Here is a 72,089-nt window from a genome sequence, read left to right on the forward strand (position 1 = left end):
TTATTATTTTTATTAAATATAAAAAATATATAAAAATAATAAATTGTGACAATCATTATGACTCGTCAATAATTAGTGGTTATTATTAGTTATGAAGGGTAACTAATGATTACTAGAAATGAATGAATGTGTGTCTATGTCAAGCATTTGTTAGTTCATTAACATTTTAATGAATTTATCAAAATTTAAAAAATACTCCCTATTAAAAAATTATTTTTCTTAAAAGTAATTTAACTTTTTCTTTAATAGAGAAAATATTTTTCATCAATAAACTTTTTAAGCATTTCAAATATCAAAATATTGGAAAAATATTATCATTGATGTTGGCCTCATAAGCTTAAAATGAGCATGGATTTTGATGATACTAAAACTCAACTAGAATCAATCTAACATTTTTTTTTAAGTTATGTGATGTTCTTAAGGCTCAAAGAAAATAAAGGACTTATGGTTTGCTTATTCATAGATGGATGTATAGATAGATGTCTCTCAAAGATAACATAAGATGAATCAATGTCAAAAAGAAGACTACAAGATTGCCTTCCAAGCTACATTGAAGAGGTATTTAAGGTTTAAGAATTAAGTTATTAAGTCCTAAAATGTATGTATAAAGAAGTGAAGAAGTAGTGCCAAGTGGCTTTTATCTTTAACTCCTTTAAAATTTGCAAAATTAAATGCCTAATTTATTTTCTATCATGCCTTTAAAGTTTTTAATTGAGCAAATCATTTTCTCAAAGATTGACGTGCATATTTAATCGAAAACTAAGTCAGGCACTGAAGATATCATTTTGCTAAGTTATTTTGCTATTGGCATCTAAAATTTTAAGTTGTTTACTAAGTTGCATTGCTACTGGTTATCAAAAATCCTTTAGTTTGCTACTTTATTTTGCTACTCTGCCCAAAAATACCAAAAAGATAAAATAATGACTATTTCCTTAAAACCTATGTCAACAATATTCAAATTTGATTTTAAACGGTCTGATCTCAATAAGGACTATATAAGCACTTATTCAACACATTTTACACTTATTGAAGTCTTAGAATTATTCTCCTTTCTTGAAAAACATTATTGTTTTTATTCAAGTGCTTTAATAAGTTTTTAAGCTATATTGGCAAATCTACTTATCTCTTCTTTACAAATCTATTTGTATTGAGTGAGATAGAGTGAAAAACGTTTTAAATGCAATTTGTAAGGGTTGGTCAAGCAACTATCGAAGCTTGAATTTAGTTGAGTGTTTGGGATAACACTTGTAAAGTGTTTGCAAGGACCTTGAGAAATCTTATGGATATAACTAGCTTTGACTCTTACCATTGAAAAGAGCATTATAATGGAGTGAAAACTCAAAGGGATCTTTAAGAGAGTGGATGTAAGCTTGTTAGCCAAACCTTTATACTTTTTCCAATATATTGTTATATATTATGATTGTTGAACATATTGAAGTTATCTTTTAGTTTGTTGATATCTGCATTTATAATGACCCAACCTAAGGGCCATTACCGGTGCTAGGGATTGGATCAGCTTAAGGCTGCTAAAACCCGTAGTAAACCTAAAACCTGTGAATATACCTTTAACATCTGTACTATCAACACTTAAACATATAACAAACCATTACACTTTAGTCTTTTCACCCGTACATAAAAATCTTTAACATGAAAGTGGTTCATAATTTGAGCCTTAACATACATAAGCTCTAAAGTGTAATGATTTAACATATAAACTTCCAAAAGAGTTAGCATAAACATAAATATCATCACTCACACGTAAAATATTACATAACTCCAATTTTATATCGTTATCAGCATAGTACTGTCCATTCACATTTTACATGTCCATCTAGCCATACATCATACATAAAGAAGATCACAAAAACTCTCTCTGATGACCTCTCTTCAAAGAACTCTTCTAATTCTATAAACCTGCATTTAGGGGTTAAGGGAAAGGGGTAGGCTTAAACAAGCTCAGTGAGTAAACTAACCAACATTAATTATATTGTTCATTTCATACATATGCAATGTATCATCCAAATGGGTTTTCATATCATAAACATTTCACGTATGTTACCAGTAACTTCCCAAATCCAATATGCATGGCTCATACAAAGGCTCCTCAATATTTTTGCTTAACACATGACATGTGTTATGCCCCCAGGGAAACTTAGAGACCTTCCCTGATAGGGCATCATATAAATCTCCCAATGGGATTTACTTATGGATTCATAACATACATAACATAACATAGTCATAAACATGAGGGGAGTCAATGGGTCATCCATCAATGCACTAATAACAATTATGCAACATATTTGTGTTCTAGATACATACATCTTAAATAAATATGACATAATACATGAGGATGAATATAAATTAAATTTAAAGAGTTTATATTTATTAAGGTAAGAAAAATTACTTATCTCTTGTAGCCTATCAACCACCTAACTCAAATGGTAGTTATCCTCAGATTCTTAACTTCCTAAGTCCCTCAAGCCCGATCCTATAAAATTAGACTCTAATGAGTTATTTAAAGCTGTAAAACTTATACACACAGAAAACATCTTATTCTAGGCATTTAGGAACCATAAATCATGTTTTGGAGCCTTGGAATTGAAGGAGAAATAAAGCTGGTAGAACCAAGATTGGCTGCTGGAGTCTTGGACTTTGGGCTGTCAAACCTTTAATCATCAGGTGCTCATTTTGGGTAGTAGCCACTGCGGTTGCTGAAGTCTAGGACTTCGGCTGTCGAACCTAGAAAATTTCCATATTTTTTAAGAAATTGCATGCTTAGCTACTGAAACTTTGATTTTTAGCAACTGAACCTAAAAATTTATAGAATTCTCAAGTGGAAAACCTATAAATTCCTTCTCCCTTCAACACTTAAACTCACTCTAAATTTCCAAAACTCAAACTAAACACATATACACATCTCTAAGGCCTAAAACAACTTGAAAACTTGCTTAATACCCACATATATTAATTAAAAACTCAAATCCTAAGTTTTTTCCAAACCAACATAGCATATTCATAGATTTCTTCGAGTCCATCAAGGGGAACTAGCCATTTAAGGCCCATAACACTTAAGCCTGGCTAAACTAATAATAAAAACATAAAATATCAATATAAATTACAAAACTCTAACCCTAACCCTAACATACATAAATTTCTCAAAACTCATCTTAAAAATAACTTTTCATGAAATTGAAGTTATAGAAACCTAATCCCTCATCAACTTTCTTATATCTATCTATTAGATCAAGAAGAAAAGAATGTTACCTCTTTTCTTAGAGCTTGGAGGTGAGAGAATCAAAGCCCTAAAGCTTGAATCTGCTCTCCCAAACTTCTAAATGGAAGAATTCACCTCCAGATCTTGAAAAGCCCAAGAAAATCTCTTCAAAGAGCTCCTTGTATGCTCCAGCAATTAAGAGAGAGAGAAGAAGAGAAAACTCAAGTGTTTTGGTAGAAAAATGAGCTTTGGAAGAGAAAACTCAAGTGTTTTGGCAGCAAAATGAGTTTTGGACCTTTTTTATACCTTCACTGTCAAAGGACTTTCGGCTGCCGAAAGCCAGCTCTTTTATTCAAATGGGCATTTGAACCATAAAAAGGACTTTGGCTATCAAAAGTCTATCCTTCGATTACTGAAGTTCCTTCTGCCCAAAATGAATGTTGAAACTTTTAGGGATGAAAACCTTTAAAACATTTTCATTTTTAAAAGCATTTTGAATGCTTTAAACACACATACATAAACATATTTTCATATCTTACTACCACTTCCTTATCAGTAAAGTTTTAATTTTCACCAAAATACTCCATCGAGGACAGATATTCTGACATCAGAAAATGACAGGTATTACATTCTCCGTCCCTTAAGAACATTCATCCTCGAATGTTAAAACAAAACATAACAAACATAACATGCATAACATACCTAGAAAAGGTGGGGATATTGTTGTAGCATAGAGTCATGAGTCTCCCACATGCACTCTTCCATGTTGTGGTGATTTCACAGTACTTTGACCATAGGTATATCTCCTTGTTTCTAAGCTTTTTTATTTGAGTATCCACGATATGAATATGTTCTTTAACATATGAAAGATCTTACAAAATTTCCATGTATGTTTCACTTATAATCTTATTCGAATCTGATACGAACTTTCTCAACATAGAAACATTAAACACTAGGTGGATTCTTTCCATTTTTAGTAGCAAAGTTAACTTATAAGATACATTTTCAACCCTTTGCAGCACATCATATGGTCTAATGTATCTCAAAGCTAATTTGTCTCTCTTTCCAAGTAGGATAACACCCTTTATTAAAGATTCCTTTAGAAGCATTATGTCCTTTCTTGGAAAACCACTTCCCTCCTATGGAGATCTGCGTAGCTCTTCTATTTACTAGTTGCTGTCTTTAACCTTACCCTGATTAAAGGCATGGCTTGATTAGTGATTTCCACCAACTTTATTCTTGCTAAGGCTTTTTCACCTACTTCTTCCCAACACACAAGAGACTTGCACTTTCTCTCATACAGAGCTTCATACTGTGCCATTCTGATACTAGAGTGATAGCTGTTATTGTAAGCAAACTCAACTAGAGGAAGGTACTTTTTCCATGATCCTTCAAAGTCAAGTACACGCATTCTTAGCATATCCTCTAAAGTCTATATGGGCCTTTCTGACTATCCATTTGTCTGAAGATGAAAAGCTGTACTGAAGTCTAACCTGGTGCCCAACTCATTTTAAAGATAGCGCCAAAACCTTGATGTGAACTGCGGTCCTCTATCGGATACTATTGTCATTGAAGCTCTATGCAACCTTATTATCTCTACCATGTAGACCTGAGCCAACTTATCCACAGAATAATTAGCTCTAGCAGGAATGAAGTAAGCAGTCTTGGTTAACTTGTCCACCATAACCCATATTGAGTTATGACTGTTGGAGGTTATTAGTAACCCCACAACAAAGTCCATGGCCATATTTTTCCATTTTCACTTTGGAATGGATAGTGGGTTGAGCATTCTTGCTGGATTTTAATGCTCCAGCTTCCCTCTCTAATAGACCTCACAAGCAGACATAAACTGTGCAATATCTTTCTTCATTGAAGGTCACCAATACATTCTTTAAGTCTTAATATATTTTGGTGGCTCTAGGGTGCACACTACACCTAGAATTATGAGCTTCTCTCATAATGTCTCCCTTGAGTTCGACATCATTTGGTACACATAACTTATTGCCATACCTTAACACTCCTTTCCCATTAAATCGAAACTCAGGGTTTTCACCCTTCTGCACTGCTTTAGCAATCTTCACTAACTCGGGATCTTCATGCTACCTTTTTGCTACTTGTCTTAAATACACTGGTGTCACCTTTATCTGAGCTATCAAGGTACCTTTAACTGACAACTCCAGCTGTAACCCTTTTCTAATCAGTTGGTGCAACTCCTTCAAGATAGGCCACCTTTCTATGGATATATGAGCCAAACTATCAAATAATTTCTAACTGAAGGCATCTACAACAACATTTGCCTTTTCTGGATGGTACAATCATAATTATTGAGCAGCTCTACCCATTTCCTTTATCTGAGATTTAGCTCTTTCTTATTGAAGATGTACTAGAGACTATTATGATCTATGAACATCTTACATTTTGCTCCATAAAGATAATGTCCCCACATTTTTAGGGCAAAGACTGTGGCTGCCATCTCTAAGTCATGAGTGGGATAATTAGCTTCGTGTTTCTTCACCTGTCTTGAGCATAACTATTACTCTTTCATTCTGCATAAGAACACATCCCAAACCCACTTTAGAGGCATTGCAATAAACAGTGAAATCTCTACTTCTGTAGGTAGAGCTAGTATCGATACTAAAATCAGACACTCTTTAAGCTTCTGAAAGCTTTCCTAACATTTATCACTCTATTCAAGCTTCTTATTCTTCTGAGTTAACCTCGTTATTGGAGTAGCTATCTTGGAGAAATCATGTACAAATTTCCTATAATAGTCCGCCAACCTAAAAAAATTCTTGATCTTAGTCACTGTAGTCGCCCTTAGCCAATCTGCCACTACTTTAACCTTCTTAGGATCTGATTTAATTCCATTCTCTGACACTATATGCCTCAAGAAGGATATACTCTTTAGCCAGCACTCACACTTAGAGAACTTGCATATAACTGATGCTCCCTTAATGTTTGAAGAACTATTCTTAGATGTTGTGCATGCTTTTCAGGACTTCTGGAGTACATTAGTATGTCATCAATAAAGACAATCACAAAGTGATCCAGATAAGGCCTAAACACCCTATTTATGAGATCCATGAATGCAGCTGAGGCATTTGTTAACCGAAACAGCATCATAAGAAACTAATAATAGTAGTATCTAGTCTGAAAGGCAATTTTCGAAATGTCTGTCTCCTTAATCCTCAACTGGTGATATTCAGACCTCAAATCTATCTTTGAAAAACAACTAGCTTTGGCTAGCTAATCAAACAAGTCATCAATATAGGGTAAAGGGTATTTATTCTTTGTAGTGACCTTCTTCAATTGCCAGTAGTCAATGCATAGCCTCTAGGATCTATCCTTCTTCTTTGCAAATAATAATGGAGCACCCCAAGGAGAGGTGCTCAGTTGGATTAATTCCTTATCCACTAATTCTTGCAGCTATTCATTTAACTCTTTCAATTTTGTAGGAGTCATCCTATAAGGAGGAATAGATATGGGTCTAGTACCAAGCACTAGATTAATTTTAAAAATCTATCTTCCTCTTAAGTAGCAACCCAGGTCGTTCCTCTGGAAAAATATATGAAAACTCTCTTACCACAAGAATTGATACTAGTCCACTTTTGTTCTTTACTACTTATTTAACATGTGTTGTAAACCCTCTACACCATTATGGAGCATCTTCCCGGCTTGCATGGCTAAGATCATACCCTTTACAAGTGCTACTTGATCTCCTTAAAAAACTACAACTGACCCATCCTATCCTCTACACTCTACCGTCTTACTTATATAGTTTAGGATAGCATAGTTGGCTAAGAGCTAATTCATTCCTAGAATGACATCGAAATTTGCTAATTCTAGAACTTCTAGGCCAGCTAGAAAACATCTGTCTTCAACCATCACTGGACAAGCATAACAGATCATCTCTGTTACCAAAGGGTCATACTTGGGTCCACTAACAAGCAACAGACATTCTAAACTTGAGACTACCAATCTTAATCTTAGGACTATATCAAGTTTAACAAAAGAGTGTGATGCACCCAGATCAATCAAAGCATGCACATTGAAACTTCCTATGCAAATATTACCTAACACCACAGTGTTAGAAGTATTAGCTTCCTGTTGTGTCATGGTAAAGATCTGAGCTAGTGTTGTTAAACCCCTCCTTTGTGAACCTGTTGTAGAGGATGACGAACCTCATCCTCTACTCTATCTCTTTCCTGATGAGGGACCCATAAAAATCTATCTCGTTGTCAATTAGGCCACATTACCTGACCCTACTTGTTGAGAAGCCACCCTATTCATATTGGGACACTCCCTTGCTATGTGTCCCTCTTGTCCACATCTGTAACACTCAGAGGTTCCGAACCTGCATGGTCCTTAATGAGGTTTCCCACACTAACACAATCAAAAGTATCCAAACCCAAACTAGATCTGCTTTCCATACTGAAGCCTAACTTAATTCTCCTCCTGAACATATTCTTCTTTTGTTTCTTATCAAACTTCCCTCATTTTTCTGTCTTAGTCCCAGATGTAGAAATAGCCTTAGTCATGTGACTAAAGCTCCCAACATCTATAGCTTTTGGAATGGTGGACTGTTCAGCCTTGGTACTTTTCAAATTTGGACTCCCTTTGATAATAGCCCTAGCTTCCATCTTCCTTGCTACATCTATAATTGAATGGAAGCTGTGGGTTTTAACAGCCAAAATTAAGGAAGAGTATCTAGAATGCAATCTCTGGTTGTACCTCTTAGCCTTCTTTCTATCAGTATTATACTCCTGCCCCACATACTACAAGAGATCCACAAACTTATTTATACACTCATACTAGTCATTTCTCTTAACTGCTCAAACTCTATCATTTTTAACTCCTTAGAGCTTTTAGGAAGGCCCAGTTGGTAAATTTCACCATAAACTAAGACCAAGTCATGCTGTCAACCTTATCAGTAGATAAGCCTTATACCATTCCTTTGCCTTCTTACATTTCAAGGTAAAGCTGACCATCTGAATAACACTACTGTCATTAACACCTAATTCATCTGCTATCATCTTAATTGCCTTCACATAATCAAAAGGATCATCTCTTTCCTTGTATTTAGGCACATCCAGCTTCAGGTAATCTGTTATTTTTGCTTTACCTCTACCACTTATTCTAATCTCTTGTGTCAAAACTACTAGGGCTGCAGGAGGTGATAGTGGTGCTTGCTCTCCTGTAGCTCCTTCCATGGGGTTATGTGTGACAACCCTTACCCGTCTATAGTGTAGCCGAGCAAGATATGCCACACAGTGTACCGGAGCACCAAATCATATTTCCATTACAATTTACCCTTTTTAATTCATTTATTATAATTTTGATTAATCTAAATTTTTTGCAAATTTAATAAAAAATTCGACAAAGTGCCGGCTGTAAATTGGAAAAATAGTTCTTCTAAATCTGCTAAAAATACTTTCAATATAATCATATTATCAATCTCAGTCAACCACCAACATATTTCCACAATTTCTCAAATGACTTCAATTTTTCAAAATTCAATTCATTTCATATCATACTCAACTCAATAAGAAATACTCAAATTTATTACTGAACATGATTTATAGATAATTACATCAAAACATAATTGCATGAGTTTATAATATACATGGCAAAATAAAGATCTAATTACAAAAGTTTACAAAATACAAAATATCAAAAGTAGCCTAATGTCCTACCAATGCACTGCAAATGTGAGGTGACTCTGGACTCTGTGTGCAGATCTGACAATTCACCCAGTTTGAGGTCTGCTGGACTCCCTAGCTATGTCTCCAGTACCTGCGCATGGCAAAAGCGACACGCTAAGTAATTCTGCTTAGTGGTGACAATATAAAATAACTAAATAAAATAAATATGCAAAATGTTTGTTTACATTTTATGTAGACTTAATTTCTGGCATTTATTGTAGTATTATTCGATTAAAATTTGTTAAGATTTATTTTAATTGCCCGAGTAACTTATACTAGTCGACTGGACTGGATAAACTAGTAAACTAACACTGGGTACCAAGTACCTCGGACCATCACACCATCGGTCACATTGTGTCTCCTGGTGTGCAACAGAACAGTTAATAAACTGTAATAATTATTAGGGATAAAACCCAAGTATAACAACTCAATCAACATAGGCAAAGGCTATTTTATCACAGAATGGCACGGAAGGCCATAAAACAAAGAATGGCATGAAGCCATATGCAGTACTGCTAACAGAACCCTATTAGCATGCCAACCTATCCAAACCAATCTTGTTAGGTGTACTAGGGCATGTTACACTCTTAAATTGTACAATTCTTGAAATTTAAGTTTAGGTATCACTATTCATTTCATTAGTCAACTAAAATGTTGACTTTTGCATAGGTAATAGGTACATTAGTTCTAATACTCCCAACATACCACATTTTGCATTCTAAAGTTATTGGTATTGATTGCCAATACCATTTCTAAGCTTAGTGTTAGTTGTTCAAAATTTTCAGATTTTAAGCCTTGTGTTTACTGTTCCATTGGTCATTTTTACAGTGAGAATTTGGCAAAGTTGTCAATATAAAAGTTGTTCCTTATTGTGTCTAGTTATATTTCTTTTTTTGAATCACTCCATTTGGAGTTTTGTAGCTCAAGTTATGGCCTAAATACCATAACTGGCTGGATTGCAAACTTTCCAGATTTTCTGGACTGACCAAATCTACAGTGTTTTGTGCAGTGATTACAGGTCACCTTTTAAATATGTTATGGTCAAAATTTGGGTTTGGTTTCTTCATGAAAGTTGTAGGTCTATGTCTCAGCTATTTTTTGGTAAAATTTCAGGTCAATTAGACCTTTCTACACTGAGTTATGACTAAATGAATAAACACTATTTATTTAGTCATTTTGCCCAGGCAGAATGCAGGTCACCCGGATTAGGGCAATTTTTAAGTCAACTTAGTTTAGTTTTCTGGGTAGGGTTTCTTCACCAAAGTTGTGCCATTATGTGTCTAGTTTCATGTCCAATTGTTCTTGTACCAATTAAACCTACAAAACTTCAGTTATAACTGCCTAAACCTGCTGGACTCACACCCAGTCCTACAGGTCACCAAGGGCAGCAACACTAACTTCAATTCCCACTAAAAAAACCACTTCATTTCTTATTCACACATAACCAAATGGTCACTAATTGACTATTAAAACTTAATTTCACCATTACTTGATCAAAGTCTCAATTTCATACCCAAACCCTAACTCAACCATCTCAAATCATGCATTCACTTACCTTTCACTATCCTAAACAATAGATTAGTGTTAAGGGCAGCCACAATACCATTTTAATTCTAAGAAATCTTCAATACCCTACCAAGTTCATGGCTGCCAAAAATATTGGGGAAGGAATGCTCATGATTTTATTTAAATTTCTTTGTAAATATCCACTAATTCTACTCCTTCCACATGAATTTAAAGAAAGAAAACAAGTTTGGTCACTAATCTCTAATGGAGTCACTTTTCAAGCTTACAAAAGCTCTTCTTTGTCACTTTCTTTTTGTTCCCAAAAGCTTCACCAAGATGAAATACCAAGGTTTTATGTTGCCAAGTTAGGGTTTTGTTGAGAGAAGACTAAGGAAATGAAGCTTGGTTAACTTGAAAATGGAGGAGTGAGGGAGAGAGTATGGTGCGGCTTGAAGAAGAAGAGAATGGCTGCTAGTTTTCTTAGAATTTCTGACCTCTTTTCTTCTTTTTTTTTTTTTGTATTATAATTGTATTTCTTTAATTTGATTGGCCATAGAATTTAATTACCTCATGCTTACATAAGCATTAGGTAATAAATCCCATTTATTTTCATTTTCTTTTCTTTCTCTTGCTATTCATTTTTAATAAATTTTTCATCAATATTTGTTCATATTTTATATCATATAATTCAATTACATAAATGGACAAGTTGGTCAAAAATCATCTCTGAAGACGAAATGACCAAAATGCCCTCTGTTTGGCTTAATGAGCTAAAATTGTGTACCAATTGATTAAATTTTTCTTGTATTTTCTTAACATTTTATTGTCATTGGAACCCCAATAATCCTTCCCTGAGGTCCCAAAATTATTTCATGAAGTTTTCCCCGAGTCTAGGGTTGCTAACGGCCTTCACCATCACTTCCCCTTCGGGTTACTCATCACTGAGATTTCGGCTTGTTTAACCTTAGTGCATTTCATTCCTAAAAATTTTCCTTGATTTTTCTGATCATTATTTGGTTTATTTATAACTCCTCACTCTAGTCTAATTATAATTTCAAATATTCTAACTGCCCGGATTGACATTAGTCATCGGAACAGTAGATTGTATGAACTAGCTAAAGTGAGGATGTTACATTATGAGTTTCCATGGTGGTTAAAGAGCTATGGGGATACTATTGGGGAGGATACATCAAATACAGGTTGAACTATCGAAAGTAAGGTGGGTAGGGCATGAAAGAGGGAAACTAAGGGTAGCCCGTAAACCTAAGGTTTCCAAAACTTCCATATTATTGATAGTCATATCCAAACTCATAATCCGGCCCTTGTTGAGGTGGGGATATAAACTCTGACTTGTCTCCTTCCTTCATAAAACTGTCTTCTCCCATCCTTCACATACCATAAGGCTCAAGGTTCTCATGCTGTTATAGAAGACCATGAGAACCCTTTAGTTGATCTACTGACATTCTATGCACTAGAGGTTTCCCTGCTAACCTCAAAAGACCTTCTAGGGTCTCTTGAAGATTCTCCCCTTCCACTTCTACTTGCTCTCTCCTTGACAATAGGGTTAGCGAGTACTACTCTAATACTCTCATTCTCGGGGGCAGCTCCAGTCAACCTAGCAGACCATCTTAAACCTCGCATTTTCTGAAAGCAAACAAAAAGAGTTTAGCACACATAAGATGCATGTGAAGTCACATGAACACACAACATATCATCAAACATAGCATACATATAACATACAGCATGTAACAAATAGGGACTCAACCTTAGTAGACATGTATTTCACTAACTGTGCTGGTAAATACTTCTTTTTCATGCTTATCCTATCCCTCTACTAGCATCTAGGTCCACTCATCTGACCTCGAGCTCTGATATCAAATTTGTAATGACCCAACCTAGGGGTCATTACTAGCGCTAGGGATTGGGCCAACTTAAGGCTGTCAGAACCCATAACAAGCCTAAAACCTTTGAACATACCTTTAGCATTTGTACCATCAACACTCAAACATATAACAAACCATTACACTTTAGTATTTTCATCCCTACATAAACATCTTTAACTTGAAAGTGGTTCATAATTTGAACCTTAATATACATAAGCTCTAAAGTGTAATGGTTTAATATATAAACTCCTAAAAGAGTTAACATGAACATAACACATCATCACTCACATGTAAAATATTACATAACTCTAATTTTCTATTATTACCAGTACGGTACTATCCATTCACATTTTACATGTCCATCTACCCATACATCGTACATAAAGAAGAGCACTAAAACTATCTCTAATGACCTCTCTTTAAAGATCTCTTCCAATTCTGCAAACCTGCATCTGGGAGTTAGGGAAAAGGGGTAAGCTTAAACAAGCTTAGTGAGTAAACTAACCAATATTAATTATGTAACACCCTAGGCAAATCCCACATCGACAAAACACGGAAGAGATGCTGGGTTTATAAGTTGGTGGTTCGTAACCCCTAGTGACGCGTTTTAAAACCGTGAGGGCTTTAGCCCAGAGCGGACAATATCACTAGTGGGCCGGGCCATTACAAATTATATCATTCATTTCATACATATGGAATGCATCATCCAAATGGGTTTTCACATCATAAGCATTTCACGTAAGATGGGCTTGTTACCAGTAAATCCCCTAAATCTAATGTGCCACACTCATACAAAGGCTTCTCGAAACTTTCACTTAAAACATGACATGTGTCATGCACCCGGGGCAACTTAGAGATCTTCTCTGATGGGGCATCATAAAGATCTCCCCATGGGATTTACTTATAGATCTATAACATACATAACATAACATAGTCATAAATATGGGGAAAGTTAGTGGGTCATCCATCACCCATCAATGCACCAACAATAATTATGCAACATATTTGTACTCTAGATATATACACCCTAAATAAATATGATATGATGCATGAGGATGATCATAAATTAAATTTAAAAAGTTTACATTTATTAAGGTTAGAGTTTCTAACCTCTTGTGGCCTACCAGCCACCTAACCTAAAATTTAGCTATCATCGGATCCTTAACTTTCTGAGTCCCTCAAGCTCGATCTTATAAAATTGAACTCTAATGAGTTATTCAAAGCTTTAAAACTCTATACACATAGCAAACATCTTATTCTAGGCATTTAGGAACCATAAAATCATATTTTGAAACCTTAGAATCGAAGAAGAAATAAAGCTGGCAGAACCAAGTTCGACTGCCAGAGTCTTAGAGTTTGGCTATCGAACCTTTGATCATTGGGTGCCCATTTTGGGTAGTAGCCACTGTGGCCATCAAAATTTGGGACTTCAGCTACTGAACCTGGAGAATTTTTAAATTTTTCAAGAAACTGCAAGCTTCGGCCGTCGAACCTTTGGTTTTCAGCAGCCGAACTTGAGAATTTCTAGAATTTCCATGAAAACCTATAAATTCCTTCTCCCTTCAACACGTAAACTCAGTCCAAAGTTTCAAAACTCAAACAAAACACATATATACATCTCCAGGGCTTAAAACAATGTGAAAACATGCTTAATACCCACATACATTAATAAAAAAACTCAAATCCTAAGTTTTCCCCAAACCCAACATAGCATATTCATGGATTTCTTCAAATCCATCAAGGGGAACTAGCTATTTAAGGCCCATAACACTTAAGCATGGCTAAACTAACAATAAAAACATATAATATCAATATAAATCATAAAATCCTAACCCTAACATACATAAATTTCTCAAAACTCATCTTAAAAATAATTTTTCATGAAATTGAAGTTATAAAAACCTAATTCTTCATCAACTTTCTTATATCTACTTATTAAATCAAGAAAAAAAGGAATGTTACCTCTTTTCTTACAGCTTGGAGGTGAGAGAATCAAAGCCTCAAAGCTTAAATCTACTCTCTCAAACTTTTAAATGGAAGAATCCACCTCCAGATTTTGAAAAACCCAAGGAAATCTTTTCAAAGAGCTCTTTGTACGCTCCAGTAGTTGAGAGAGAGAGAGAGAGAGAGAGAGAGTAAGAGAAAACTCAAGTGTTTCGGTAGCAAAATGAGCTTTGGACCTTTTTTATACCATCACTGTTGAGGGATTTTCGGCGGCTAGAAACCAGGCTTTCGGTTGCCAGAGTCCATTCTGTCCAAATAGGCATTTAAATCATAAAAAGGACTTTGACAACTAATAGTCCATCCTTTAACTGCTGATGTTCCTTCTGCCCAAAACAAACACTTAAAACTTTTAGGGATGAAAACCTTTAAAATATTTTCATTTTTAAAAACATTTTGAATGCTTCAAACACACATACATAAATATATTTCACATTTTATCACCACTTCTTTATCAGTAAAATGTTAATTTTCACTAGAATATTCTGTCAATGATAGATATTCCAACATTAAAAAATGACGGGTATTACAGCATATATGTTAAATTTATTTATTCAAGTGATTAAAGCATAAGTGTCCTTGAGTTGCCTTAGCTAGAATTAAAGTTTGATTTTACCACATTTGATATCCATTTTGTGAGTTGCCTTGAATTGATATTGTGGAAAAATACAAGTTAGGCACATTTGGTAAATAGGTTGAAAGTCTTGTGAAATTATAAGTGTATTGAGCTTCAAATTTAAGCATATTTAATATACATAATTGAGTTGCATAGCATCACACCACTCTTAGAATTATCTAGTTGAACAAAACCACTATTTTTCATAAGGTTTCAAGTAAGGATCGAAAAATTGATTAAGTCCAATTCCCCCCTCCCCCCCTCTTATGCTACTTTTGGAACTACAATTGACATATATAAAGTCTAAGTATTAGGTCCATTCATGATGGGTCAACCGATTTAAATCCATATCAGTGGGCAAGTATTTATTGCATAGTGAGGTTACAATGTAGTTATCTAATAAGGATTTTAAAAGTTTACATATCTTAGTTAAATAAAAGAAAATAACTTAACTTACTATATGGATTTAAAAAACACTACAGAGAAAAATAATATGAATTTTGTCTATCTCTTCTCTGTGTGACATTAACTCAAGAAAATCAAGGACTAGATAGTAAGGAAGCAATCGGTTATAAGTATGAGACCCTAAAGGTTATAAATAATCTTTACTTATTACCTTCATGACACCAATAAGTTAGTTGAGACCTAATTTAATGATTTTTATCTTGAAGTGTTATCAAAGGACCACATGTGATATGACTAAGCAGGAAAATTTTAGAAAAAAAGAGTTAAATTAAAGTTAAGAGAATCATGAGAGGAGAAAGATCATTGGAGTTGTCACAGTAGTTAATGTTTGTCGAACAATTAATTATGTTGATCTTTGTGATAAAGGCGTAATTATGAAATCAAGATGTAAATGAGACCATAAGAGAAATCAATATAATAAATGATCTAGGATATTACATACTACATCTACTCGTGGATCCATGAATTGAGAAGCTATACCATCCTAATGGGTATACAATAAAGAGGCAATGTGGGGAAGAAAGGGACTCAGTTTTTTTTTTTTTTCCTTTTAACATTGCGATGCTTCAAGATATGGGCAAGACCATGTTTAAAATCGTACTTGGCTATCCATTTTTGGCTCTCAGACACGAGCGAGGGTCTGTGTAGAGCTTTTAGACACAAGCAAGACCATATTCCTCCTCTTTTCATTTTGATGTGCCATAATTTAGTATTTACTTTTATGTGTTTTATTTGCATATTTTAGGTTATTTTATTTAGTTTTTGTTTAGTTATTTAATATTTTTCAGTATTTTGTTGTAGTAGGTAATTGTGGTTATTTTGCTTTATTTTAGGATATTTATCTTCACTTCTTGATTTAGTTAGGAAACAATCCTATTGTGAGTTGAGATCATGGAAAAATCTGTTAAAGATAAGGAAAGGGGAAGTTGAAATTTAGTGGCATTTTTGGAGTCAGTAAAAGCCCATGTGCAGAAATAGGCATGCCCATGTGCAGAGACAAATTTTGGTTAGTATCCTTGTTGTGCCAGGACTTCTCTCCCTAACCGGAAAAAAAAAAAAAAATTAACCGAATAGGGCAAATTAACGGTAACGAATTGTTGTTCTTTATATATCTAGATTTTTACTACAGGGAACCATTGATTTAGACGAATATTCTATCTGAACAAGGATATTTAGCCATATTGAATCTTACTATCTCGTGATATAAAACTTACATTAGATTGATTGTCATACATAAGTGAAGATGAAATTTGATCATAACATTGTTATCATAAAGAAGTTTCTTTTTATTAATTTATTTGCTGCTTTTACTTTTAATTTTTATGTTTATTTTTAATTTTACTGAATTCAATTATCGATTTTTCAAATAATATTAAGATAATGTTAATTACAAATAACGGTTTTGATACTCATGGACGATACTCTTTCTTACCATTATATTATTTGAACACAACTAACCACTTACTTGTGTTATTTAGATCGCATCATATTACATACTACATCTACTCATAGATCCATGAATCTGGAAGCTGTACTATCCTAATAGGCATATAGTAATGGTCAAGAAATTGATAAAAAGAAAGTTAATTCCATCATATGTAAGGGTAAAATGTAAGAAAAATCAAGTCCAGTGATAATGGGTCAACCTGATTTCGTTCCATATTAGTAAATATGGATTAGTAAATAGTTTGGAACCCTTAAAAAAAAAAAAAAAAAACTGAATTTATCAAATGACTTATAAGATTGAAGGAAAACACTGCAAAGAAAAGCAATGTAATTTTCTCCATCTTTTCTCTTGATGACAATTACTCAAGAAAATTAATGCATAGCGCTAGATGGCAAGAAAAAATATTCTGTGGAATTTTGGCATTCAAGCTGTCTACTAGTGATCTTGTCTCTTTCTACAAATTTTTCAAAACAATTCTGTATGAGTTCTCTGCAAATCTAAGTATAATAAATATTATGAAATTTTAAATATAATTATTTTTAATATAATTATGCTTCTACCAGTAATTTAAGCATGATTTTATGTGTTTATATATATCCATGGGTATGGGTTGAGATCTAAAATTTTTTTTTCTAACAATAATATTTTAACATTAATAATTATATGATCTCAAAGTGGCTTGGTTTCTAGAATTTCTCTATTAAAATTCGCTATCACTACTCAAAGTTTATTAACAATTTTAACAAAAATAATGTTTTCAATAGAAAGGAAAATATATATATTATCAAAATCGAAAAAAGAAAAAAAAAATTGAGGAGAAAAGTCTAGGAAGGTACTTCATATCGTTGAAGAATGCAAATCCTTGGCTTGGCTGTGTGGAAACAAACACCCAATTAACACGGCTTATCGTACCACAGAAACTATAACAACCAACAACATGAGGTTTTTTAGTCCGTCAATGCTTCATCGTGACTTACGGAAATGTTGACGCATCATTTCTAATTTTCGTAGCCAATCCCAAGCATGACTGTTTCCTTGTCGAATTGACCAAATTGCCCTTTACGTTCCATCTATTTCTTCCGCTTTTGTATTGTTTCCCTCATCCCTCATTGCACTTGTCTTTTCGGTTCTCTCTCTCGTAAATTTTGCAACCATGCGGAGCCAGAATATTGAATTATATATATATATATTTACTCATTTGAAAATGAAGAAAAAAAATATTATATAAAATAATAAATTATTTATTGAGAAAATATATATATAATAATGCGTGTAATTTTTTTATATGTAATAAGAATGTAATAAAAATTAAAAAAAATAATTTTATAAAATAATAAATTTTTACTATAATTTTAAATTTATAATTATTTTTTATAAATTTTATTTTTTTAAAATATTGTATAATCACTTCATTATCAATATTGTTAAATAGTTTCTCAATAATAATTTAATTCATCCTAACTCAATTTGATTCAACAATTGACTATTAATTAAGCTCATGAAATAATATATTATTTATATTCAAAATCATTATACTGCATTTATCATAAAAATGAAAAAAAAAAATAAAATCAACTAATAAATAATAAAGAAAATTAAAAAAAAAATGAGAGGAGAAAAAAGTTGTGATTCTTGTAAATATGAAAAGCAAAACAGACAGAAAGTGATATTAAAGAAAATATTTAAAATTTCCTTACAAGATAGAATTAAGAAGATTTTTTTTTTTTTATTTCAATTGACCTCATATTTTACATAATATAAGGAGAAAATCTATTTCATCTGTCATTTATTTGTCTGGATGTTACTTTCACTTTATTTAATTATTTTTTTTTAAATAGATGAGTCATTGTTTTTTATTATTAATATTGAGTGGGGTCCTCAATAATTTTCGAATGAAATTTCCATAAAAATTTTCAGCAATTCAATTAAGTCAATTGACCCCATTAGTTACCGAGCAAATTCACCCTTGTTTGAATCCATTCTTTAAAGCTGGAATATATTATTTTTTAGTTTTAACCTTTCATAATTATTTGAATAATATATAATATTTTATAATTATATAAAATTTTTAAAATAATATTTATTATAACAGTGGGCGTCATCTGAGTTTTGAGATGTTATAAATCAATTCTTTTAATGTATTAATTGTCTTATTAGATTATCGTAAAATTAAGGTAATATATTTTTAAAATATGATAAAATTAAAAATTATGCAAGTAACAATTTTAAAAGATTTCCCAAAAACTTTCATACCAACATATTTTTAAAGAGGTAAGGAAGAGAATTAGGAAGAATATTTAATTTTCTGAGTTATAGAAAATAAAAAGATATAACACTTTTTCATATCGACATAACTTTGTTATCAATAGATATAATTGTCTATTTTTAATATACACGACTATTTATTAATTGATACATCTATCAATAATAATAATTATTTCTTTAAAAATAAAATTAAAACACATTTATATAACACCTATTCCTTCCCATTATAATTTTATTTAAATAGTTGTTCCACACATTATAAACATTAAACATTTCCTTTAATTTAGCAATGTGAAATTTCAAGCTTTCTCACCTGACATATGAGCTATTATTACATATTTTAATTATAATTATATAAATTTTATAATTAAAAAATAATAATTTTATTCCCGTAAGTTATTACATACAAGTACCTATTAAATAAATAAAATTTTAACCATTTAAAATTTTAAATAATTATATATTTGATTAAAATATTTATTATTAAAATACTTAAAAATAATATTAAATAAAATTTATAATAAAATTTTAAAAATTAAATAAGAGTAACATAATAAAATATTTTTTCAAGCTAACTTAAAAGTTTAATGCTTAAAAACAGTAAAATAAAAAAATTAGTATTTGTCAACTTTTTTTTAGTTATAAATTCAAAAAATATTATAAATAAGCTTTATTTTTAAAGTTTATAAAGTCATTAGAAGCAGATTTAACCTGCTTAAACAGCTTGCAAAGCAATATGTAAAAGTCAATTTAGGGTTGTTAGCAACCTATGGAAGCCTATGGAAGCTACCCAGGATTGATTACTGAATCAGTAAATAAAAAGGAAAAAAAAATAAAAGGAAAAGACATTGAGAAAGAAAGTACTCTAGAAGGAGAAAGCAATGAGTATTTAAAGAATGGGTTATATTGGCATTGTATCCGTGTGTGAAAACACCGATTTATGAAAGTAAAAAATCGAACAAATCCAATTTGTAAAAGGAAACAAAAGTTAGGAAATTTTACAAAGCTGTGTCATTGTCTGACGGAAAACCCTAACCAGCTATACGGTACGGGCTTCTCCAAAAGTCCAATCTACCAAAGTAGCTGGTGTAAACAAGGTGGTATTATGGGAATTAAGCATTAGTTCAGTTTAGTATGAAAATCTTAAAAATTATATAAACTAATTCTTATTTTTTAATTAAATCAAACAAAGAGAAAAACTAAAATAACCAAACTTAATCTAAAATAATCAAACTTAATCGGTTCAGTTTACTTTAATAAAAAAAAGAATTCAGTTTAAATCAATTTGATTTATCGGTTATATTTAAACACGGGATAAGAAATGAGTTTTGAGATAATGAAATGAGTAAGATTTTTAAATTAAAAGTGAGGTGGAGACACAGTAAGTTGAGTAGTTTAGTTATTAATTAGTCATTTCACTTTAGCTTTATTATTTTATTTTAAAAATATAATTTAATATATATTTTATTATATTTTATAATTTTATAATTATAATACAAAATTTTAATAAAATAAAAATTTTAATTAATTATAATTATATTTTAAATTTAATAAATAAATAAATAAATTGATTAATAATTTTTTTAATTAATTTTTAAATTATTTGATATATATTAATAAAAAAATAAATAAAATGAAGAAAATATATATGCCACTTGCTGATTTTGAAATATCATTATTAAAACTCTTATATTTAAATTTTCTAAATAATATATATATAACTTATCCTTTTTAATGTACTTAAAATTTTAATTAAAAATAATTGATTTAAGGAATATATAATATGGTTAATATAGTTTTATAATGTTTGAAATTGTAAATTTAAGAAAATTTTATATTCTTAAAAAATATAATAAAAATTATTTTAGATTTTAATAGTTAAGATAAGAGTTTCACAATTAAAATTTAAAAATATTTAAATAAATTAATATTTAATGTGATAAGTTATATTTTTAAATAAATTTAAAAATAAAATAATAAAAAAGTGCTACATGGTAATTTTTAAACATGCTTATTAGCCTATATAGCACCCTATAATAAAAGATGTGCCACACTATTTATTATTTCATTTTAATAACATTATTATTAATATATACTTTTTTACTATATTTTATAATTTCATAATTATATTACAAAATTTCAATAATGTTAAAATTTTAATTAATTATAATTTTATTTTAACTTTAATAAATAAGTTATTTAATAAATTTTTTAATTAGTCTTTGAATTATTTGACATATATCAATAAAAGAATATTAAAATAGAAAGAAAAATACATATGCCACTTGTTAATTTTGAAAATATCATTATTAAAATTTTTATATTTTAAATATAAGAAATTTTATAAAAATATATATTTTAATTTTTAAATAATTTTATATTTTAATAGTTGAGATCAAATTTTTATAACTAAAATTTAAAAATATTTAAATAAATTAATATTTATTATGATATGTTAATTTTTATAAATAAATTTTAAAATAAAAATAATAAAAAATGTATCACATGACAATTTTTAAACATATTTATTAGCCTATGTGACACACTCTATGATAAAAAAAAAGTCATATGGTAATTTTTTAAATATATGGCACACTCTCATAAAACTATTTTTAAAACTTGGATATATATATATATATATATATATTGCAATGATAGGAATATTATTTATAAAACGCAATGTTTAGTTATTTGGTTATTGCGATTCTTTAAAAAAATTAAATTAAATTAAAATAATCATAATATTTATAAAATAAAATTGAATCAAATCGATTAAGTATAAAATCAAATAAAAAAATTGAAACCAATCAGTTGGATGTGCTGACCCTAATTGGCATTGGTCATGTAAATCTCATTTACATCTTACAAAATTATAGTTTTGTAACGGTTAAATCAAGAGCATCTGTATGATCCTTTTGTAAACGAATTGCGCATGATATGTCAGAAGGTGGCGCATGATATTTATGTGAAGTATTATTTGCCATTGACATATTTCTCATTTTATATGTACCTACCTAGTATGTACATAATCCAATTAAGAATAATGTTCAAATTAAATATTATTTCAAATAAAATTGGAATAAAAATCAAACGAAACTCAATTTTCAAGTTGGAATTTTTTTTGTTAAATTAAATTAAAGAGCTTATATCAAAACCACTTTGTATTTTTTAAAAGTTAAAAATTTATTTGGCTTTTAAAATATGAATCATATAAGTTTTTAAAGTGTTCTGATCCAAATAAATTCTTTAAATCTTTTAAAAAATTAAATAAATATTTTAAAATTTAAATATAGATCAAATTAATTTTTTTATTATTTTGAGAACAAATAAATTCCTCAACTTTTAAAAATAAATAAAAGAACTGAATTATAATTTGTCTCTAAGATTAGATTTGTTTCACAGAAATATATTTTTGAAAAATATTTTTCACATTTTTAAAATTTGAGCACAAAAAAAAATGAGTCAATGAAAAATATTTTTCTAGTTAAAGAAAAAACTAAGTCATTTTCTATTTTTAAAATTTTGATGATTTTATTGAATTGTAAAAATACATATTATTAATTTAACATTGCAACTAAATAACGAAAAATACTTTTATAAAAAAAAATATTTTTCACATATAATTTATTTTTCAAGAAACATACGAAGCCTAATATAAATATAGTTAAGGTCATACACAAAAATTTTCTAGTGTATGAGATCCTCGTTAGTAACGTATTTAATTTGCAATATCTCGATAAGTATTTGCTATATTTTGAAGTAGATTAATAAGTTATTTTTTTACTAAATAATTCAAGAAGCCTCTTTATAAGTTCACTATTTTCATTATAATTTCTATAGAAAAAGTTTCTTGAACCATTTTACAAAAAATAACTTATTAATAATCGGCAAATATTAACTAGATATTGCAAATCAAATACGTAGAATTACTAATAACGACTTCATATATAGCCTTAATTAAATTTATATTAAAGGTAAAATTATAATTTTATCTTTTTTATCTATTTATTTGACCCAAAAATTTATTGAATTTATTTTTAAAAAATTTAAATTATTTATAGCTAATAAATATCTAAACATCTAAACTAATTTGATTTACTCTTTAAAAAGGTAGTTAACAGCTGATACTAATCAATTGCTTTTTTATCAGCTCTATAAATAAAGCTGTTCACGTATATTTTTTTCATTATTTGACAAAAATAACCCTGATATTAAAAACAAGTTGGTAAAAAGTTCTCTAATTGAGTTGGGATTTTTTTTTGTTCTTCCAACGAATATCTCCATTAGGGGCAAAGTGCAAGCCTGTTTAGCATTTCCATTTGAGCTTTTGTTTAAAAGAGCACTTTTTAAAGACAATAATTAAAAATATTAAAAAATAATTAAAAATTTTAATAAATTTTAATCATAATAATATTAAAATAATAAAATATTTTTTTTTCAATTTATTTTTTCATAATATCTAAAACAATACTTTCTTTTTCTTTAAAAATAATTTTAATCGTCCAATTTCAATACCAAACAAACTTTGCGTCCATTCATTTACAATAATCAGTGTTTATGCACTGTATAGAATAATGCTAAGAAAAATTTGATTACTTAAATAAAAAATTAAATATATAATTATAAGTTTTATTTTCGAATTTTTTAAAAAAATTTTATAACAATAAAAGATGAAATGATTTAATTACCTGATATTATTATTCAAATATTGTTGAAAAAATATTTTTTAAATATATTAATTAAAAAATATTATAAATTAAATTTTCAATTTTAAGCTTAAGTTATTGAATTACAATACAATGATAAAATAAATATATAATAAATAAATTAATAATTATATGTTTATTTTAATAAAATAAATTATGTTACATAATAAATTAATAATTATATATTTATTTCAATAAATATAGAAATCATATGATATATAATTATTAATATTTTACATATTAATAATAATGGTGATATATAATTTTATTGAATATTTAATATAAATTAGTTATAATTAAATATTAATTATTAGCTAATAACTAATAATAATCGATATCGATTATTAGTTATTCAACACATTAAATAATTAAAAGGCATTTGACTTGATTATTTATTTTTAATTTTTAACTTAAAATATATTTTTTAATTTATAAATTAATTTAAAAATAAATAATTAATTATTTAATAAAATTATTTAAAATTAATTTTTAAATAATTTAATTATTTAATTAAAAAATATTTAAAAATAATTTAATTTATCAAAATTATCAGAAAAATATATTATTATTATTATTATTATGATTATTAAAATAAAAATAATAATATTATTTTAAAAAAATTATTAAAATAATATAACCTTTTTAATTAAAATATAATTTTAAAATAAATAAATAAATTATAAATAAAATTATTTTAATTATAATTTTTAATTTATTTTAAATATTTCTTTTAATTTATAAATCAAATCAAATACTAATTAAATACCATACTAAACACCCTAAATGAACGCTTCAGGGATTTTGCCTTTTTAAAACAAAGCCCAATAATACGTACATGGAAAATAAAAGTAAACTTTGAAAGAAAATGAAGAGGAGTATAAATTCACAAAAAGAGTGGGTGTTGCTCATAAATAAAAGAAGGACGTTAGATCAGAATTAAATATATACCATAAAAAGGAAAAAGAAATCCCAGGAACAATAAATAGGAGCGTTACAGAGGGGCATATCTGAAACAACACATGAGATTGAATAGACTGAAATTAGACGTCAGAAGGCCAACGGGCGTCAAACTTTCTGTCAAAATTAAGCACCACCAAACGGATCTTTCCTCTCACAGTCGCAAACTTCCAAATTCCATCCCACAATAACCACACTTCCTTTTTCAGAATATTTTAGAACCTCTCTCTCTCTCTCTCTCTCTCTGTGCGTGCCTAGCTAACCCAACCCACACCACGCGACAAGCTCCCAACTTCACTTCAATATATATATTAATCCTAGTGATTTTTGATAGTTTTTAATATTTATAACTAGTTTTATTAAAAATAATTAATTTATTTATTTTAAAATTACATAATAAAATTATAATGATACATGAAATCATTAATATTATGAAAAATTCAACCTAATATAATAAATGCTGGAGAATTTTATTTATTGAGTTTTCAGATTAATATTTTGCTTTTAAATTTTTAATTATTAATTTAAAATATTTGATAAATAAATTTTTGAAATTTATTAAAACAATTATTAATAATTTAAAATTATATTTATTTTATTTATAATTATTTCACTATAATTGCTGAATTAAAATGTCTAATTTAATGAAATAAATTAATCAACTCAAAGAAAAAAATAGTTAATTTCTTTTTATATTATATAAAGTACAAGTAAAAACCGAGGTAGAAATGCACACCCCACTACTACAATGCCCACAACGTACACTGTTCACTATCTCTACTACTATTCTCTGTCTGCTACAAACGACGGCACACTCCGCGCTGGCAAGATTCCCTCTCTGTCCTTCACTTTCAACTCTCTCTCTCTCTCTCTCTCTCTCTCTCTGTCTCCCCTAACTGAAATTTTCCCGAGAAACAGACGGACTATTCAAACTCTTATCTCTATCCCTATCTCAATCGCAGTCGCACCTTCTGCATCATCTTGTCTCTTTTCTTCTTCTTTTTCTTCTTCTTCTTCTTCTTCTTATCCGTCATCTCCTTACAACATCCCAATTCTCTCACCCGCGGCAGTAATTTATAATAATAATATAATCAAATCCCAACTTCCCTACTAATTTAATTTAATTTATTTTATTTTTTTTTTACTTGTTTTAAAACCAATCATCATACATGGGTTGTGCCACTTCCAAGCTCGACGATCTTCCGGCGGTGGCCCTCTGCCGGGACCGCTGTGCTTTTCTTGATGAAGCTGTTAACCAGCGCTTTGCTTTTGCTGAAGCCCACAATGCATATATTTACTCTTTGAGAATGATTGGTGGTTCTTTGCATCATTTTATAGAACAGGATTATTCTGCTTCCGGGTTTGTTCCTAAGCTCAATTTGCCTCCTCAAAGAAAAGGCGATCCGCTCACTCTCAGCGATGAAGGTACCAGTTCACCCAAGAAGCGTAACATAGCTCACGACTCTCACTCCAACTCTGGTTCCCACCTGCACTTCCACTCTGATTCTGATGACGACGACGATGATATCTCGCATCTCCATCATTCTGATCATTCCTCGCCTTTGCACGGCAGTGGTAGCGGAGGTGGAGTTCATATCGAGTATATGCCTTCAGAGTACATGGGTACCGGGCACGATTCATATGCCGGTGGTGGGTTTCTGCACATGAATTATATGAAGAATAAAGCCACCACCCCGTCTGTGGTGTATGAGCAGAGGCCTGTGACTTCAGAGACTGTTCATTTTGGTGAATCTTCAGCTTCGTCTTATTTTTATCCGAATAGTTCCTATCAAATGAATTATTTATACCCAAATTATGGTCCTGCTGGCGGTGCAATGACTGGGTACTACGGGTCTTTCCCGCCGTACGGGTCTTCATCTACACCTCCGCCGCCGACGGCTTCCTCATCAAAACCTCCGCCACCTCCTCCTTCACCTCCTTCAACTTCAGCTTTGGATTTCTTGAATCTGTTTGACAGCTATGATAATTACTATCCTCCTTACACGCCGAGTAGAGACTCAAAGGAGTTGAGGGAAGAGGAGGGAATTCCTGATTTGGAAGATGAGAATCACCAACAAGAGGTCTTGAAGGAGGTCTACGGACACAAGAAGTATGTCGATGGTGGTGGTGGAGGAGGAGGAGGAGGTGGTGGTGCTAAGCCTAACAATTATTCGAAATCAGTGATGATGGACGATGGGGATGCTAATGTTGGTGGAAATACTGAGGCCTCCCTTTATCAAACGAGACCGAGTGCGTCCATGGATAATGATGGACTGGAGTATGAGGTGCATGTGGTGGAGAAGAAAGTTGATGATGAGAGATCAGAGGAGCATAGAAATGCCGGATTTAAGAGAGGTGGTGGTTTGTTGGACGTGTCTCAAGTGGCTTTCGAAATCAAGATTCAATTTGAGAGAGCTTCTGATTCTGGGAAAGAAATTGCCCAGATGCTTGAAGTGGGGAGGCTTCCTTATCAGCGTAAACATGGTGGGTATAAAATGTTCATTATCCAATGATTTTTTTTTCTTTTATAATTATGTATTTTTATGTCAGTGAGTAATTGACATGGTCTCATTCTCATATGCTTTCTTGATCTGTATGGGTTCTTGTATTTTTGGTCTTTAATTCAGTGTTAATGTCCTAAGCGCAGAACTAGAGATGATAGTTTCATTCAAATGGTTGAGAATTCTCATGATTGGTTTTATATATTGTTATTTAAGTGAACTGTACTTCATTTAGCTAGAATTTGACTTGCAATTTTCTGATCTTTGTGAAGCAGTTTCTAAGATGTTGAATGTAGTCATTCCTTCATTAACTGTAGTATCCTCACAGCCATCTACTTCCAAAAGTGCTGAGGCCTCATCCTCCAGTGGCAAGGATGATCCAGCTTACTTGGAAATCGATGAAGATTTGGCGATAAGGTCGAAAAACCTTTCTGCTACCTTGCAGAAGCTGCATCTTTGGGAGAAGAAACTCTATAATGAAGTTAAGGTATGCTGTGTATTATTGATTTCTTGAGCAGTTGGGTAGAAGATTAGCCAGCTGAACAGAATACCTCCTGAGATATCTGAAATTTGTTAAACTGGACACCATTCTTTCAATTGTTCCATGCAATTTTGTTTCTTGGTCAATTCAATCTTCTTTGCTTATGCTTTACCAAGTACAATTTTCCTCTTCCATTTACTTTTTTCTACAAGCAAACTCCTGAGATATTTACCATGATTTTGCTTGGAAATGTTATTATAGGAAGCGTGATTTCTGAAAGTGTCGTCTTTTCATATTTTTCCTTTGGATAGCCTTTTTGTTTGATATGGATTATAATTCACCCATAAAGTATGCTATTTCCAGTGCCAAAGTCTTTACAGAAACATATGAGCTAAGATTTCTTGTATGCCTACAAGATTTATCTGGTAATTTTTTTTTTGGGGTCTTTGGAGATGGTATTTTTGCTGCAATATGGGTACGGAACACTGAAGCAATATAGGATTCTGTATTCTTTACTGAATGGTTGTTAACTAGCCATCATTCTATTCTTGCAGGCTGAGGAGAAAATGCGGGTAGTTCATGACAGGAATTGCCGTAAGCTGAAGCGTTTGGATGAGAGGGGTGCTGAAGCTCATAAAGTTGATGCAACTCGGACATTAATTAGGACTCTTTCCTCAAAAATAAGAATTGCAATTCAGGTTGTTGACAAAATATCTGTTACAATAAACAGGATTAGGGATGAAGAGCTATGGCCACAGCTAAATGAATTAATTCAGGGGTACATTAGCATTTCTTCTCTTACAGCTTTATGCAGTATTTTCCTGTTCTTTTTCCTTTTATGCTATCAATGTGTCGATTGTTGTTGTTGGGTTCGAATGGCATGGTTACTATATTTGATGTCAAGATGTATTTAATTAATATGTGATAACTTATCATCTGTATGTTCAATGTAGAGGCTGTCCTTTATATTTGACATAGGGATGTGATTAACATTTTGCTACTTGGCATGGTAGAATCAATGTTAGGTTGAGGAGAGCTAGAACACTCTGATAATATGGGATTCTAATAGAGTGCCTGCTCTAACTTGGCTAGTGATCTTCAAAACAGTAGTTAAAAAAATCCTGATAAATAATCTAGGGTTCGTACTGAAGGCTGTGAAGTAACAGAATCGACTGTATTTGTCTGTTGACTCAGTCCTATGTTAAGATAACAAGCATACTAGCTTTAAGGTTTCATATTTCACAATTATATAATTGCATCATCAGGCTGAAACATTGGTGCATGAGGAACTCTATGGCCATTGCTATTTAAAAGTTTCTGATTGTTTGGGATATTCACATAAGAGAGGGAGTGGAGTGGAAGAGTGATGCTTGATGGTGCCGGTTAAGCCATTTTAATTTTGGTGTAGGAGAGGGAGTTCCCGTCTTTACTGATTCAAAGTACAGAAGTCTCCTTCAAGCATAAGCAAATGTAACTTGATGTTTCAGAAATAATCTAGCATTTTACCAATCATTAGGAAATATTTTGTTCCAGATAGTTGGGTGAGTGGATTTAAGTAGAAAACTTTGATCAAACAACTAAATGGTCTAAGCTTTAGAGTTAGACACTTGAAGGACAAAAAGGGTTCAATCTCTAGATTTTGCTATGTCCATGATAATCTTTAAGATTTTGTATGAGAACTATGATAGAAGATGTCTCTTACAGGCAAATTCTTAGCATGTGAGTGGACCAAAATGCCAAATCCCTATTTGGACCCAGGGCATTATTGTATCCTCGCTCTCTCATATGCCTGCTAAAGCATCCATTGTTTCCATTGGACTATTAGCTTAGTGGTTGAGTGCTTGCCTCGTATTGCAGGAAGTAAAGGGTTCAACAAATGACAACCCGCTTCCCTTTAAAAAAATTTCTGAAGTACCAAAAAGAAGTAACCATTGTTAATTGCAAAAACCTCCATCATGTCATTTATGACTCTTTAAGACATGTGAGTTGAGTTTGGTTAAAAATATGCATAAAATAAGGACAATATGGAAATTGTTGAAAAACAGATTCTCATGGTTTTAGTTATCTTTATAAATATGGGCAATTCCATTTTCTTGAAAGTGGTGGTTGGTATATATATATATATATATATATAATTCATGCATGTGAATTGTGATGTTAAAAATTTAACTTAATTTTTTTTCCTTATGAACTTTAAAGTTAATTGTTGGTTATGATGGTAGTTTATCTGGCCTTTTATTCTTCAGATTAACCAGGATGTGGAAAAGTATGCTTGAATGCCATCAGAGTCAATGTCAAGCAATCAGAGAAGTTAAAGGATTGGGTTCTTTTGGATCAGGTAAAAAGCTTGGTGATGATCATCTTAAAGCCACATTGCAGCTTGAGCATGACCTTCTTAATTGGACTTCCAGCTTCTCAAGTTGGATAGGTGCCCAGAAAGGTTATGTCAGAGCCTTGAATAGCTGGCTTGGTAAATGTCTCTCGTATGAACCAGAAGAAACACCAGATGGAATAGCTCCCTTCTCACCTGGTAGGATGGGTGCGCCTCCAGTGTTTGTAATCTGTAATCAGTGGGCACAATCTATGGATACAATATCTGAGAGGGAAGTAATAGATGCAATGCGCACTTTTGCCTCTAGTGTGCTTAAGCTTTGGGAACAGGATAAACTGGAAATGCACCAGAGAATGATGATGAATAAGGATTTGGAGAGAAAAGTTAGAAATTTAGATAGAGAAGATCAAAGGATACATAAGGAGATTCAGGCATTAGACAAGAAAATTGTTCTTGTTGCTAGGGATGGTTATAGTCTATCTGTGACTGGAAATGTAGTATATCAGAGTGATACTAGCAACAGCAGTTTACAGGGTAATCTGCAACGTATTTTTGAGGCCATGGAGAAGTTCATGGCTGAGTTAACAAAAGCTTATGAGGAGCTGATTCAGCGTAGTGAAGAAGAGAGGCTTGCTTGAGAGCACAAGAGAGTTTGTTTCATAGGGCAGTATGGTGCAATTGAAATACATCATATTTTTTGCACTTATGACTTCACTTGTGAGAAATTGAAGTGCAAGATCTGACAGAACTAATGATACGGAATTAAAATGTTCCATTCTGTGGTAAGTGGAGCACTCCTTGTTTGAAGTCTTCAATTGAGGGTAGACTTCATCATGTGGTGGATGATGGTGGATCTTGGCTCAGTGGCAACCCGTAGCCCGTATTACTGGCTTAGATGTTGACAGATCGAATTGTGAGGGGGATGAGATGATTTCATTTCTCTTCCACCAGCATTGGCTTTAATCATATTGATCCAACAATTATGATTGAATGACAATAGGGAATTGATAAAAAGGGGCAATGGACATAAGGTTATGCCAAACTCAAAACCATATTTGGCCATTGCGTATGTTTTGCAAAATGGATGCCGGCTAGCTAATAGGATGTCAATTGATGTTGATGACATGTGGTGCATGTTAATGCAATATGGGCCATTGATTTGCAATCAAGCCCCATGCTTTGTGGAAGTAAGCAAGGCGGGAATAAACTTGACAAATTGAAGAAGCAGATTTCCCCACAATTTTGATGAGTATGTATTCAGTTGTAGGTGCAAGGGCTGTCTAGAATGACGCAAGTCAGAGAAATGCTCAGATATCAAAGTAACATGGTTAATGTTTTTTGCTTCCTTTTTTTTTAAATATTTGTTCATATTAATCATTGTACAGGCCTTTTCAATGAAAAGACTTCCAATAAATGAGTATTAATGAAAATGTGCCAAAGGTTTTAGTGATGAAGCAGAAAGAGTATTCTATGTATTTTTCAGGCTGTTCAAGCCTGTAGACAATCTTTTCAAAATTCTCGCAATGGGTTTGTTATTGCAGAACCTGTTTTGAACTGCAACACTGTGCTCAAGTTTGGCGACATCATCTGTGCAGTTCTGGGCATATTTAGCATGTGGATCTCTAGTGATTTATATTCTTCTACTTTGGTAACATGCTTATTCTACGATTTACGGTGGTAGAGTGGCACCAAAATGAAGTTGCCAGTGAAAAGCTCGGGAAAAATTATTATGGTTGAACAGTGTTGCCAATAGAAACTTCCACCCTTTCTTTAATATGAATCTAACAAAACAAGCACGATAAAGTCATATTTAAACAAGATGCAAGTTTTGGTGAGAGTTGGAAATAGAAAAGCTAGGGACTTATTAATTTCATTTTTTTTAAAAGAAAAGAAAAAAGAAAAAGCCAATATCATTGCATTAAAAGGCTTAAGAAAAAAAAAAAATCAATGAGTATGCCCAAGTATAACAAGAAATTCTCAAACCCAGTCATGCTTTCTACACAAAATAGACAATCTGAAATAGAAGCATGCTGCCAATGGAGGGGAAACTCCAACATGGAAAAAAAAAATTATTTTATGGGACTACCATTATTAATTTGTTAGTATATAATTGATTTCTTCCCTTTAATCTCCTCAATCTCCTCATTAAGTAAGTGTTTTTACCGATTGTAATATTTCTTCTTTCTAATAACTCTTATATCTATATACGTTTGGAAAGGATTTTGAACATATTTCATCAGATTTATCATTATTGATAGATTTTGAGCAAATAAAATCTTAAATTTGTCCTTATTGTTAGATTTTGAATGTATGATTTTGTTATTTTTTTTAATGGAGTTATTATGTATTTTATTTGTGAGTTTTTTTTTTCTCCCTTAAAGTTTTGAAAGTACCACAAATTCTACAAGGTGATTTCTATGTTACTTGGTTCCATACAAAGTATAATTACTTTGTTATGGAAAATAAAATGATTTTACTTAAATTTATAATTTATTTTATGAGATTTTTGTAAAATTAATAAAATGGGTGATAAATTTATATAAATTATCTATGTTTTGAAAAAAAAAAAACTTTGTATCAACAAAGAACTTCTCATTCTACAAATATTTCTATAGATAATGCGGAACAACTACAAATTTTATGCTTGACTTAATACTGGATCCAACAGTTCAGGTCTACACTTATTTCTCTCCTTATAAGTGAATTTGATGGGAATTTTTATGGCTATACTAATGATTAAGTTGAAATTTTGAATAAAAGTACACCAAATCCACAAAGACAGGCATATTCCTGTTGGAAATCGAAGGTGGCGGGGCACAATCCTCAAAAAACTTTTTAAAAGAGAGACAACACAAAAGCACTATTTTTACTCTCTTTACAGTTCTCAGTTACACACACCTCTCTCTCTCTCTCTCTCTCTCTCTCTCTCTCTCTCTCTCTCTCTATATATATATATATACACACACACTTAAATTCTAGTCCGTGAATCCATTCCTGAGCTACATTAATGAAATGAACTCACATATTCATATACATGTATCACACTTAATAACAGACACTTAACTAGAAATTACACTTACATTAGATTCATGAATAAACTATTTATTTTCTAAATATAACAAGATATAACGATTAAGTTTATTTTTTTAACATTTCCTAAAAAAAAGTTTATTTTTCAACATTCTCCCATAAATTTAATTATTCCCATGTTACTCAATCATTGATTTCGACAACGATTGCTTGGACCACATCCATGAGGAAAACCACGAATCACATAACTTAATTTGATATTTGCTAGCTGCTTTTCCTTCTTGATTACAACTGCATTCTTCAGCTTAACATTTCTCTAATTTTTCTTCTTTGCGCTCCATTCTCAATTTTTCATTAGCTTTATTCAAATCTTCAATCAAATTATTTGCTTTATATAGGCTTCACTCATTCACATCCATAACTTTCGCTTCATAAAATATGTCATATTACCTGTAAAACAACTTCATTTTTAGCCTTCTTTTTTGAAAACAGTCTAAATCCTTCTTGTATGTACTTTTATTCACAAACTTTTGCTACAATAGTCAATTGATGACTTAGGCCTGATTGATCACATGTATAGATAGATGGGGGCAAATTCAATTTTTCAAGCAATTCTTTGAGAATAGGTTTCATTAGTACCTTCACAATAATCTTGATTCTCCATTTTCACTTAAATCCTGTTTGGCATTGAGATTCTAGGCTAAAAAATATTTTTCAAAAAAAGCATTATTCTAGATGCTGTTGAAAAAAAATTTAGAAAAAATTATTTTGTTATTTTAGAGTTTTTATGACTAGAACATATCAAATTTAATTTTAAATTAATTTTTAATACCCTCTTCCTAACATATTTAAAAAAATATATATTTTTCTCAACGACAATATCAAACAGACCCTTATTGGATTCCTACATATCCTTCGTTTTAAAGAGTTTTTTGTCACACCCTTTCAACTCCTTAGAGAACCTCCTTGGCTTCTCCAGTCTCCTGGAAGACTCTTCTCATCTTCTCGAAGACTTTTCTCATCTTCTTCTCTCTCAAACAGGTTGTATTCTTGTCACAAAACCTGGGGACAAATGCAAGCAATACACTCAACGAATCTATTTTCTCAAACCTGGAGTAGACAAGTAATAGGGATTTCTCTCTTCGTAAGTGTCTTCTTTAATCAATGCTTATGAAACTCTTATCTTTCCAAGTTCTTGCCTTGGGCTTGATACCCTGTTGGAAATTGAAAGTTGGATTGGCACAATCCTCAAAGAACTTATTAGAAAAGAGATAAAATAAAAGTACTCCTTTCATATTAAAATATGAAATTTCCACTTTCTCTCTCTTTTACATTTCTCACTTGCACAGACACCTGTATATAATATATAGTGTATGTAATATAACTCTTAAATTCTAGTACATGAATCCATTCAAGAACCACACTAATGACTTGAACTCACATATTCACATAGAGACGAACACACATATTCACATACATGTGTGACATATAAGACACTTGATAGTATACGCTTAACAAAATATTGAACTTATATTAGATTCATGTATTAACTCTTTATTTTCTAGATATAACAATTAAGTTTATTTTTCAATAGTTTTAAAGTGTTCCATCCAAATTTGAAGGTAATGCATTAAATTAAAAAATTTAGTGGAACTAACTTATTCTTGCCAAAGTTGAAGGGTGTTATGAGATTTCACTAAACATCTTGATGAATTTGACATCCTACCCTTTGGACAACCATTTGCTTTGTTTTTGTTTTTTTTTTTTTTTTCTTCCCATCATCCACAAAATCGAAGAAGCACCTAGTTGCTCAAGAGTTGGCTATCTAAAAACTTACCTTCAAAGAATCAATCTTCACATATCCATCTTTCTTTTAGGTGACACTAGCCTTAATGACTGTGCTATAGTAGAAGTCTTTTGTTAAGGACTTTAGGTTAAGATGACACTATGGACAAAATTGAGGACTATATATTTTGCAATCACTAAATATTATGATAGCTATAAGTAGGGAATTTAATTGTAAAGACAAAATTCCATTGATTTCCATTAATCAAGGAGAGAATATTCTTCTTAAGAGGCTCTAAATTATCGGGTGTAGATCACTCAAGCACAGAGTTTTGTGCTAAGAATTCTTCTTTGTTCTCTGAAACCAGAGGCAGAGCTACATATGTTGGAGTGGGGTCAATAGAACCTACGCTTTTTTATTTTTTTTTTTTGAAAACATGGATGATTGATCAACAAGATTATACAGGAAGTTAGGATCATGAAGTGCTTTAGCAGCCACAACATGGGTTGCTCTATTACAATCTCTTTTAACAAAATAAAAATTAGTGAATAGTATATCTTGTGTCAACCATTTGATGTCATCTATGATGCTTGAATCTCCAAAGGAGGAGTGAAGCCTTGAAGAGCATAGATGACTATTTGTGAATTCCCTCTTATTTTTTTTTGTTAAAAAGAGAGATTCATTAAGTTTTAAACTGGTAACATGGATAGTACAAAATGAGATTGATAAATAGGATTTTACAGGAAATTAGGATCATAAAGTGCTTTAGCAGCCAAAACATGGGTTGCTCTATTGCAATCTCTTTTAAGAAAATGAAAATTAGTGAATAGTCTATCATGTGTTAACCATTTGATGTCATCTATGATGCTTGAATCTCCAAAGGAGGATTGGAGCCTTGAAGAGCATAGATGACTATTTGCAAATTCCCTTTTAATATGATCTTCTCAAAATCCTTAGATTTAGCCATGGCATCTTATTTTCGGCAAGCTAGACTTACTAGAACTAGTGGGCCATATATCATGGGAAATTTTTTACAGCTCCATCCAATAATTGCCCCATTTGCATCTCTAGCCACTGCAACAATTAATCCTGCTTTAGTCCTCTTATTGGTAGCTGCATCAAAGTTGATTTTCACAGTTTCCATTGGAGGAAGTGACTAGATTTGTGATTTAGATTGCCCATTTTGCACAATAACATTCTTTTCATTACAAGCTGATAAGAAATCATTATGGTGCGATAAAGTTGCTGCCATAATCTGCTAGTGATGAATCCTTTGGTTTTGGAAAGTGAGGACATTTCTACTTTTCCAAATTCCCCATAAAAGAAAAACCAAAAGAGGCATGATCTACAAACCATTATTTTGTTGTGATAAACCCACCCAATTTAATCTCTTGCCAATAGTCTCTTATTGAAGAACTAGCAATGTAGGATGACCTCAAATGAAATGGGGAATTTATCCATATTTTCGTAGCCTTAGGGCACATGAAGAGATGTTTGAGAGTTTCCTGTTGACCATAAAAGCTGTAGTCCTCGGACATATAGGGGATTGTGAATAATGGATTTTGTTAGGAGACTCTCACAATAAAGCTTCCATAAGAAAACTAAATAGCTTGAAAGGTAAGGGCAAACTCCAAATCTCTTTCCAAAGTAACCTTATGCTCCTTTGTGCTAAAGGTCCTGTTCTAGCTTGGTTGCTCTAGTTTTGAGTGTTTTAAAACTTCATTGCAGTCAAATACCCAAACTTGAATGAATAAGAACCATCTCTTGAAAACTGCCAAACAAGTCGGTCTTTAATAGGATTGATATTGATAGGAATTGCTATAATATGTGCAATTTGATCCTCACAAAAAAACCTTTCTCAATTGCTGAATATCCCAAGCATTCCTACTATCATTTATGAGTTGGTGAACCTAATTAATTGATCTGTTTGCATCAGCTTTAATTTTAGGAAAGTTAGGAAAAATCTAGAAATCCACTTTTTTTCTTTATAGAGAATGGAGTTACCATTTCCCACATGCCATGAAATGCCATGAGTGAGGATATCCCTACCCCAAAGGAGGCTCTACCATCCCTAAGAGGATTGGTTGTGCCTTTGGGCTTTAAAGAAGGACATGTAGGGAAAATAACACCCTTTCAAAACTTTGGACGATAAGGAATCTGGGTTGGATAATATTTTCCACCCTTGTTTCACCAAAAGCACATAGTTGAAGGATTCCAAATTCTTAAACCCTATACCACCTTTAAGCTTCAAGGTGCACACTTTATCCCATGCCACCCAGTATTGCTTTCCCTCATCCACCTTGTTCCCCAACCAAAAGTTTGCTACTAGTGTGTTAATTTGATGACAAAGGGATAAGGGCAACTTGAAGCATGACATAGCAAAAATAGGAATGGCCATCATTGCTACTTTGATTAGAATTTCTTTGCCACCTTGTGAAAGCAATTGTTCCTTCCACCCTACAAGTTTATTCTCGATCTTTTCTATAATCGTAGCAAAAGTAGTCATCTTTTATTTGGAAATAATAGCGGGCAGGCCTAGAATTTTTCTTTACCTCTAATGTTTGGAATATGATCATGCATTAGAGATATGAGTCTGAGTCTATTGGAGTATTTTTACTAAAGAATAAGGTAGACTTATTGAGATTGACTACTTGGCCATTAGCTTCCGAATAAGCTTTAAGAATGTCATGAACTATGTGAATGTCCTCCATGTGAGCTCTAGCAAAAAGAATAGAGTCATTAGCAAATAATAATTGAGTGACTATTGGACTATGTCTTGATATGGAGAGACTTTGCAAAGGAGAACTTCTGATGTTGTGAGAGAACTTCCGAACATATGAGCAATAAATAAAGGGAGAGTGGGTCTCCTTGTCTCAATCCTTGGGAAGGATTGATATCCCTAAATCAATGGCCATTGATGATGAGGGAGTACGAAATTCTGAAGATGCATTCCATGACACAATTTATCCATTTCAGCATAAAACCCGTAGTCTGCATCATGTGCTTAAGAGATGACCACTCAACACACTTATAAGCCTTACTTTTGTTGAGTTTGAGTGCATGTGATATTTCCTTCCATTGGATCTACTCTTGAGATGGTGAATGAGCTCATGGCTGAGTAATATGTTGTCAAAGATCAATCTCTCTTTGGTAAAATGCACTCTGCTCCCCACTGATAATTCGATTCATGAAGGGTTGAAGTTTTTGGGATGAGATCTTTGAAATAATATTGTAAATGATTGTGCAAAGGCCAATTGGCTTAAAATCTCTTATTGTTTTAACATGTTGATGTTTGGGATAAGGGAGATCACTATGTGATTGCATTCCCTTAACATATTGCCAACTTAAAAAAATTGACTAATTGCAATATAAATGTCATCTACCAAAATATGCCAGCATTTAAAAAAAAAAAAAAACGTATCAATCCGTCATTACCTGGTGCTTTATTGGGATGAATGGCAAAAATCGCCTATTGATCTCTTCCCTGAAAGCTTGTTTATTAAACAGTAGTTCATTTCCTTAGAAATGCAAGGCTTAATGCTTACAGAAATGGTGGTGAGATCCCCTAAGCTTGTCAAAAAGTATGTAATTTTAAAGTAAGATGTGGCAATTTCCCCAATCTCCTAAATTCACTATTTCCAAACGCCTCCTTCATCCTACAAAGTTGCTATACGATTCCTTCAACATCTTTGGACCACTTTAGCATGGAAGAAATTGGTGTTTCTATTCCCCCATTTTAATTAGTCTTGGCAGGCTTTTTATGCCCAGTATTGTTCTTCTCTATTATGTTCATGAATGAGCTCTTTTTCAATGGCTTTAATTTTTCTCAATATTACAAGAGAGCATACCACAGTTTGTATCATACAACAATTGTTGAAGCTTTCTAATTCTTTTATTGGAGTTTTGCATTGATTCCATGTTCCATTGAAACAAAGCCCTTCAACAACGATTAAGTTTGACATGGACAGAATCAAGAGTAGATCCCTTAGTATTCTTCACTAAGAGTTGGTTATTACATTTTTAGCTTCAATAGACTTGGTCCAACTAGCATTAAAGAAAAAATGTTTCTTCGACTTTTGCACTGAGTTATCTAACAATAGAAGGATAGGGTGATGATCTGAGCCTTTGTCTTTTAAATGGACCATCTTTGAATTTGGAAATAACATGAGCCCAGTTGGATGAGCAATACTGCTATCAATCCATTCCTAGATGTTATGTGTTCTCGATTATCTGTTGTTCCATGTCATGATTGGCCTTAAAAATCCCACATTAATGAATAGAGAGATGATTGCCCTTACATCTTGGTCTCCTCCCTTCTTTTCATGACTACTCAGAATGGAATTAAAATCCCATATTTACAAGAAGCTAGACCTAAGGCTTCCTTCGTATCCAATTAACTATTCAAATTGTTATTAAAATCCATAAATAACAAGAAGCTAGACCTAAGGCTTCCTTTGTATCCAATTAGCCATTCAAATTGTTCTTTATAAATTTCCTTTATACTGCTGGCATAAAGAAAAATAGCATCCCACCATAATTGCATACTTCGTTGCAAATGCTTGCATGAATGAAAAAGGAAAACATATGAATAATAATAATATCCACCTCATCTTTCCATGCAAACACAGTCCACCTAAAGTTCCCTGTGGCTCAATAAGCATCATATTCCACATCGTTGTTCCTTCTTTCTAACTACATGCCCTTTATTTTTCATCTCCATTAGAAACACAAGTCTGGAGAATGGAATGTATGAATTACTTTCCAATTCAGAATTGTCAAGGGGTTCCCTACACCCTAACAATTCCAGGACATTGTTTTCATTGATCAGATTGGGGACATTTATGGATGGCTTCCTCCACCATTTTAGAATTTGGATTTCTAAGGCATTGTTTCTTGTTGTTGCCTTCCTCTATGCCATCTTCTTAGTTTCTTTTCGCAATTTTATTCCTATCACTCTATCCTTTTTCCTCTAAACCCTTACCAATCTCTTGAATTGTCACTCCCTGACTTGTAGTGGTTTGACCTTTAGCCATCTTTTTCATTTCATTTTCTATCGAGGGGGAGAGTTATGTTATGCTTCTATTGTGATTCAGGTTCTAGCTTTGTCTTTGGGGTTTGATGGCTTAACTATAGTGGCTGTAATCTGTACTAATGTATCTAACGAGAGCCAATCATGAAGCCAAATGGGTTAGACTGGAGTGTGCATCGAAGGACATTGTTCAATTAAGGCCTTCTTACTGTTGGGCCCTTTTAGAATTGTGGCTTGGTCCAGCTTTCAACTTGTGTTTTGTTTCCTTTAAATTAAGTAAAATATAAAATTTTCTTCAACCATTGACTAAATTTTCTAGCTCTATCCCTGTCTGAAACTATCAGTTTCTTAGGGAGTATGTTGTATATGGGCAAAGATCAATTTATTTGGGTTATATAAATTTATTTAAAAAGAAAACATATTTTCTATTTATTTTTAAGTGGGATTTCTTCAAGCCTTAGTGAGTCAATTGCCAATTCCTCTTTTGAGTTATCTTCTGCAGAATAAAAGGATATACAGAATAAGAAGACAAAGCTTTTGTCCATGTTGGATGAGGTAAAACCAATTTTCTATTGATCCTATGGTACTATTTATTTTATTTTGATGGCTAAAATTTTGTTATTTGATTCCATATCATTCCTAAAGATCTATAATAAAGATGCATTTAGCATATCATATACCGGGAAAATCAGATTAGACATTTTTATTAGTATGCTTTGTGTTTTAACAAAACAAAATTTGTCTACACAAGTAGCTTTGGGGGCTTAAGAGCTGAGATTTGAACAGTGAATTTTGGGGAGATTTGTAAAGCAAATATAGGGTAAAAATTATGTTGCAAATAGTTCTAGCTAGCCCTCTTGCCTTCATTCCCTCCCAAGAATAGAAAAACAACAAACTTAGACATTACAACCCTTTTGAAAGCATACCATGCAATTGACTTGGTAGTAAACGTGATTAAGGGACTGTATTTGGAGTTGTGACAAAGATTCAGGATTTTGCATTGATTTAATTATCAATATTATATTGTAATTTACCGTTAACTTTTCAAATTTAGTTTAACCCTTTTGAATACAATTATGTCAAATTTTAAAGTCTTGACTATTTCACAAGAAATTAAAAGTTTTAAATATATAATCCTAATTTAACATAAACATTTTATATTATTAGTCCAATTGGTATTTTTTAAAAAGTTTGTGAAATATTTCCTAGTTGTTTTTCACTTTATTTTAATTTATAATAAAAATATACCATAAATCAAAATGTGGCTAGTGATTATTATTATTATTATTGATTAATCTCTTTTTTTTTTTTTGGAAGCTACCTCTTGTTCTTTTGCTTCCAGTGTACAAAAATATCACCTCAACTTTTTTATGAGTTGGATTTAATTAGGATGTGAGTGATCAATTTTTAAAATTTCAATTAAATTAATAAAATACATAAATATTAATTCTTAGTATCAAATTATTGTATTTTATAATAAATTGGCAAATCATGATTTGTGAAATAGAGAGGTATTGATAGGAATATATGCCTTCTATCAATTCTATATGCTTAATGAAGTGTTAAAGATTCGTATTAAAGCTAAGCAATAAGCAAACAAATATTAATGGTAAGACTTTAGCATTTATATATATATATATATATATATGTTAGAGTTCAAGTCCAATTAGAATTAGGAAGTATAATTAATTTAGGAAGTTTAGTAGAATTTAAATTATTAAGTTTAATAATTAGAGTCCTAAAAGGACTAGATTTTAGTGGCCTATATATATGAATAGCTGGTTGGCCATTATATGGAATGTATTGCAGAGAGTCCATAAAGTGGAGAGGTGTATTAAATTCTGTGAGTTTTGTTTGAGTGATTTTGAGGGTGAGAAAAATAATTAGTGGTTGTAATTATTTTTCCTTGATAGTGAATTTATTTGGTGGAGTAGGCTTACGTCGAACCACGTTAAATTTTGTGTTCTTTATTTTGTGTGGGTGTGGTTTTTCAAAATAAGTGGTATCAGAGCCTGGTTCGAGATGTCAAAGATGGCGAGCACAAAATTTGAGGTGGAGCTATTCGATGGGAAAAATAATTTCAGTTTATGACAAAGCACCATGAAAGATGTCCTTGTACAACAAGGATTAATTAAAGCATTGAATGAGAAGAAACCAGCGACCATGAAAGATGATGATTGGGAGGAGCTTCAACAAAAGGCTGTGAGTACTATTAGATTGACGTTACCCCAGATGTGAAGTACAATGTCTTGGAGGAGACCTCGCCTGTTATTTTGTGGAAAAAATTGGAGAGCCTGTACATGTCAAAATCACTCACAAATCGTTTGTACTTGAATAAGGAGTTGTACCAACTCAGAATAGATGAAGGTACTGATGTGAGGGATCATCTTAATATTTTTAATAAATTAATTACCCAATTGGCTAGTGTTGGTGTGAAGGTTGATGAAGAAGATAAAACCCTCTTGCTTTTAACCTCTCTCCCATACTCTTATAAAAGCTTGGTGACAGCTCTAACAGTTGGGAAGGAGACTTTGAAGGTGGAGGAGGTTACTGCAGTTATCTTAGATGATAAGAAGTTTAAAAAGATAGATAGTAGCAATAAAGTTGAAGCTTTTGTTGCTGGTTCTAATCGTTGTAGAAGCAATTCACGTGGAAATAATTGGAGAAGGAATAGTAGATCAAGTTTGAGATCACGAGTAGACCATGAAGATAGAGAATGCTACTATTGTCATGAGAAGGGCCACATTCAATACCATTGTATGAAGATGAAGGAAGATCTTGTCAAGTTTAAACAATTCAAAGGGAGTCGTGGAAAAGAAAAAGAAGGAACTGATGCAATTACAATGGATGATTGTATTGATAGTGAATGTTTGAATGTGGATAATGATAAGGAAAAGGCAAAAGATCCATTACAAGATGAGTGGTTAATGGATTCTGCTTGCCCATTCCATATTTGCTCAAAGAAGGAGTGGTTTGATGTGATTGAAGAAAAGAAAGGAGAAAAAGTGAAGCTAGCCAATGGGAATAAGATGGAAGTTGAAGGTATTGGAAGAGTGAAGATCAAGCTGCATGGTGATCAAGTAAAAGTGTTTGATGAAGTGAGATATGTTCCTAAATTTGAAAGGAACTTAATTTTCTTAGGTAAATTAGATTCTTTGGGTTATGGGTGTTCGATTTATGATGGAGTCATGAGAGTTAGCCGAGGTGCTCTTGTGATCATGAAGGGTGAGAAGATTGGTACAAAGAATCTCTACAAATTGGAAGGAAGCACATTGATTGGAAGAATGCAAGTGGAAGCAAAAGGCAACATCAACAATCAAGAGTGCAAAGAAATACCTAAGAGAAAATTAACTTTTGCAGAAATTGTGAAGACTAATTCCATTAGACTTGGAGGTATAGATTGTTAGAGTCCAAGTCCAATTAGAATTAGGAAGTATAATTAGTTTAGGAAGTTTAGTAGAATTTAAATTATTAAATTTGATAATTAGAGTTCTAAAAGGACTAGGGTTTAGTGGCCTATATATATGAATAGTTGGTTGGCCATTATATGGAATGTATTGCAGAGAGTCCATAAAGTGGAGAGGTGTGTTGAATTCCGTGAGTTTTATTTTGAGTGATTTTAAAGGTGAGAAAAATAATTAGTGGTTGTAATTATTTTTCCTTGATAGTGAATTTATTTGGTAGAGTGGGCTTACGCTGAACCACGTTAAATTTTGTGTTCTTTATTTTGTGTGGGTGTGGTTTTTCACAACAATATATATATATATATATATATATATATATATATATATATATATATATATATATATATGAACCTAATTCAAATATGATTTATTTAGTTTTCATTAATATCTTTCAAAATTTTAGAGATAATAATTTTTAAGATAGTGATCTAATTTTGATTAAGCAATTGAGATTTATATGAGATTTTATTATATTTAGTTAGACTTTAGTACTAACATAATCAATCAGTATTTCAAAAAATAGAGTTGTGTAAAAAGTTTATTTTCATTAAATAAAATGTTTCTTATTCATCTGCATTTATTTTTGTATACAGATGTGCGCTTACACTTTTATATTCCATAATTTTTAAATTAAAACGATTTAGATTCTTAATTTTTGTCACTAAGATGTTCATATCGTATTTTAAATGTTTTTCATATCTATATTTATAAATTATAAATTTATTATATATATATATATATATATATATATATATATATATATATATATATATATATGTGGGTGTGATAAGATATATTTAAAACTAAAAAGTTAAAATAATTTTGTTGTAAATCTTTTATTATATTGATTAAATTAATAAATTTCACAATATAATATATTATTTATATAATTTTATAAAAAAAAAATCTAATCACATTACTTTTTAATGTCAATTATATTAATTTTAATTATTACTTAAGGGATAAATTATATACTATATAGTGGCAAATTCAAGTTTTATAAGGAGGTCCAACTATCTTACACAATAGAGATACCCATAAGCCTTTCCAAAAAATTAAAAATAAAGTTTTAAAGAAAATATAAAGAAAAAAAAACCATTATGTAAACAATTTTTTTTTTACATGATTATCCATTTTCCATATTTTACAATTTATTAATTTGATCAATATAATTGTTTGCACTAAAAATAATTTAATTAGCTCATTAATTATTTTAGGTCCATGATTAATTAAATTAATTTTTTGTAAACACTGTTTATTTGGTCATTTTGTACAGGTCAGAACACCCAATTCTGGATTTGGTCAATTTGTTCACTAAGTTATGGTCACTTTTTGGGCATGATTCTTAAATGAAAAATGTGCCATTTTATGTCTAGTTTCATTCCCAATCGGTCTCACACCAATTGGGTTGATAAATTTTCAGTTTTGGTTCCTGAAAGAGACCTTGGTCCTGCTGCCTGCAGAATGCCTCTAACCAATCCGAATTTAAACTCAATTCCAACACTTCCTACACACTACAATTGGTCACATATGACCATTTTTCAGCTCAAACAAGGTCAAATACACAATTTGACCATTTCTTCAAATTTTGTCTCTCAAACCCTAGGTCCAAAACCCCAACTCACTAATTTTGTTACATTTTATTCATTCAAAGTATATAAACATAATCACTTAACTCATTCAAGCTCCCATTCACCTTTAATTCTACTAAAACACCATAAATCCCACTATTCCCATGGCTGCCAAATTTCCCATAAGTCCATACATGAATAAATTTCCAAGTTTCTTTGTATAATTTCATCAATTTCAATTTATTTCATACATCTAACTCAAATAGAAAGAATTTGAAGGAAAATCACTAACCTTTACTTTGAATTCCAAATCTTCAAATCTCTCCACTTTCCTTCCCAATTCCTTCTTCAATCTTCTTTTCTAGGTCTACTTAAGAGTTTTTGGTAGAGAAATTAAAACAATTTTGGGTTAGTTTTAGGGTTTCAAAAACTCAAAGAGAGCTTTAATGGAAGAAAGGAAAAGAAAAATGAGAGAGAGGAGTGAGGATGAAGAAGGGACGGCAAAATGAAATGGAAGATGACAAAAATTTCTCTTTTTAATTTTAATTGGTTACTTTATAAGTAATTATCCAAATTTTTCAAATTTAAAATTATAGTTTTATTAGGTCATGCATTATGTCGTGCATGATGATGTCATCAATTGTTTTAACTTTCATTTTTTTTTCTTTTCTTTTATGCATTTTTAATCTAACTTAATCCATAATTATCCAATGAAAATTTTAAAATTTTAATTATTAAATTTATTGCATTATGCATGATGTCATGCATGATGTAATAAACCTTTTCACTTTTTTCAACTTTTTCTTTCCCCCCCCCCTTTTCTTTCTTTTCATTTATTTTTCTTTGGTTCTTTTAATTTAATTCTTCATCCTCTTCATCCCAAAATTTTCTTTTCTCCGATTTTATTTGACAGTCAGGTCAGGAGTCAGCTCCAGGGGTCAATTGACCAAATTGCCCCTTGCCGGTTCGACCCGATTTGCAAATAATTCGATATTTCTTTTGGATTCATGACCTAATTATTTGACCTGCTTAACAATTCTTTTTCTTGATTTTCTCTTTTCCACTGTGTTCGCAATAGTCCTAAGGACCGCAGCGTCACATTTTACGGTTCGAAATTTGAGTTTAAATCGACTTCGCAGTCGTTCCCGAGAAGGTAACCCATCGCTGTGACTCTCGGCTCATTTAACTTTTTATGTTCTATTTTTCTTATTTATACTTAACTATTTGACAATTACTAATTATTTGTATTCAAGACTTCTCTAGGTGTCTTAAACATAGTTCTAATCCTCTTAATATGAAAAAATCATATTAAATTACGGCAATAAATTCGCTTGAAGAAACTAAAAAAAAAGATTGTAATACTAAAGCGATGCACCTCGAAAAGGCTATATGGAATGTATGGACAAAAAAAACTAATATATATATATATATTAAAAAAGATAAGACGTGGAAAGAAAGGAAAATAATGAGATGGATAAAAAAAAATTGCCTTTTATTTTGATTAGTTAAAAAATAATATATAAATTTATTATTATTTAAAAATTTTTATTCGATGGATATATTGATCTTCTATTTAAATTCAAATTCTATTTCATCAAAGAATATTATGCTATCTAATTTCTTATTCAACTTTTATGAATTACTAATAAGTTACATATTATTTATTAATTTCTTTTGATGTCCATTGTGTTAATATCTGTTGATTTATTAGGGATAAGTTATAATTCATATTTATTGTAATTTATATTTATTTAATTAAAATATTAACACTTAAGAATTTTAGTTAAACTATTATTTAATAATAATAATAATAATAATATCAAAGTTAATTTTTATTGTCATGTGAAAATATTTTAATAAATGTGATTATACATTTAATAAAAATTAGATATTGTTAAATTGTCAAACTATGATTTAATATCAACGAAGTTAAATTTTATCTATTTATATTAATTTTTATTTTAGTGTATGAAAAAAAATTAAAGTATATGAAATTAAAATCGCCAAGAAAAAAAATGTTTTGCTCCAATTTTTTTTTTTAAAAAGCTTGTTAAACTATATATATATATATATATATATATATATATATATATATATATATATATATATATATATATATATAATTGGGAAAGCAAAATTATTTCAATTAAATATGTATATATAAAATTAAAATTAAACCAATAATAATTGAATGATGGACACTTATAAAAGTCGTTGATAATAAATATTTGATACAGCTCCAATCTAAATTCTAAAATAACAATTATGTTATACTTGTAGAGATGGAGAGAGAAAATATGTAACAATTGAAAGTGATGTGAATTTTAGAATTTTATTTATGAATTAGGATTAAAAGTTTTCCTAATTTTGAAGACTAATACGCACATAAATATATATATATATATATATATATATATATATATATGTTGGCCATCAAATTTCCATAATAATATTGCCATCAAGATAAATAAATTATATCAATAAGAATGTTAATATAGTAAATATATTTTTACCTAAATTTTTAAATTAAAGGATAAAAAAATAATATTAACATTTATATCCTACTGCTATAAATACTTTTTTTTTCAAACAAGAAATATTACTATTTTATCTTTTTATTTTAAGGAAATTAACTACTTAATCCAGTATTTTAAAAAATATATTATTTAATCTCTATATTTTATTTTCGTTAAATTATTTAGTCCCTCCGTTAAATTTTTCGTTAGTCAATATAATCAAACTACTATTTAGTCACTCTGTTTTAAGAAAACTAATTAGTGATCCCTGTATTTTGAAAAATAGTTTTATTTAGTGCTTTTATTTTAATAAAACTAATAAGTTAATTCCTATATTATAAAACATACAATATTTTGAAAAATATATTATTGAATAAAAAATAAAATTTTTACAATGCATAGACTAAATCTAAAAAAAAAAATTGTTCAACTATTTTCATCCAATTCCTTAGACATCATTTTGTGTTTTCTTTTCTAGGAAACAATTTTCCTTAATTACTTAGAGATATAGGGAAACTGGTTAATCTTTTTGAGCAGACAGCTTGTACTATTTTTTATTAAATGATGAAAAGTAGATAGAGAATGAGGGGAAGAAGAGTGTGGGTGTAGAGGAAAATAAACATGGGAAGGGAGAAATAAAGAAGGGTAAAAGAGAAATAAGGGGAGAGCATTAGGATAGTTTAGGTATTAGAAAAATTATGGGACTAAGTATTTAAGGAAACCAAATTATGGGGATAAACTAATGTGTTTTTCAAACTACAAGGACTAACTAATTAGTTTTACTTAAATAGAGGGACTAAATAGTAGTTTGACCTACATTGACTAATGAAAAAATTGATGGAGGGACTAGACAATTTAACGGAAGCAAAATATATAGATTAAATGGTACATTTTACAAAATACAGGAATTAAATAATTAATTTCATTAAAATATAAGGACTAAATAGTAATTTTTCTAAAAAAATTTTAAATTGATGAGAGTTTGTGTTATAATAAAATGAAACTTAAAGTTATTTGGATAAATTTTAAATATATTGTGGATAGCCTACGAATAACTTCGTTAACAACAAAATCACTACATATTGTGAAAAAAAAAAAAAAAAGTTAGAAAGCCAAAATCACAAAAGTTGAATTTATTAAAAAACAGAATTTTAAATTGATAAGAGTCTTTGCTTAAGTTTATAATATCTTCTGATTAATCGGGTGTAACTCAATACTGAATTTTTTTTTAATAGTTATATACAATTCACTGTTTTTATATATTTTTAATTGATTATAATATTCATGGATTTTAACTCCTTGATTTTATCTAAAATGGATTTTAGATTGTACAGTTACCACAATCAGGGTTGACACTTGGAATATTGGATCACTTATGTAACACCCCTATTTGCATAGCCTGGTATATTTTACTGTTCCGGTGACCGGTGTCGGTCCGGATAATTAAGAGGATTAGAACCACATCTAAGATACCTAGATAAGCCCTGAACACAAATAATTAGTAATTGTCAAATAGTTAAGTATAAAGAAGAAAAACAGAACACAAAAAGTTAAATGAGCCGGGAGTCACAGCGATGGGTAACCTTCTCGGGAATGACTGCGAGGTCAGTCTAAACTCAAATTTCGAATCGTAAAATATGACACCGCGGTCCTTAGGACCATTGCGAACACAGTGGAAAAGAGAAAATCACGAAAAAGAGTTGTTAAGCAGGTCAAATAATTAGGTTAGGGATCCGGAAGAAATATTGAATTACTTACAAACCGGATCGAACTGGCGAGGGGCAATTTGGTCAACTCACCCCTAGAGCTGACTCCTGACCTAACTGTCCAATAAAATTGGAGAAAAGAAAATTTCGGGACCAAGAATTAAATTAAAGAACAAATGAAAAAATAAATAAAAAAAAAGGAAAAAGTGTTATTACATCATTTGGATGACATCATCATGATGTCAAAACTTATTTTAATTTTCCTACAATTGTTGACTAAGTTAATTAAAGTTAATTACTTATAAAATAACAAAAAAAAAAGAAGAGAAAATCACTTATCTTCTCTCCTCACCCATTTCATCCGAATTCTTCCCATAACCTCACCATTGCCAATCTCCATGAAAGCTTGAACTCAAGCTTAAAATCCCTCACCTAACCTTAATTTTTCCCATAAATACTTCATAAAAGCTTGTTACTTCAACTTAAGAAGGAGATTGAAGAATAAAGAAAGAAGGAAGAGAGAATAAATTGGTTGAGTGAACTCCAAAGTTGAGGTAAGAATTTAAATTGAAATTTTTAGTTTAAAACACATGTTTTGAGTTAATTTAACTTAGATTTCAACTTAAAAATCAAAACAAAACAATTGTTGGGGGAATAAATAGGAATTTCATCCAGCTAGGGTTAGGGTTTGATATGAATGAGTTTGATGGTTTTGAATGGTTATTTGAAGTGAATTAGGTGTGTAGATCATGCATGTACACTTTGAATACATTAAATTGAACTTTATGTGTAGTTAGGGTTTGAGCATTTTGAAGAAATTGAAGAAAAATTTGAGAATTAGCCAAATGATGTTATTGACCTTATTTGAGTTGAGAAATGGTCAATTGTGACCATTTGTGGTGTGTATGACTTGTTGGAAACAAGTTTAAATTCGGATTGGTGAAGGTCAATCTGTAGGCAGCTTGACCTAGGTCCCTTTCAGAGACCAAAACTGAAAATTTACCAACCCAATTGGTGTGAGGCCAATTGGGAATGAAATTAGAGACAAAATGACACATTTTTCATTTAGGAATCATGCCCAGAAAGTGACCATAACTTAGTAAACAATTAGGTTAAATCCGGATCTGGCACACTAACCTGTACAAAAATGACCAAATGAACAGTAGTTACATAAATGACCATAACTTGGTCTAGGAAGGTCCAAATGGCTTGAATTGTTACCAGTAGAAAGCTGAGACATAGCCCTACAACTTTCATGAAGAAAACAAATCCAAATTTTGATCATAACCTGTTTGAAAATCCACCTGTAGTCAACCACAAAAATTGCCAAAATCTAGAATTTGCCCAGAATTCTGGATAACCCCAAATCCAGCCAGCCATGTTCAAATGGCTATAACTTAGGCTACAAAACTCCAAATGGAGTGATTCAAAAAGGAAAATAAAGTTAAGATAATAAGGAAAAACTTTTATGAAGAAAACTTAGCCAAATTATCACAGCAACATGACCAATGGAACAATGCAACACTAAACACCAAAACTGAAAATTTAAAATTTGTGCCTAAGGGACTTGAAGTTTGAGAAAATAACCAAAACCAACAAATTAGGTAACCAAAATATGGTATGTGGGTGAAATTAGAATTTCCATACCTATTAAGCATTAGAAAGTCAACAAATTGACTTGAACAGTAACCCCGAAATACAAATTTCAAAGAACGTCAAATTAAACATATTAAAGTTAGATTTGAATTCATTTTTGGACTTATGATAAATTGTGATACTGAAACGCTGTGAAACTGTGTGTTTCAGTTGAAAAGAATACCGGGAAAGAACCCGAGGCATCGAGTCAAGGCTAAGAGGCGACTCGCATAAGGTTTGTGCACAACATAGAATTTCTGTAAATTTTCTTCTACAAATTGTTCTGAATGAATTGTGATATTAAATTGTGAGTTACTTGTATTGAAATGTATATTATGCTTTTGACTTAAATTGTTGAAAGTTTACTTGTATGTGTTTGAAATGTCAATAAATGTTTAGTAAATTGCTAAGATAGTTTTGAAATGTCAATATATTTAAATGTCTCACTAGCATGACTAGTGGGAGAAATTAGTTTCGAATTTTGATTCCCTCTCTGGCTGAAGTGTTGAGGTGTGTGTTAGTAGAGGAAGAAATTGAATGGGTACCCATATATTTGAGCTAGCTAGCCTTGTGATTTCTCATAAGCCTCCAGCTATTGAGATGAATATGTTTCGAATGACATGATATAACTGTGTGTTTTTATGAAATTGTTTTGAGACTTCCTAAATGAAACTATTTGGACTAAAAGTTTATAAATCATGTTTTGTTTCTGTCTTTCATTTTTAGTACTGTATTTGAATAAGTATGATTTAAATTATGCATAAATGTTATTTTAGTATGTTGTGCACCACTGAGTCATAGTACTCAACGATGGCTGTTATTGCTGTCGCAGATATAGAGACTAGAGGAGCAGCAGAGTAAGCTGCTGAGTATCTTGGAGCCACATCCCTAAAGTTTTGTCAGGTATATTTTATACCCTGATTGTAATATATATTTTGATGTATGTAAATGTATGTAAATGTAATAACTGGTCATGAGCAATTGTATAGAGTTTGTAATAATATTATTTTGGTTTTGCTAATGTAAAGTTTAGTTGATGAATGTAAATTGTTTTTACTTTAATGAAAAATGAATGGAATTATTGAGTATTATTTTTGATGACAATTGAATTGAGAAATGATGTTGAATTGTGTTGAGGTAGTAGTGAGTGTTAGTAGTATGCCCTAGAGCATATCATTTAGTATGTATCTTGTACATGTTTTTATTAATAAAAGACATTTTCACTTTTCCGTTTACATAATATATTTATGTGTAATAGAAAAGGTCCATTGATATTTTATTAGAAATTCTATTCTTAAGTTGTTAAGAATATGAGTGATAATATTTCTAGCATAAGGTATCATAAATTGGTTCACAATCGAGGATACTTCACAATAAGGACATGACTTATCTAGTAAGATTGTATTCATGTTTGTTCCCAAGTTATTTATGAGATATAAATAAGATGAAATGGTGAGTCTCATGCCATATAACAAACATGGCAGGCACTTATACATGATAAGTAGGCTGAACCAGTGACATTTATGACAAGCACATGGAGTTTACTCTTGTCAATGTTTTGTCATAAATCATATCAGTGCATATAATCTTTAGACCTGAGATAGCACAGTTATCTTGTATATAGGTGGTTTGAGTTTGATACTGCTTTCATACTTGTACTGTGTATGGGTATATGGGTATGTGTTGGCTCCTACTAGTTATATATGGAGGTAGGTGTTGATCAAGATGGAATATGTTCCTCTAAGTAAATAGGGATAAAATCCTATGTTCATTTAATTGTTCTTGATGTTTCAAGTTCCTGGCCAGGACAGATAAATTTAATCAGAAAATAGTTTCTGATGAGAAAATCTTTTTAATCAAGAACTGGAATTAAAAGAGAACATAATATTATAGCAAATGGGGTTTGACATAAACCATGAATCCAGCTCGAATTGGGATTTTGTAATAGAGAGATTCTAGTGCATGGTAACATATGATTATAGGTTCATTTAAGGTAAACCTTATTACTAATTGGGTGGCCATGGCATGCTATGCTAGGTGTTAACCATGGTCTATGAGGTGCATAAAATGATTTAGAGAAATCATTTATGGTAAGAAAGAGTTCTGATGATATTAAGAGTTGATATCATGTCTCATTGCCAATTAGTGATGAGCCTAGTAAGTCACACACATACACAAGTAATCACCAAATTAAATATAATTTAATTAATTAATTAAAGAGTTTAATTAATTAATTAAATAGGTTTGATTTACAATTAGATTGCAAAGTCCCTAGCATGACTTGAAACCAAATCTAGGTTATTGGATGTATAGTATAAGTTAAATTTATATTTGAAGTGTTTAAATATGTATATAATTAATGAGAAATTAATTAATAGATATTAATTAATTAATTTATATTTGATATAAATTGATTAGAAGAAGAGAAATATTTATTTTGGGTTGAGAACTCAAAATTAAGACACAGGGGTATTTTGGTCATTTCACAGGATGACACGTGGCACCATGAGATGGTGACATATGACATTCTACATAAGCTTGCCATATGTCTTTTAATCATGTAAGATGATCAAAGTCAAGATTAAATATAGGTTTGACACTTGGCATAATGTGATCGGCTCAATTAAACCTAGAGCTAATCAAAAGGTGACATGTGACAAGAGTTTTAAGTGGTGACCTAGCTATATAAGTGTAAGGATGAAAGAAAAAATTACACAAGTTGCTCTCTTTCTCTTTGTGCCGCCACCCTTGGCTGCCACTCCCTCTCTTCTTTTTCATCTCTCATCAATTCAAAGAGATTAGCCATCAATCTCTTGAATTAAAAATACTAGAAATTGTTTCTAGTGTCCGGTTTACATCTCTAATCTCTCAAATGGAAAAACTTGATTTTCTAATTCATAGAAAAAGCTTTAGAAGCTGTTCAAGGGCTGCCATAGGTGATCTTGGTGTGGACAAGCTAGAGGGACAACATCTGGTGTCCTAAAGACGCATCCCAAAGGTGTCAAACACACTGCAGTGCATCAAAAGGTTAGTGCACTTGTTCTTGATCTAATCTAGGGTTCTAATGAATTAATCTGTTAATTCTAAAATCTTAAATGGCAAATGTAGATCCAAAATATATTAAAAGAGTTTTAATATGCTGTTTATCTGTAACACCCCTAAGTTCGGTAGTGCGTTCTGCTGTTCCGGTGACCAGTGTTGCCCGGACAGCTAGGATGCCTAGAAGTACAAGTCAATATGAGTGAGGAGACATAAAATAATGAAATACAAGAAAAGAAAATACAAGAAAAACAAAGGAAAAATAATAGCAAAGAAATGTAACCAAGTTAAGCAAGCCGAGAACCCTAGCGATGGGTGATCAGACCGAAGTCACGGCGTGGACCGTTGACTAGCTCGGATCATGGAACCCTGGAAAACATTTTTAGGACTTAAATAGACCCTTATTGAAGAATAAATATCATTAGAAAGATCAAAGAAAAATTAAATAATTAGTACAAAGAAAAGTGAGAAATCGAAAAACAGACAAAATACGGCGTTACCGAAAAATCGGGAGTGCAACCCGAACAGGGGCATTATGGTCATTTGACATCCCGAATTGTCTTTTGACCTAAATGTCCATTAAAAATAAATAATATTACACTTAGAAAATGAAATGAAAAATTAATTTGGTGGTACCTAAAGTAAATAGCTAAAATCATGGGTTAATGTGGGATAAATGAACAATTAACATATTATATGATTTAATCTTAGTTAGTGGACCACTAGGGATTTAATTAAACATAAAAAAATACTGATGTAAGTCCACTATACCCATCAGAATGTTCATCTTCTTCATTGTACCAAACTAGCCGAATTGAAGAGAGAGGAAACCACCATTGACGTTTTGCATGAGCTTCATCCTCTCCCTCATTTCAACTCCAATCACTTAGGTTCCTTCATGAAAAATTGTCTACACATCACAAGGAAGAGTTTGATACCAAATTTAAGAAGTTTAATCAAGGTTTGGCAAGTTCCAACCATAAGGTAAGTTAGCATTTTTGAAGATAGCTTTGTTAAATTTTGTGTGCATGTTATGGGTGTTGGATTTGTGAAGAAAATTTTTGAGTTTGAAGAGTTATTGTTGTGTTCATTTTGGACAGCCATGGAGTCATGTATTTGATGAAATATTTGTGCATATAATTGATGAGAAATGATGTTGGTTATGGTGATTTAATATCCTAGTGAATTACTTCATATGTATATGGTGATTTTTGCACTTGGATGGGAATTGATGAATTGTAGGACACTTTGGTGTGGAGGAACATTTTCGGCAGCCTTAGGACACTTGGATAAATGTGTGTGTTCATGAAGGTGTTGGCAGAATATTGACATAGAGGATTGATGAATATATATATAGATTGAATGTGTAAAGTGTATGTAAGAATTAGGGATGTTTAGGTGTATATGTGATTGTATTTAGACTTTGTAAATGTGAACTTTAATTGGTGTATTAAGGATGTTTGTAATCTGCCCAAAGTGATGTTAATGTAAAGTGGAATATGGTTTTGGTAATGAACCAAAATAGAAATGGTAAGGGGAAATGCACATATAGTAATGAAGTGTGTAATTGATGTATGTTAAGTAAGGTAGTTAAGGGCAGTGTACATTTTAGCCAATAAGTTTAAATGTGTAACCTCAATTGGTATGAGACCAATTGGAGGTGAAACTAGGCACAAAATGTGCCAACTTTCATTGAGAAAACATACCAAAATTCTGCTTGCAAGGTGACCTAAGAAAATGACCAATTCGGATTAGGTGCAATTAGGACGTGAAAAATGACCAATTGGGCAGCAGTGACTGTTTAGGCCATAACTCACTCAAAACAGGTCCAATTGACCTGAAATTTTGACCAAGAATAGTTAAGACCCATACCTACAAGTCTTATGAAGACACCAAAGCCCAGAAATGACCATAAGCAAGTCAAAAAGCTTGCACAAGTTCGGGTCCAAAAACTGGCCGTACCAGAGTTAACCAAATTGACCTAAAATTGACCTAATTTGATACCATTTGACCAGCAATAGTATAATGACCATAACTTGGTCTACTTAACTCGGAATGACCTGAAATTTTGCACCGCGGTCCATAAGACATAGATCTACAAGTTTTGTAGTTTTGACCGAAACCCGAAAACCGAGGGAACTAGGCTGTCCGGCTAGGTCAAATTAGTATCCCGAAATCCAGCAAGTTGCAATAAAATGCACTAAACAAAGAAATAAAATTGGTAGCGTGTACCAAACCTAAAACCCTATCGAATGTGACATATTAATGACACTAAAACCTAATTTACCTAGAAAACATCGAGGGTCGGTATATTAGGTGATTAAGCAAATAAAGGTATTCAGTGAATTGTTTATCGAACATTATCGTTAGAGGCAAATTAATTTAGCACTGAAACACTTCAAATTGTGTTTCTCAGTTAACAAGGACTCAGCAAAAGGGAAAGAAATACTGAGTCAAGACCAGGAGACAAATATCAGAGGTTTGTGCACAACAACTGTTTCTTTTGAATTATTTTCAATTGAAATAATTATCGACTATTTGTATATTATTGTTTTAAATTGTGGAAATGTATTGAATGGATATTTATTGCTTGAAAAGCATTGTAAATGATTTGAAACTGTGAAAAATTGTTTGAATGACATTGATGGATACTTATTGATTGAAAAGCATTGGAAATGGTTTGAAACCACAGCTATCATGTATATTGATTGTATTCCTCATTAGCTTGTCTAGTGGGACGAATTGAATTCCCTCTCTGGCTGAAGTGTTGAGGTGTGTGCCTGTTGAGGACGAATTGGATGAGTACTCATATTTTTGCTAGCTAGCTATGTTATTCCTCATTAGTCATCGACTTTTGGGACGAATTGAATACCTCATTAGCCATCGGCTTTTGGGACGAATTGAACTTGGAACATGATTAAGCTGTGTGTGATTTATTGATATGTATTATGAGATTGTGAAATGGATTTAAACTCTCATTGACATATACTGTCTATTGAATTCAACCATGATCTGACTTATTGAAAAATTATTGTGATATTGACAAATGGAGTTTAAATTCTTGCTGACAATTACTGTCTTGAATTTAACTATGATTTTAAGTATCCACTATTGATATGATTTATGAATTGTGATTTAAATTGTATTTGGTTAATGTTGTACACCACTGAGACATTGTCTCAGCGATAGCTTTTTATTGCTGTCGCAGGTAGAGAGACGGACAGGCGTGAGACTAGGCCGCTAGTACATCCAATGAGGATTACAGTATAATGAGTATACCAATATTTTGCATTTGTAATCAGAATGTATGACACTGTATGTACATTTTGTTTTTGGTTTTGAGCAGTTGTAAATTCAAATTGTACCTTGAAGTTGTAAATTAATTATGAGTTATTTGACTTGTAAAAATTGTATTATATTTCCTTATCTCAGACTTTGAAAATTTCTAAGGAATTGAGTTGATAAAATGTTGTATTAAGAAGTATGTTGGAGTTGAGATTTGGAAATATATTGAAGTGTGCTTTTTACAGGTTTTCTGAAGAACTGTTTTGTCCAAAATACAGATGGCACTCTGCCAAAATTTTTACAGAAATTCCAAATAAACCAAATGAGTTAGTTGTTTCACTTCAGTTCACCAAAGCTTTTAACACCTGTAAATAGTGCTCACCACTGTAAAAGAAGTAAGAAAAGTTTTTTAAAATCCCTTGTAGTGTACTTAATGGGTTATCAGTAGACGGAGTTGGTAATTCATTAGGTATACTACGGGATCATGTTATGCCTTACAGAGGGGTAGGGTGTGACATGTTTCAGTGGTATCAGAGCAAAGTTTTTAAATTTTATTTTCACCTGTTATTTGAATATTCTTTCTTTATAGTACAACTGCTCAATATCATTGTTTGATACATACAGTACATTACAGTATAAATATGCACTAACGAGAGTAAATATCCTTGTGTTATTTGTTCAGGAGATCTAAAATCCTCGCATTGAATATGGAAGAGGGTGATCGTTAAGTCGATCAATCTATTGAGGCTGAGGTGCAAGGGGATGCCCCAGCTGTACATAATGTCAGTGGTTGTGACACAGACCTGCGATCTGCATGATTTTACTTTCGATTCGCTCGGCAGATGGTCTGCAATGTTCCAACAAATGGCTGTAATGTGCCTACTCAAGTCCCAATCTGACACGATGGTACAACCACGATCTCCTACGAGGCGATATGATAAATTGATGAAGTATGGGGCTCTGAGTTCAAGGGAGCATAGATCCTCTAGAGGCTGAGCAGTGGTTAGAAAGGATGGATAGGGTGTTCAAGAAACTTCATTGTATGCAGGAGCTCGGACTTGAATACTCGATTATCTTTGTTCTGAGGATGCTTATGGTGGTGGAAAACCATTCCCCACGATGCAGTAGAGCTGCGGTGCTAACATGGAATGACTTCCTCGAAATTCAGTAAATATGTCCACGATACTTATGTAGACCGGCTGCAAGAGTTCCTAAGTTTGAAAGCAGGCGGTCGGTGGTGAGTATGAAAGGAATTTTCCACTTTGAGCCATTATGCAGTAAGTTTGCTTGCTACCAGCAGGGAGAGATGCAAGAGGTTTGAAACTGGCTTGAAGCCCAGTATCAGAGTACAAGTGGTCGGCTTCAAACACACTAACTTCTCTAAACTTGTTTCTCAAGCCCTAGAGTTGGAAAGAATTGAGTTTGAGACTGCGCTCTGAGAAAAAGAGATCGGAGAAGGCAGAGAAAGAGGAAAATCAGTAGAAACGAGTTCCGGTGGTCCCTCTTGGAAAGAGGAAGAACTATGGGGACATGGCGGAGGTGGCAAGAAGTGCAGTAGGGAAGATATTCGGATGTAGACCTCCCCTATCAGTCACAGTGATGCAGAGGTTCCTATCCTCCGCCAATGTGAAACTTGTGGAAGAAATCATGGTGGGATATGCTACAAGGCTATTGGAGCTGTTATAAGCTGTGGAGGCACAGGACACTTTGCCAAGGACTGCACCGATGAGTCGCGAGTTGGACCACCTCCTACTCTGCGAAGGGTCGATTCGAGCCACTGTCACCAGAAGCTCACAACCACCTAGCAGAGGTAGAGGCAGGGGTAGAGGTAACCCAGCAGGCAGCCAAGGCACAGTAAAACATTCAGAGCAAGATAGTGCTCCAGTCAGAGTCTATGCCATGAGACAGAGGGAAGAGGCCGAGACATCTGATGTTGTGGCTGGTACCTTCTCAACTTTTAACCAAGATGTGTTTGTGCTATTTGATCCGGGTTCTACCCATTCTTATGTGAGTGCTAGCATCATTGATTGCATTGCTGTTCCATGTACAAAAATGGACTTTGAGGTGCTAGTAACAAGTCCGTTAGGACAGGAGGTCAGGGTTAATAGAATGTATAGAGATTGTCCTTTGGTGATCCAAGGACACACTTTCCTGTCTAATCTCATTGAAATGCCCTTCAGAGATTATGATATCATCTTGGGCATGGATTGGTTAGCTAGACATCATGCCATGATTGACTGTAGGCTGAAGACAGTCACTTTTGGTCTCCCTCAGTACAGTGATGTGGTAATACAAGGGGAGAGGCAGCTATTGCCATCAAACATCATTTCGGCTGCACTAGCCAGAAAAATGATCAGAAAGGGGTGTGAAGCATACTTGGCACATGTAGTAGACACCCAAGTGGGGAGTCCAGCATTGAAAGACATCCCTACAGTACATGAATTTCCAGATGTGTTTCCTGATGAATTGCCAGGATTACCTCCGGAAAGAGAAGTGTAGTTTGAAATTAATGTTATGCCTGGTGTGGATCCAATCTCCATAACACCATACAGAATGGCACCAGCAGAGTTGAAGGAGTTGAAGATACAGTTGCAAGAATTACTTGAAAAGGGCTTCATCCGCCCTAGTGTGTCACCTTGGGGAGCACCAGTGTTGTTTGTTAAGAAGAAAGATGGTACTCTCCGCTTATGCATTGACTACCGGCAGTTGAACAAGGTGACAATAAAGAACAGATATCCATTGCCTCGCATTGATGATCTGTTTGATCATTTGAAGAGTGCAGCTATATTCTCCAAAATTGATTTGCGATCTGGTTATTATCAGTTGAAGGTGCAAGAGCAGAGTATTCCAAAAACTGCTTTCAGAACTCGGTATGGCCACTATGAGTTTCTAGTAATGCCATTCGGGTTGACAAATGCTCCAGCTGCTTTTATGGATCTGATGAACACTATCATCAGACCATATCTTGATCAATTTGTGGTGGTGTTTATTGATGACATTTTGATATACTCGAGGAATGCAGAGGAGCATGACAGACATCTGCGGATTGTACTGCAGATTTTAAGGGAGAAACAGCTATACGCCAAATTGTCGAAGTGTGAATTTTGGCTGAAAGAAATCTCCTTTTTGGGACATGTTGTGTCAGCTGAAGGGATCAAGGTAGATTCCAGCAAGGTAGAAGTTATCCTTAATTGGAAGCCGCCCAGGAACATCACGAATTCGCGATTTTAGGTTTAGCTGGATATTACCGTCGGTTTGTGAAGGGGTTTTCTATGTTATCTTCTCCACCGACCAAAGCGCCGGAAAGATGTAAAATTTCGGTGGGCGGATAAATGCCGGCCAAAGTTTTGATGAGTTGAAGAGGTGTTTAAGCGAAGCTCAGTTCTCACTTTACCTACTCCGGGTAAAGAATATACAGTTTATAGTGATGCTTCTCACAATGGGTTAGGCTGTGTACTGATGCAAGATCGGAATGTCATTGCTTATGCATCACGCCAGCTGAAACCGCATGAGAGGAACTACCAAACACATGATCTGGAGTTAGCAGCTATTGTTTTTGCTCTGAAGATCTGGAAACACTATTTGTATGGGGAGAAATGCTACATTTACACAGATCACAAGAGCTTGAAGTATTTGGGCACCCAGAAGGAATTGAATTTGAGGCAGAGGAGATGGTTAGAACTCATTAAAGATTATGATTGCTTAATAGACTATCAGCCAGGGAAAGCAAATGTGGTGGCTGACGCGATCCATTTATGGGTTAAAAACAAGATTCGAGGAGTTGGAACATCCGTTTTGATGAAGCCATTAAGTCATTTAGTTTTATAAAAAATGAGGATGACCCATGTGTATATAAGAAGGTTAGTGATTGTGTTATCATTTTCCTTGTCTTATATGTGGATAATATTCTGTTGATAGGTAATGACACAAGTATGTTGACAACTATGAAGATATGATTATCAAATACATTCTCCATGAAAGACTTAGGGGAGGCAACCTATATTCTTGGGATACGCATCTATAGAGATAGAGCGAAAAGAATAATTGGTTTATCCCAAAGTCTATACTTGGAAAAGGTGTTAAAGAGGTTTAACATGCTTAATTCCAAGAGAGGATTGTTACCAGTAAGACATGGTATCCACCTTTCTAAAGAGATGTCTACAAAGACACCTAAAGAAAGAGATAAAATGGCCAGGATTCCATATGCTTCGGCTATTGGAAGTTTGATGTATGCAATATTGTGTACTAGACCGGATATTGCATATGCTGTTAGTTTGACTAACAGGTATCAATCCAATCCAGGTTTGGAACACTAGATAGCTGTCAAGAATATCCTTAAGTACTTGAGAAGAACTAAGGATTTATTCTTGATATATGGCGTTGGTGACTTGCAATTGAATGGTTATACTGATTCTGATTTCCAATCAGATATTGATGATAGAAAGTCTACCTCTAGGTTTGTGTTCATTTGTAAAGGAAGTGTAGTTAGTTGGAAGAGTTCCAAACAGAGTACGACTGCTGGTTTCACTAAAGAGGCCGAGTATATTACTGCATCAGATGCTGCAAAAGAAGCTGTTTGGATATAAGGAACTCCGGTCTCACTAGAAATCCAAACACTTAGAAAGGCGCTACCACATTATTAGAGAGATAGTTGGGCAAGGCGATACAACCATGCAGAAAATAGCATCAGCTGAAAAATCCAGCTGATTCGTTCACTAAGCCTTTTCACAAGCTCAGTTAGATTGACATCTTGAGAAGATGGGTCTAAGATATTGTAATGAATGGCTCTAGTGCTAGTCAGAGATTGTCAGTAGTATGCCCTAGAGCATATCATTTAGTATGTATCTTGTACATATTTTTATTAATAAAAGGCATTTTCGCTTTTCCATTTACATAATATATTTATATGTAATAGAAAAGGTCCATTGATATTTTGTTAGAAATTCTATTTTTAAGTTGTTAAGAATATGAGTGACAGTATTTCTAGCACAAGGTATCATAAATTGGTTCACAATCGATGATACTTTACAATAAGGACATGACTTATCCAGTAAGATTGTATTTATGTTTGTTCCCAAGTTATTTATATGAGATATAAATAAGATGGAATGGTGAGTCTCATGCCATATAACAAATATGATAGGCACTTATACATGATAAGTAGGCCGAACCAGTGACATTTATGACAAGCACATGGAGTTTACTCTTGTCAATGTATTGTCATAAATCATATCAGTGCATATAATCTTTAGACCTGAGATAGCACAGTTATCTTGTATATAGGTGGTTTGAGTTTGATACTGCTTTCATACTTGTACTGTGTATGGGTATCTAGGCATGTGTTGGCTCTTACTAGTTATATATGGAGGTAGGTGTTGATCAAGATGGAATCTGTTCCTCTAAGTAAATAGGGATAAAATCCTATGTTCATTTGATTGTTCTTGATGTTTCAAGTTCCTGGCTAGGACAGATAGATTTAATCAGAAAAGAGTTTCTGATGAGAATATCTTTTTAGTCAAGAACTGGAATTAAAAGAGAACATAATATTCATAGCAAATAGGGTTTGACATAAACCATGACTCCAGCTCAAATTGGGATTTTGTAACAGGGAGATTCTAGTACATGGTAACATATGATTATAGTTTTATTTAAGGTAAACCTTATTACTAATTGGGTGGTCGTGGCATGGTATGCTAGGTGTTAACTATGGTCTATGAGGTGCGTAAAATGATTTAGAGAAATCATTTATGGTAAGAAAGAGTTCTGATGATATTAAGAGTTGATATCATGTCTCATTGCCAATTAGTGATGAGTCTAGTAAGTCACACACATACACAAGTAATCACCAAATTAAATATGATTTAATTAATTAATTAAAGAGTTTAATTAATTAATTAAATAGGTTTGGTTTGTAATTAGATTGCAAAGTCCCTAGCATGACTTGAAATCAAATCTAGGTTATTGGATGTATAGTATAAGTTAAATTTATATTTGAAGTGTTTAAATATGTATATAATTAATGGGAAATTAATTAATAGAGATTAATTAATTAATTTATATTTGATATAAATTGATTAGAAGAAGAGAAATATTTATTTTGGGTTAAAAACTCAAAATTAAGACACAGAGGTATTTTGGTCATTTCACAGGATGATATGTGGCACCATGAGATGGTGACACATGGCATTCCACATAAGCTTGCCATATGTCTTTTAATCATGTAATATGATCAAAGTCAAGATTAAATATAGGTTTGACACTTGGCACAATGTGATTGGGTTAATTAAACCTAGAGCTTATCAAAAGGTGACATGTGGCAAGGGTTTTAAGTGGTGACCTAGCTATATAAGTGTAAGGATGAAAGAACAAATTACACAAGCTGGTCTCTTTCTCTTTGTGCTGCCACCCTTGGCTGCCACTCTCTCTCTTCTTCTTCATCTCTCATCAATTCAAAGAGATTAGCCATCAATCTCTTGAATTAAAAATACTAGAAATTGTTTCTAGTGTACGGTTCACATCTCTAATCTCTCAAAAGGCAAAACTTAATTTTCTAATTCATAGAAAAAGCTTTAGAAGCTGTTCAAGAGCTGCCATAGGTGATCTTGGTGTGGACAAGCTAGAGGGACAACATCTGGTATCCTAAAGACGCATCCCAAAGGTGTCAAACACACTGCAGTGCATCAAAAGGTTAGTGCACTTGTTCTTGATCTAATCTAGGGTTCTAATGAATTAATCTGTTAATTCTAAAATCTTAAATGGCAAATATAGATTCAAAATATATTAAAAGAGTTTTAATATGCTGTTTATCATTGAAATCAAATAGATAAAAATAAATCTTGCATGATGCATGTGACCCTAGATGAAAAATTTTGAATTTCAATGATCTAAACTTTTGTTTTTCATGCTTCCACTCCTTCAGTGAGTTTGATGAAAAAGAATTATTGGAAGTGTTTTTACAGGTATTTGAAGAACTATTTTCTTAAAATACAGACGGCAATCTACCGAAATTTTTCCAAAAATTTGCATAAAAATAAAATGGACAAAAATTTAAACTAGTTTTTAAACTTCTATTAAATGTAAGAAAATGCTCACCACTTCTAAAAAGTAAGAAAATGTTTTTAAAATCCCTTGTAGGGTACTTAATGAGTTATAGGTAGGTGAAGTTCGGTAGTTCATTATGTATTCTACGGGATCATGTTATGCCTTACAGAGGGCTAAGGTGTGACATGTTTTAGTGGTATCAGAGCAAATTTTTGAAGTATGTTTTGACTTGTGAAATTGTGTCTTTTCTTTGATAAGTACAACTGCTCAATGTCCTTATTTGTTACATACAGTGCATTACATCATAAATATGAACTAACGGAGAGAAATCTCCTTGTGTTACTTGTTTAGGAGATATCCGAACTCCAGACTGAAATGGAAGAAGGGGATCGCTCTGTTGAGCAATCAGTAGAGGCTGAGGCCCAAGGGGAAGCCCCAGCTCTCCAAAATATCAGTGGGTCAGTGGCACCAGCCCCACAAATGCCGCAGTTTCCTGCACAATTCGCCCAGCAGATGGCTGCAATGTTTCAATAGATGGCTGGGGGTATGCCTACTCAAGCTCCACCCCAGACTTCTGTGGTGCAACCTCAAGCTCCAGTTAGACAGTATGAAAAGCTGCTGAAATATGGGGTAACAGAATTCAAGGGTATAGTAGACCCTTTAGAGGCAGAGCAGTGGCTAGAGAGGATGGCTGAGTGTTCAAGAAGTTGCACTGCCCAGATGAACTAAAATTTGAATATTCAGTGTCTTTGTTGCAAGGGGATGCGTATGACTGGTGGAAGACCATCCCTCACTGTTTGGCAGAACCACCGATATTGACTTGGGATGACTTCATTAGAGAGTTCTGACAGAAATATGTCCTAGATGCATATGTAGATAAAAGAATTACAAGAATTTCAGAGTCTGATGCAAGGAAACAGATCAGTGGCAGAGTATGAGAGGGAGTTCTCCTGCTTAAGCCACTATGCTGGGAGTCTCCTTTCTACTAGCAAAGAAAGGTGCAAGAGATTTGAGATCGGTTTGAAGCCCAGTCTAAGGATGCAAGTAGTGGGATTCAGACACAGTAACTTATCAGAGCTCATCTCTTAGGCACTTGAGTTAGAAAGAATTGAATTAGAAGCAACACCAGTGAAAGAGAAAGCAAAGAAGACTGAAAAATCAGAGAAAGAAAAAGGTGAAAAATCAGTTGAACAAAGTCCCAGTGGTACATCTGGAAAAAAGAAGAAATTTGGGAGACCTAGCAGAGGTAGAGGTGGAAGGTTTGGAAGGGGCAGATTCTCTGGACAGAGACCCCCTAGATCTGGTCAGCAGTCGACCAGGGGTTCATATCCTCCCCGCCCCTATAAGACATGTGGCAAGATTCATGGGGGAGAATGCTATTGAACAATAGGAGCTTGCTTTAACTGTGGAGGCAAAGGCCATCTCGCTAAGGACTGCACCAGTGCCCCTAGATTTGGGCCAGCTCCTACTACTACTGAGGGATCTATTCAGAGTCCTACTAACAGAGGTTCACAACCAGTTAGTAGAGGAAGAGGCAGAGGTGGAGGCAATATTTACAGCGATGGCATCTGTGCTTGATCGGCAAGGGAGTGCTCCCGTGGTTTACACTATGAGACAGCGGGAAGAGGCTGAGACTTCCAATGTGGTAGCCGGTACATTCTCTATCTTTGATCAAGATGTATTTGTACTGTTTGATCTGGGTTCATTCCACTCATATATTAGTGCTAGCATAGTTAGTTTCCTTGCTGTTCCGTGTGCCAAAATGGATTTTGAAGTGCTAGTAACTAGTCCGTTAGGACAAGAGGTCCGGGTCAACCGAATATATAGAGATTGTCCTTTGGTGATCCAAGGACATGTTTTTCCATCAGATTTAATTGAAATGCCCTTCAGAGATTATGATATCATCTTCGGCATGGATTGGTTAGCCAGGCATCACGCCATGATTGACTGTAGATTGAAGACAGTCACTTTTGGTCTCCCTTTGTACAGTGATGTGGTAATACATGGGGAGAGGCAGTTACTGCCATCAAATATCATTTCGGCTGCACTAGCCAGAAGGATGATCAGAAAAGGGTGTGAAGCATACTTGGCACATGTGATAGACACCCAAGTGGGGAGTCCAGCACTGAGGGACATCCCTATCGTATGTGACTTTCCGGATGTGTTTCCTGATGAATTGCCAGGATTACCACCAGAAAGAGAAGTGCAGTTTGAGATTGATGTTATGCCTGGTGTGGACCCAATCTATATAACACCATATAGAATGTCACCAGCAGAATTGAAAGAGTTGAAATTGCAGTTGCAAGAGCTGCTTAACAAGGGCTTTATCCTCCCTAGTGTGTCACCTTAGGGAGCGCTAGTGTTGTTTGTTAAGAAGAAGGATGGCACTCTCCGTTTATGTATTGACTACCGACAGTTGAATAAGGTAACAATAAAGAACATATATCCATTGCCCCGCATTGATGACTTATTTGATCAGTTGAGTGGTACAGCCGTGTTCTCCAAAATTGACCTGAGATCAAGTTATTACCAGCTGAAAGTACAAGAGCAGAGTATTCCTAAAACTGCCTTTAGAACCCGCTATGGCCATTATGAGTTCTTAGTCATGCCCTTCGGGTTAACTAATGCTTCGACTACTTTTATGAATCTGATGAACACTATCTTCAGACCATACCTCGACTAGTTTATTGTGGTATTCATAGATGATATATTGGTTTATTCGAGGAGTGCAGAGGAGCATGATAGACATCTGCGGATTGTACTGCAGACTTTGAGGGAGAAATAGCTATACGCCAAATTGTCGAAGTGTGAGTTTTGGCTGAATGAAATATTCTTCTTGGGGCATGTAGTATCGATAGAGGGCATCAAGGTAGATCCAAGTAAGATAGAAGTTGTCCTTAATTGGAGACCACCCAGAAATATCACGGAGATTCACATTTTTCTAGGTTTAGCTGGATACTACCACCGTTTTGTGAAAGGGTTCTCCATATTGGCATCTCCATTGACCAAATTACTTCGAAAAGATGTAAAATTTTAGTGGACAGATAAATGCCAACAGAGTTTTGATGAGTTGAAGAGATGTTTAACTGAGGCTCCAGTCCTTACTTTACCTACCCTGAGTAAAGAGTATATTGTTTACAGCGATGCTTCTCACAATGGGTTAGGTTGTGTATTGATGCAAGAGAGGAATGTCATTGCCTATGCATCACGCCAGCTGAAACTGCATGAGAGGAACTATCCGACACATGACTTGAAGCTTGCAGCTATTGTATTTGCTCTTAAGATCTGGAGACACTATTTGTATGGGGAGAAGTGCTACATTTACACAGATCATAAGAGTTTGAAGTATCTGGGCACTCAGAAGGAGTTGAATTTAAGACAGAGGAGATGGTTAGAGTTAATAAAAGACTATGATTATCTGATAGACTATTAGCCAGGGAAAGCTAATGTGGTGGCTAACGCCTTAAGTCGCAAGACTATGGCAAGTCTACGAGTTTCTCCTTTGTCTATAGTACATGAGTTGAGAGTATTGCATGCCAGCTTGGAGATTAATGATGATGGGTAGACAGCAGTTACATAGCATGTACAGCTAGTGTTGATTTATCAGATCAGAATGGCTGCTCAAAATGATTAGAAGTATCAGAAGTTGTTAGAAGAAGTCAGACAGGGCAAGAAAACTAAATTCTTAGTGAGAGATGACGGCCTACTGCTTCACCAGGGCATAATGTGCATTCCTAATGACGTTGACTTAAGGCAGATCATTATGAAGGAAGCACATGAATCTCCTTTTGCCATGCACCCTGGTGGCACAAAAATGTATAGAGGGCTAAAGGAGCATTACTGGTGGATGTGTATGAAAAGAGATGTGGCAGAATTTGTTTCCAAATGCCTAACTTGTCAGCAAATGAAGGCAGAGCATCAAGTACTAGCTGGTTTGTTACATCCACTACTAGTACTGGGATGGAAATGGGAGAGAATAACGATGGATTTTGTGATGGAACTTCTGAGGACACAGAAGAGTCATGATGCAGTATGGGTTATAGTTGACAGACTGACCAAGTCTGCTCATTTTCTGCCTGTCCGGATGGACTACAGTTTAGAAAGATTGGCCAAGTGTATATAGATGAGATTGTGAGACTGTATGGAGTGCCAATACCCATCATATCAGACAGAGATCCTAGGTTCACTTCTAGATTCTAGGGTAGTCTTCACAGAGCCCTAGGAACTAGATTGAACTTTAGCACGACATTCCACCCACAGACAGATGGCCAGTCTGAGAGAGTAATACAGATATTGGAGGACATGCTACGGGCTTGTGTGATTGAGTTTGAAGGCAGTTGGGACACACACTTACCTTTGATTGAGTTTGCTTACAATAACAGCTACCAATCAAGCATTGGGATGCCTCCATATGAAGCTTTGTATGGCAGAAAATGTAGAACCCCATTGTGTTGGGATGAGGTAGGTGAAAGAAAGATGATTAGGCCAGAAATTGTTCAGCAAACTGAAGAGAAAATCAGATTGATCAGAGATCGACTTAAGACTGCATCAGACCGTCAGAAGTCCTATATTGATCTGAAGAGAAGGGATATTGAATATGTAGTGGGTGACAAAGTATTCCTCAAGGTTTCCCCTTGGAAGAGAATCATGAGATTCGGCAGAAAGGGGAAACTGAGTCCTTGTTTCATTGGGCCATATGAGGTTCTAGAGAGAGTGGGTCCCTTGGCATATCGTTTGGCGCTACCTCCAGAGTTGGAGAAGATATATAACGTCTCCCATGTGTCTATGTTGAGGAGGTACAGATCTGACCCATCTCATGTACTACCAGTAGAAGAGATTGAGGTGAATCCAGACCTCACATATGAGGAAGAACCCCTAGAGATTCTGGCTTATGAGGTGAAGCAGCTACGGAACAAGCAAATACCATTAGTGAAAGTGCTGTGGAAACATCATTCGGGCCAGGAGGCTACTTGGAAACGAGAGGATGACATGAGGAGACAATACCCACAACTGTTCAGAGATAGATTACAAGGTAAAAATTTCGAGATGAAATTTATTTTAAGGGGGAGAGAATTGTATCACCCCTATTTGCATAGCCTGGTATATTTTATTATTCTAGTGATCGGTGTCAGTCCGGACAATTAAGGGGATTAGAACCACATCTAAGACACCTAGATAAGCCCTGAACACAAATAATTAGTAATTGCTAAATAGTTAAGTATAAAGAAGAAAAACAAAACACAAAAAGTTAAATGAGCCGGGAGTCACAGTGATGGGTGACGTTTTCGGGAATGACTGCGAGATCAGTCTAAACTCAAATTTTGAACTGTAAAATGTGACGCCGCGGTCCTTAGTACCATTGCGAACACAGTGGAAAAGAGAAAATCATGAAAAAGAGTTGTTAACCAGGTCAAATAATTAGGTTAGGGATCCAGAAGAAATATTGAATTACTTGCAAATCGGATTGAACCGGCGAGGGGCAATTTGGTCAATTCACCCCTAGACCTGACTCCTGACCTAACTGTCCAATAAAATTGGAGAAAAGAAAATTTTGGGACCAAGAATTAAATTAAAGAACTAATAGAAAAATAAATGAAAAAGCAAAAAAAAAAGGAAAAAGTGTTATTACATCACTTGGATGACATCATCATAATGTCAAAACTTATTTTAATTTTCCTACAATTGTTGACTAAGTTAATTAAAGTTAATTACTTATAAAATAACAAAAAAAAGAAGAGAAAATCACTTATCTTCTCTCCTCATCCATTTCATCCGAATTCTTCCCATAGCCTCACCTTTGCAAACCTCCATGGAAGCTTGAACTCAAGCTTAAAATACCTCACCTAACCTTAATTTTTCCCATAAATACTTCATAAAAGCTTGTTACCTCAACTTAAGAAGGAGATTGAAGAAGAAAGAAAGAAGGAAGAGAGAAAAAATTGGTTGAGTGAACTCCAAAGTTGAGGTAAGAATTTAAATTGAAATTTTTAGTTTAAAATACATGTTTTGAGTTAATTTAACTTAGATTTCAACTTAAAAATCAAAACAAAACAATTGTTGGGGGAGTAAATAGGGATTTCATACAGCTAGGGTTAGGGTTTGATATGAATGAGTTTGACAGTTTTGAATGGTTATTTGAAGTGAATTAGGTGTGTAGATCATGCATGTACACTTTGAATACATTAAATTGAACTTTATGTATAGTTAGGGTTTGAGCATTTTGAAGAAATTGAAGAAAAATTTGAGAATTGGCCAAATGATGTTATTGACCTTATTTGAGTTGAGAAATGGTCAATTGTGACCATTTGTGGAGTGTATGAATTGTTGGAAACAAGTTTAAATTCGGATTGGTGAAGGTCAATCTGCAAGCAGCTTGACTTAGGTCCCTTTCAGGGACCATAACTAAAAATTTACCAACCCAACTGGTGTGAGGCCAATGGGGAATGAAATTAGACACAAAATGACACATTTTCATTCAGGAATCATGCCTATAAAGTGACCATAACTTAGTGAAAAATTAGGTTAAATCCGAATTAGGCACACTGACTTGTGCAAAAATGACCAAATGTACAGTAGTTACGTAAATGACCATAACTTGGTCTAGGAAGGTCCAAATGACCTGAATTTTTACCAGTAGGAATCTGAGACATAGCCCTACAACTTTTATGAAGAAAACAAACCCAAATTTTGACCATAACCTGTTTGAAAATCCACCAACAATCAACCATAAAAATTGCCAAAATCTAGAATTTGCCCAAAATTCTGGATAATCCCAAATCTGGCCAGCCATGTTCAAATGGAACTTAGGCTAAAAAATTCCAAATGGAGTGATTCAAAAAGGGAAATAAAGTTAAGACAATAAAGAACAACTTCTATGAAGAAAACTTAGCCAAATTATCACAGCAACATGACCAAGGGAACAGTGCAAAACTGAACACCAAAACTGAAAATTTAAAATTCGTGCCTAAAGGACTTGAAGTTTGGGAAAACAACCAAAACCAGCAAATTAGGTAACCAAAATATGGTATGTGGGTGAAATTAGAATTACCATACCTATTAAGCATTAGAAAGTCAACAAATTGTCTTGAATAGTAACCTCGAAATACAAATTTCAAAGAACGTCAAATTAAGCATATTAAAGTTAGATTTGAATTCATTTTTGGACTTATGATAAATTGTGATACTGAAACACTGTGAAACTGTATGTTTCAGTTGAAAAGAATACCGGAAAAGAACCCGAGGCATCGAGTCAAGGCCAAGAGGCTACTCGTATAAGGTTTGTGCACAACATAGAATTTCTGTAAATTTTCTTCTACAAATTGTTTTGAATGAATTGTGATATTAAATTGTGAGTTAATTGTATTGAAATGTATATTATGCTTTTGACTTAAATTGTTGAAAGTTTACTTGTATGTGTTTGAAATGTCAATAAATGTTTAGTAAATTGCTAAGACAGTTTTGAAACCACAGTGTCATGACCATATATTTGAATGTCTCACTAGCATGACTAGTGGGAGAAATTAGTTTCGAATTTTGATTCCCTCTCTGGCTAAAGTGTTGAGGTGTGTGCCAGTAGAGGAAGAAATTGAATGGGTACCCATATATTTGAGCTAGCTAGCCTTGTGATTTCTTATAAGCCTCCGACTATTGAGATGAATATGTTTTGAATGGCATGATATAACTGTGTGTTTTTATGAAATTGTTTTGAGACTTCCTAAATGAAACTGTTTGGACTAAAAGTTTATAAATCATGTTTTGTATCTGTCTTTCATTTTCAGTACTGTATTTGAATAAGTATGATTTAAATTATGCATAAATGTTATTTTAGTTTGTTGTGCACCACTGAGTCATAGTACTCAGCGATGGCTGTTATTGCTGTCGCAGAAATAGAGACTAGAGGAGCAGCAGAGT

The 72,089-nt window shown here is 32.8% G+C and overlaps 2 protein-coding genes across 3 annotated transcripts; one reads left to right on the plus strand and one right to left on the minus strand.

Moving 5' to 3' along the window:
* The first annotated feature begins 25,484 nt into the window (after nucleotides 1-25,484).
* On the plus strand, nucleotides 25,485-31,530 carry LOC110644045 (nitrate regulatory gene2 protein). Of its 2 annotated transcripts, none has more exons than XM_021796647.2 (4): nucleotides 25,485-27,246; nucleotides 27,536-27,750; nucleotides 28,299-28,522; nucleotides 29,991-31,530. In XM_021796647.2, the coding sequence occupies exons 1-4, from the start codon at nucleotides 25,932-25,934 to the stop codon at nucleotides 30,712-30,714; spliced, it is 2,478 nt and encodes an 825-aa protein (XP_021652339.2). In that variant the 5' UTR covers nucleotides 25,485-25,931; the 3' UTR covers nucleotides 30,715-31,530. The 2 variants fall into 2 exon arrangements, with proteins under 2 accessions (XP_021652339.2, XP_021652340.2); XM_021796648.2 differs by having other exon boundaries at nucleotides 27,539-27,750.
* A 5,433-nt stretch (nucleotides 31,531-36,963) lies between these two features.
* Nucleotides 36,964-37,398, minus strand: LOC131183207 (uncharacterized mitochondrial protein AtMg00310-like). Its single transcript, XM_058153497.1, has one exon. The coding sequence runs from the start codon at nucleotides 37,396-37,398 to the stop codon at nucleotides 36,964-36,966; it is 435 nt and encodes a 144-aa protein (XP_058009480.1).
* Between the last annotated feature and the right edge of the window lie 34,691 nt (nucleotides 37,399-72,089).

The sequence above is a fragment of the Hevea brasiliensis genome, chromosome 1 (assembly GCF_030052815.1).
Source record: "Hevea brasiliensis isolate MT/VB/25A 57/8 chromosome 1, ASM3005281v1, whole genome shotgun sequence".
NCBI classification, from domain to species: Eukaryota; Viridiplantae; Streptophyta; class Magnoliopsida; order Malpighiales; family Euphorbiaceae; genus Hevea; species Hevea brasiliensis.

What these genes read in the sequence shown, in the direction of transcription:
- LOC110644045 (XM_021796647.2), top strand. Translation starts at nt 25,932, where the DNA reads ATGGGTTGTGCCACTTCCAAGCTCGACGATCTTCCGGCGGTGGCCCTC. An exon ending in AACTCTATAATGAAGTTAAG is followed by an intron (nt 27,751 to 28,298) that starts GTATGCTGTGTA and finishes CTATTCTTGCAG; the next exon opens with GCTGAGGAGAAAATGCGGGT. An exon ending in CTAAATGAATTAATTCAGGG is followed by an intron (nt 28,523 to 29,990) that starts GTACATTAGCAT and finishes TTTATTCTTCAG; the next exon opens with ATTAACCAGGATGTGGAAAA.
- LOC131183207 (XM_058153497.1), bottom strand. Translation starts at nt 37,398, where the DNA reads ATGACTACTTTTGCTACGATTATAGAAAAGATCGAGAATAAACTTGTA.